General features: G+C 37.3%; 3 non-coding genes across 3 annotated transcripts; 1 reads left to right on the top strand and 2 right to left on the bottom strand.

Moving 5' to 3' along the window:
- Window positions 1–17,871: 17,871 nt before the first annotated feature.
- On the bottom strand, window positions 17,872–17,978 carry LOC112746314 (small nucleolar RNA R71). The gene has a single exon (XR_003174205.1). It is a non-coding gene; the product is annotated as a small nucleolar RNA R71 (small nucleolar RNA).
- Window positions 17,979–39,028: 21,050 nt separating this feature from the next.
- On the bottom strand, window positions 39,029–39,136 carry LOC112746015 (small nucleolar RNA R71). Its single transcript, XR_003173915.1, has one exon. It is a non-coding gene; the product is annotated as a small nucleolar RNA R71 (small nucleolar RNA).
- Window positions 39,137–52,671: 13,535 nt separating this feature from the next.
- Window positions 52,672–52,779, top strand: LOC112746562 (small nucleolar RNA R71). Its single transcript, XR_003174441.1, has one exon. It is a non-coding gene; the product is annotated as a small nucleolar RNA R71 (small nucleolar RNA).
- Window positions 52,780–72,089: the final 19,310 nt, after the last annotated feature.

The raw sequence follows: 72,089 nt of genomic DNA, 5'->3' as shown, positions 1-72,089 counted from the left end.
ACCAAATAGTGGTTGATCCGAGAGACCAAGAGAAAACCTCATTCACTTGCCCATATGGAATGTTTGCTTACAGGCCCATGTCATTTGGGCTATGTAATGCACCTGCAACTTTCCAACGCTGCATGCTCTCCATTTTCTCAGATATGATAGAAAAATTCATTGAAGTCTTTATGGATGACTTTTCGGTATTCGGAGATTCCTTCACTAATTGCCTAAATCACTTGGCCCTGGTATTAAAAAGATGTCAAGAGACCAATTTGGTCTTGAACTGGGAGAAATGTCACTTTATAGTGATAGGAGGAATAGTTCTTGGCCATAAGGTTTCTAACCAAGGCATTGAGGTAGACAGAGCCAAGGTGGAACTCATTGAAAAATTACCCCCACCAAGTGATGTCAAGGCAATTAGGAGCTTTTTAGGGCATGCCGACTTTTACAGAAAGTTTATTAAAGATTTTTCAAAGATAGCCAAGCCCTTAAGCAATCTTCTTGTATCTGATACACCATTTGTCTTTGATGAAAAATGCATGCTAGCATTCGAAAACTTAAAAAAGAGGCTGTCCTCTGCCCCTATCATTTTCCCACCAGATTGGAACTTACCATTTGAACTGATGTGTGATGCATCTGATTTTGCAGTTGGGGCAGTGCTAGGACAAAGGAAAGATAACTTGGTCCATGTGATATACTATGCCAGCAAAGTCCTCAATGACACTCAAAGAAATTATACCACTACTGAAAAGGAGTTGCTGGCAATAGTTTTTGCATTTGACAAGTTTAGATCGTACCTCATTGGTGCCAAAGTGATCGTTTTCATAGATCACACATCAGTTAAATATTTGTTTGCTAAGCAAGAATCAAAACCAAGACTAATAAGATGGATCTTGTTGTTGCAGGAATTCAATATTGAAATTAGAGACAAGAAAGGAGTGGAGAACAAAGTAGCAGATCACCTATCCAGAATCCCTTATAATAAAGAAGGATCACATGATACAAGTGTAAATGAGTTCTTCCCAGATGAGCAGTTGATGACGGTTCACAGAGCACCCTGGTTTGCAGATATTGCCAATTTCAAGGAAACTGGGGCTTTACCTCCAGAAATCAACAAACATCAAAAAAGAAAGCTCATCAATGACGCGAAGTATTTTGTTTGGGATGAACCATACCTATTCAAGAAGTGTTCAGATGGAATCCTTAGAAGATGTGTTTCAGAAGAAGAGGGAAGAGAGGTCTTATGGAACTGCCATGGCTCGTGCTATGAAGGCCACTTTGGAGGGGAAAGAACTGCAGCCAAGGTGTTGCAAAGTGGATTCTTTTGGCCCACCCTTTTCAAGGATGCCAAGGAAGTAGCAAAGAGCTGCAATGAATGCCAAAGAGCTGGAAACCTACCCAAAAGAAATGAGATGCCACAAAATTTCATCTTAGAACTGGAACTGTTTGATGTATGGGGAATCGATTTCATGGGACCATTTCCAACCTCATATTCAAACAAGTATATCCTACTAGCAGTGGATTACGTTTCCAAGTGGGTAGAGGCCATTGCAACCCCAACAAATAATAACAAGGTGGTCATGAACTTCCTCAGAAAGAATATCTTTAGCCAGTTCGGAGTCCCACGAGCGCTCATCAGTGATGGAGGGAGCCATTTTTGTAACAGGCTACTAGAAACTCTTCTCCTACGATACGGGTTAAAGCACAAGGTTGCCACACCTTATCACCCCCAAACAAGTGGGCAAACCGAGATATCTAACAGAGAGTTAAAAAAGATTATGGAAAAGACTGTAGGAGCATCAAGAAAGGACTGGTCGAAGAAGCTAGATGATGCTCTTTGGGCATACAGAACGGCATTCAAAACACCAATCGGGATGTCCCCATATCAACTGGTGTATGAAAAAGCCTGTCATTTACCATTGGAGCTTGAACACAAAGCCCTCTGGGCTCTCAAGCTACTAAATTTTGATAGCCTTACCGCTGGTGAAAAAAGAGTCCTGCAGCTGCAGGAAATGGAGGAGTTCAGATCTCAAGCCTATGAAAATGCAAGATTTATAAAGAAAAGGCAAAGAGAAGACATGACCTCAATCTGACACCCAGGAGTTCCGAAAAGGGACAGCAAGTGCTCCTCTACAACTCCAAATTGAGACTCTTCCCTAGGAAACTCAAATCAAGGTGGTCTGGACCCTTTCTTGTCACAAAGGTCTCGTCGTATGGACACATAGAAATCATGGAGGAAAGCTCAAGGAGGACTTTCACTGTGAACGGACAAAGGCTCAAGCATTACATGGGCAACATGGGAGACAGTCCCAAAGTGAAATATCATCTCAACTGATGGAGAAATCGTCGAGCTAGCGATGCTAAAAGAGCGCTTCGTTGGGAGGCAACCCAACCTAAGGTAGTTTCCTTTTCATGATCATTTCAATAAAAGTTACAAGTAGTTTACCCTGTATTGCGAGGAGCTAAGTTTGGTGTTGCACACCAAAACAATCCAAGAGTGAATGTGTAATTCTAAGTTTGGTGTTCCACTAAAGATTTCAGTTAGAATCACACTACACCTCTTCAAGAGCAAATTACTAGCCCCAACCAATCAGGGAAACCACTTGACAAGAGTTTAGTTTCTAGTTCATAGTCGTTTTAGTAATAAAAGCACATAAGATCCTCTGTATGTATTCAATCTGTTGCATTAGGCAAGGAACTAAGTTTGGTGTTCACACACCAAATCAGGTTCAGAAACTCGCAAGCATACATGCATGCTAACTAATTCTCAAGTGCTTTGGGAACAAGCAACTTCCAATAACTTTGCAGGAATTCAATCAACTCTTCGGGAACAACGACGCACCATCATCCAAGGAGGCAAAGAAGGATGCAAAAGCTGTGGACGATGACAACAAAGGGATGGCTAGAAGTCACCACCAAAAGGTTGTATTGTTACTTGATTCCATATGCTTAGAAATGCTCAAATTGGAAGTCTGAATGTATCCCTGATTATTAGTTACTCTTTAGTTTACATCACTAGGATTTAATGTTTGTTTTTCCTAGCCTTTGTTATATGTGTGCTGTGCCAAGCTATCTACTGCATTCTCACCTTGCTCACTTGTATGCTTGTCCCTTTAAGCCAAATAAAAAGAGATGTTATGAAAGACCAGAGTGATGCTCAAAATTGTGGAATAAGTTCTTAAGCTTGTGGTGTAGTAATTACTTAGCTAAGTTGGTTCACCAACAAGGTAGGAAGGCAACTATCTGTCCTGAATCATATGCTTGAAACACACCCCATGAGACTAGCTAAATAACAAGATCCTAATAAGAAAAGGGGAAAGAAAAATGAAAGTTGAGAAATAAAGAAAAAGAGTAAGAAATAAGGCTAGGCACCAAGGGTTGAATCTTAAGGCATGTGTCTGTGGTGCTCTTGTGCAAGGGATATACTTGGATGAATAAGCTCTCAGGGGTGCCTTATCACTTGGTAACTTGGGTTAACTAACCCGGGATTATCAGCTGAAAGTCCACTATCAAGAGTAACCCTTGCTACAGAGCACTTAGTAACCCAAAGAGGTGCTAGACACCAAGGTCTCAAGAATAGAAATAACAAACCATGTGCCTATGGTGTGAATGTATGGGGGAAAGAGACTTGAGGGAGTAAGTCCTTAGGGGTGTCTTAACACCTAGCACCTTGAACCAACTGGTTCGGGAGTACTGGCTGAAAGCTTATATTAAAGAGTCGCCCTCTTACAGAGCACCTAGTCTAAAGAACACAATCAAACCCTGAAAAGATAAAGGGATCAATGAATAAAAGTATCATAGGGTGCAATCAAGTGAGTATTCCACGGCATGGTAAAGGTCTGAAAGCCAATGAAGGAATGAACCTAAGTTGCTATGCATGAAACCCCAAAAAACCAAGGACATGTCTTCCACAATAATGACTCATTTTTCTTGTCATTTCATTCATCATTCTCATGTTTCAGTACTTGCTTAGGGACAAGCAAGCTTTAAGTTTAGTGTTGTGATGCCAGGGCATTTTGGCCAGTTTCACTGACCTTTTCTTTACTATTTTAGGGTAGTTTCATGCATTTTCTTAGTTAATAAGCAAGTTTTGGGTAGATAATCACTTACATCTTGATTCAAGCAAACATTGTGAATTTCATGTGATTTTATGAGAATTATGCATGAATTGAAGGACAAATTGGATAATGCATGTCTCATAACTTGGATTAGAGCTTTGATGCAATTTATTTGCTTGATTTCAGGACAAAGGAAGCAAGGAAGAGCCACATTAGCAGCCACGTTAATCCAATTAACGTGACCACTAACGTGGAATGGAAAAATACTTGCAACGTTAATGAGAAAAGTGACTGCCAATAACACCTTCGAAACCATCATGTCCCACGTTAATTGCTACATTAACTACATTAACGTGGTAGTTAACGTGGAGAGAAAGGGAGCTCCAGCGTTAGTGGTAAAAGTGAACACCACTAACGCTCCAAATTGGCAATTAGCCACGTTAAGAGTCACGTTAACTCAGTTAACGTGGAAAGGGAAGACAATGTCAACGTTAGTGACATTCACCTTTGTCACTAACGTTGGACTAAGCCCAATTGGCCACGTTAAGAGTTACGTTAACTACATTAACGTGAACTCTAACGTGGGAGGAGCAAGGAATTGCCAACGCTAGTGACACTCACCTTTGTCACTAACATTGGACCAAGCCACTATGAGGCACGTTAGTTGCCACGTTAATTGCATCAACGTGGAAGCTAATGCGGAGGAAAGAAATGATGAGCCAACGTTAGTGACACTCACCTTTATCACTAACGTTGGAGATGGAAATCACCACCACGTTAGTGGCCACGTTAAGACAATTAACATGAGGCACTAACGTGAGAAGGGGCGTTTGGAGCGTTAGTGACAAAGGTAAGTGTCACTAACGCTCTCGAGGCTAAGGCATGCCCACGTTAAGAGCCACGTTAGTTATACTAACGTGGACTCTAACGTGAGAAAAGGGGGGCTAAGAGCAGCGTTATTGGCAAAGGTGAACGCCAATAACGCTTGCGATGGACCAAGAGGCAACATTAGTGGTCATGTTAGTGGCACTAACGTTGAAGTTAACGTGAACCATCTTGGGCTAGGAACGTTAGTGAAAAAGGTGGTTGTCACTAACGTTCTCGAACCCACATTTTTACTTAACGTTAACGCCACTAACGTCCTAGCTAAAGTCCATGCCTACTTCACATTTTCTCTGCAAGTAAAGCTGAGCCCACTAAAGACTACAACTGCTTCAACTTAAGATCCAAAGGCCCATATCCAAGACTTGAAGAGCCAATCTAGAAGATCAGAGGAGTAGTATATATAGGAGTAGTTTTGAACTAGAGAGGAAGCTTTTGGCCATTGGGAGAACTACTCTCTGTATAATTTTACTTTCTCTGCACTTTTAGTTTTACTTTGAGAATGTATTTTCCATCTTTGTTTTCCATTCCCAGAGCTATGAACAACTAAACCCGTTTCATTAGGTTAGGGAGATCTGTTGTAATTTGATGGATCAATAATAGTTTTCATTATTCTTCTTCTTTCTTTTCTCTTGATCTTACTAGAAAGCTTTCAATCTTCATCCAATTAGGTAGTTGTCTTGAAAAAGAAGCTATTCATACTTGGATCTCTTCGAAACCTTGGAAGAGGAATGAAGAGATCTTGCTAGAAACGCTTTCTCATGTTGGACCAAATTGGGGTTTGGATGGATATAGTGACATATAATCCTACCAACATTTTGATTTGGGAATACATGTGGTATAATCAGTGACCACACTTCATCTCTTCTCAAGAGCAATCAGACCAAGGAATTGGCTATTGATCAAGATTTGAGAGATTGAATTACCAAGGAATTGGAATTCAATCACTTAAGATTACCAAGGAGATCAATGAATGCATTGATTGAGGAAGAGATGAAAATGAACTTGATCCAGAGAATACAACATCTCCTAAGCCCAATGAACTCCCCATTTCTGATCTTACCTATTCTCTTTACTTTCTGCCATTTACTTTTATGTTCATATTCCCCATTTCCCATTTAAGATTCTGCAATTTACTTTCCATCATTTACATTCAGTCCTTTATTTCCAGTAATTACATTTCTTGCCATTTACTTTCTGCCATTTAATTTCCTGCAATTCTCCAATCAAATTCTGCTTAGCTCAACTAGAACATTCCTCCAATTAAAGTTGCTTGGCTAATCAATCCCTGTGGGATTTGACCTCACTCTATTGTGAGTTTTTACTTGACGACAATTCGGTATACTTGCTGAGGGAAAATTATTGAGAGACAAGTTTCCGTGCATCACCGCGTCTACTTTGGTTCGTGTGAGTACCTCGAAGAAAAGCACGAGCCAACAGCTATGATTATACATCTCTTAGATGGTTAATCCACGATTTTGTTGGGGACTTCTCGAGACACCAGCTCAGCTGATCTCTGGGGAGATTAAGGTTTCCGTGGTATAGGCTAGATCCAAGAAGCAGCGTTCTCTAATCCCAAAGATCCGACCTTGTTTGTGGCGTTTTGAGTAGGATCGCCAAGAGAATGGACTGCTATGCGCTTCACCCTTTGTCAAATTGAATAGCATGACCACTGGCTATGGCCGTGTTCAACCTGTAGCAGAGGAGATCAAGGACCATTTGCGTGGCTTTGATCACTCACAGCCTGCCATAGAAGAAGATCATTCACAAGCAAAGAAGATGATAGTACCAGATTTACTTTAGAAAGACAAAGCAACTCCGACTCTCAACTCTATTCGTATCCTTATTTCAACTTAACATTCAAATGTTTGATATTCCTATCCTTACTTCCACTTAATACCTAAAAACCTTCTGATTCCGCCTGACTAAGACCTGCAGGACAACCATAGCTTGCTTCAAGCCACAATCCTTGTGGGATTGACCCTGACTCACTCAGGTATTACTTAGATGACCCAGTGCACTTACTGGTACTACTGCTGTTGTACGAAATAGTGTGGGTTTTGCGTACATGCGCACCATCCTCTATCAGATACGCTTCAGAATTCTTTGAAGTTGATAGCACAGTTAAGCAAGTTAACAGCTTTGGCGTTGAGCTCTATTTTCTTTTTATCTTCATCATTCTATTTAGCCTTAGTCTAAGGAGTGACTACACCATCTGCTCCTGTTTTGGTTGGGACTTGGGGACTATTCAGGATGATCTTCTAGATGTTGTAATCTACTGATTGAACAAAGATCTTTATTCTGTCCTTCCAATAGCTGTAATTCTTTCCATTGAAGAACGAAGGTCTGTTGTTGGATTGCCCTTCTGCTAGAATGTAGGCCACCACATTGGAACCATTGTTGTTAGCCATCAGGACCTTTCCTCTAAGCTACAAAGCTTGATTTCATTGAGACCAAGCTCTGATACCAATTGATTGTTATCAGTGGCTAAGAGAAGGGGGACGAGGTTGAATCTTAACTCCCCTTTTTGCTGAATATTACTTTTGTCTTCTGATCAAGTGAAATTTTGGAGATAATTTGCTTTTGTCGCATGTTGAGTTGAGAGAAACTTTTTTTTTATCTCCTAAGTTACAGAAACAGAAAAGGAGTAGAGAAGAGAAAGTCACACCCAGATGTATCCTGGTTTAACTACTATGTGCAATGTAGTCTACATCCAGTCTCCATCACAAATATGATGGAATTTTACTAACTTTTCATAGGATTACAAACACCATTTTTTTCCTAGGATCTACCCAATCCTATTTGGGACAAATCCAGATTCTAACCCAATCTAAATTTGACTAGAACTCAATCTAGCTTTCAACAACCAAGTGCTAACCCAACTTGCAAGGGAATCCCCATAGGATCATGATACAAAATAGAAAGATGTATAAAGAACCTCTGAGACATCTTATGGCTTTTTCTAACAGTTTAACTCACTGCCTTTTACTTCTCGTTGGTTTTTTCTTACAAACCTCACCATGTTTGCCTTTTTCAATGAGACTCGGACAGATAAAAATGAGAAAAAGAGAATACTAAATGAAAAATATGAAGGTGAAGAAATCAATCAACTTAGGTAGCTATGAGAATTGAACTTAGTGCTTTTCACTTACTCTCCTTATCTACAACCCTTAGCCATTCACCCTTATTATAGAAGAGTGAAGCTTCCAAGGTTGAATCACATTCAATCCTAACGATGTCTTTTTCTCCATCATCAAAGTCTTGCAGCGGCTTCATCAGAGAGGAGAGAGAAATCAAATCTTTTGCATGCAACTCATCCATTCTCTCTCATCCTTTTTCTTCAAACTTCTTCAATCTTGACCACAAAGCCTTGCTTTGGCTCCAAGTTTTGTTTATGAGCATTGATCTTCTATTTTCCAGTTTTGACTTTGATCCTCCATGGTTGCTTGATTTGTGCTTGAGACTTTGTTGATTTCTTCTTTGTTCCTTGGTGTAGCACAAATGAGAGAAGATGCTTTTTAATGAGCTCTGAGCGAATGCAACTCATTACTCGATTTTAGCCCTTTCTTCTTGCTTAGTTTTGGTAACAAGCTTTTTGTCCTTCAATACCCCATGGCTTCTGCACTTTCCTTTTCTTTCTTTCTTGCTAAGTGACGTGACTGAAGTGAAACAGATGGGAGAAAAGAGAAGACATTTGGCTTTTGGTGGAAGTTTCAAGAAAATTAATTAGAATGATTTTGGGGTTCAGGTATCTAGTAGTGGGAGTGGTAACTGTGTGAGGCTTGTGGTCTTTTGGACTCATTTTCTTGTTTCCTCATATTTGGTTTGTGATTGGGCTTTGCTTTATTGTTTCTTGGGCCATGGATTGTGGGCTTGATGATTTCTATTTTTGGGCCAAGTGTTTTATTTATCTGATTGCACACTAAACCAAATACATTGCATTAAAAAAACAATTGGTAATAATAATGTTTGTTCATCACTTGGGTTAGTTTTCCAACCTCAACAAAATTAATAAAATATTATTCCATAAAGAAATAATTTTCTTCTGCCTTGCTTTAACATAAGATATAAGGAAACAAATAATGAGATAATAAGCATGTAAGAATATACCAAACATCATCTCTAGTTCAGTCGAACTAAAAGAATGCAGTTTGCAATTTTTTATTTTGTTAAACATAAGAATAGGAGAATAGCAGAAAACTGCACATGTAAGTAAATAAGCAAACTCGTGCAATTTGATTAATCTCATTGATTGATCCTTTTGATTTGAGAACAGCCTTATAAAAACTGCGGGTGGCCAGGAATATTTCTTAATGAATAGCAAGAGAACTAAGCTAAAGTACAACACAAAACACATTATCTAGAAGAACTTAAGTTGTAAATAGAGAACTAGAAAACATATAAAATGTGGACAATGTCAAAATGGATTAGCCAACATGAAAAGGGAGAAATAACAAAACAGTGGTGCTGCCACTGAGTTTTAACTGTAGGGCTCTTTACACACCGCAGGAACTTCTGTCTTAATAGTCAGAAGAGCTAAGAATTGATCGTCTTGGATTTCTTTTTCACCAATATTTTGTTTGCCTGTTATTTTAATAAATGGACACAGCATGAAGTTATAATTTTCTACTTTCTATTTAAACACAAATTTAAAATAGGTAGAGCAGTATTACCTCCATAAGTTCTTTTTCATGTTCTTTGTATAGGTCAGCAACTCTCCTCTTGACTTTTGTATAATCTTCAGCATTTGTGTACATAAATGAAATATTTTCTAGTTCTAACTGCATATGAAAATGCATAATGATGAATTATGGTAAGCAAGATTAACTCTCATGTTATGAAAAATATAAACGTAATATAATAAACTTCAAGATAAGTAGTCTCTTTTGTGAGTGCTAGTCTAATATAACAATATGAGGACTTGTAATAAAAACAATAATGCTAGTTCCCTGTTACAGTGCATGCATACCTTAATTTGATACATCTCAAGAAACTTTGTCAAGGGGGCAAAAACCTGTAATGTCTCCATTGCAATGCTAGCCTATATAAAAATAGTAGAGTTAGAAAAGTAACTCAGACCCAAACTTAGTCTTAATTCTTAAAACATTTGATACACACATAGAAGCATAAATTAGTAACACTGCTATAATTTTAAGGACATAAACATTCATAGGTTGTAAGGTATGTTCAGAGCTATCAACATTGTGTAAACTCTTTACAACATCAATAAATAATAAGTGAATACAGTAAAGGCAATTCAAGGACAAAGATAGATCTTCATAAACAATCAGCTCAGGCCATTGCCACTCAGAAGAAAATAAAGATTGTCATAAACAATCATATTCTTGTTCAAAAATTTTTTATACAAAGAAATCAATTCTGATATTCCGCAGTTCATGTGAAGTTTATAGTACCATACCACTCTCAACTCTCCACAAGTATTATCTATAGGAGTAGAAAAAAATTTTATATATATCATAGCACCGCACATATTTTATACCTACAATAATATTTTCTTATAAATTCTATATCGATCGTTTTATATTTCCATAGCTATATATAACCAAATTGACATTCACTTTATTGTAACACCGGTATGTTAAGTATGGTCCGTTCGAAGTTAAAATTTTTGTCATGTTGTGTTCGGTGAATTACCATAAGCATCCCTCGAGTTTTGTTTAAAATACCTACTTGGTAATTATGTTGTAATAGCTACTGAGCAATGAGGACAGAGTTAAAAAGTTGTTGAAGCTGAGTCTAGTGCAGTAAGGTATAAACGGCTTCGCTTAAACATCATGGGCTAAGAAAATGGACCTAGTGAGGCTATGAATAATACAACCCAATCATGCAAGGAAGCTCTACTTGGCATAACTGTAATTCTTTATATATGTGTATTTTTTAAATTGATAGTAATGATTGATGAATATTATTAAATATTAAAATTACACATATTATTGTTTTTAATAAAATTCTCAAGTCATTATGTATACAATAATAGAGTCGTGCTAAATTAATTTATTTCAAATCATATTTATGAAATAGAAAAAGTTTTAAAAACTAATATTTTTAAAAAAGTTATAATATGTACAGGAAAGCAAACTCAATTTAATTTTAAAATTTTATATTTTATTAAAAAGTATAAATAATATTAAGTAAGAAAAAAACTAAAATTATCCAGATTGTATTCTTAAGTTAATTATGAAAAAGAACAAGTGAACGATATTTCAAAGCATGTGAAAAAATAAACCTATTAAGTATTAACATATAAAAAGTGCCAGTAAACATGAAACAAGAAGAGGAAATAAAATATAAAAGTACAATTTTTGTTTGAAAAATACAAGAATTTCAGTTATATAATATAAAATTTATTTTGAATTGTATAATTGTTTGTTGTAACAACAAAGAAAAACACAAAAATTTCGTTGCATAACACAAAAAGTTATTTTGAATAGTTTAAATTTTTTAATTTTTTTATCTTTTTTTTCTTTTTTTTTTTGTTTTATTATTGACATAAAATAATTTATGTGTCTTCGTATATTTCTCTTAGTTCAAACAAATTACTTTTTAAATTAAATTACACAAAGATATAATAAAAAATAATACAGTAAAAATACAAAAATTTTATTTTAAAATTACAGAAATCATCTTGAATTGTACAAATTTTTAATGAGAAGTAAAAGAAGGAGAAGAGGGATGAACAAGAAAAAGCAAGACACTTATGTATATGTAGGTATCTAACTAATATAGCTTGGTTGAAAATGCCCTTTGTCTCTAAAATGACCAAAATATCCTCCTGAACACGTATCATCCTCTCCCTCTTCAAAAAGATTCTTCCTTTAATCTATCTATACCAAAAAGGGAAAAATTAGAGATACTAAATACAATTGGACTATCATACCTACCAAGAAAATTATTCTTCCTGAAATTATCCTTGATAATCCCCAACACTTGGAATGGGCCATCTTCTCTAGCAACAAGTTTTATTTATTATTTTTTTTTTTTGACTTAAAAGATCCGCTTCTCTCCAAGAAATCCAAACCCAATCTCCGGATTCAAATACCATGGTTTGATGGCTTTTCTCTACCCACTGAATTGTGGCTACGTCCCTCATGTGTGCAAGTTCAATCTTTTCAACCCTACTTTCATCATCTAAAGTAACACCATCACTCAAAGACAAAAATAATAATTTCAAAATAATCAAAGAATGAAAAACATTAAGAGATTCACAAGGATAACAACCAACAGAGTTATAAATAGCAGAGTTATGAGGATACTCAATGTCTGCATAAAATTATCCAAAACAGGCGTAACATGCAAGATATGCTCATCCAAACAACTAGCATAAATTAGCACATAAACAAACTCTTTGGGAAATAACTCACTAATGTATGTGAAATCTTTAATATTTTAATTTGCAATTAAAAATATCACCATATTAAATCTATCCACTAAAGAATTAATGATATATGTATGTTTTCTAACCCTATGCAAACCAAGTAAAAAATTCATAGAAATATCAATCCACATATGAGTAGGAATAAACAAAAGAATGCACAACATAATCAAGAATGCTTGAGATTTAACTTTTTTACATGCAATAAAATCATAATAAATTCTATCTATACTCTTATGTCTATAAGGCCAACAAAAACATATAGATAACATATCTGAGATTCTTTTTATTCTTTTTATTTCACAAGCAACAGATATATAGAACAAAAATCAGATTTAGTTGCCAAAGATTCTTCATATAATTAAATACTAAGAATCTAGGAGTAAGAGTTGTGATTAAATCATACCTTATGGACAATTCATTAGCAATCATGTTCTCATTAACTTGTCTAAAGTGTGGAATTAATTGTCTTTCTTCTTTTCTATCCATATTAATGCCTCCATAATTGACTAGTGAATCTGCAAAACCATGGAAAGTTGACATACAAACACTAGGAATTTCATGGTTAGATATATGAAAAATTAATGATTTTGTGGAATTAAATGATACTAATGCACTCTTGTCTAAACTAGAAATTTCTACATCTCACAACTATGTTTATGGCTCTCGATTTCTTTTTCACTCATTGACTCCTTTCACTTACTATTCTCGTATTTTCTCTCAAAACTCTTGCTTTCAATTAAATATTGATTTTTTTACTCAAACACTAACTCTCTTTCTCAGTTTCTTTTCTCTCATGTTTGTCAAATTACTTACAAATTCTGCACTTTTGGATCCTTCAAGTACACATCTCCCTCTACATCATACTTAACATGTTCTTTTATCACTATCTTTGAAGAAGCATGAGAGATAGGCTTAGAAAAACTCTTCTTCTTATATATGTTGATTTATAATATTCTTCTTCATGTGCTCTAACTCAATGGCAACATTGACTAAATCCTCCATGGTAAAGTGTGACATTATCTGTAATGTCTTTATTAAGTCCAATAAGAAAGTGCCTCATAAGAACTTTAGGACACTTTTCAACATTAGTCTTGGTCCCTAAATACATTAACTCCTTGTGGTACTTTGATTTGGAACCTTGTTTCAACTTATGAACCTTTTTAAGAAACTCATTGTGGTATAATGATGGCATAAACTGATTTCTCATGATTTTTTTCATCTTCTGCCAAGACTAAATTGGTGGTTTTCTATTCTGTCTTCTCTTTTTGTCCAGCTTGGCCCAATAGACAAGGGCATAATTCGAGAATTTTATAGTCGCTAGTCTTACCTTTTTTATCTCAGAGTAGTTATGATACTGAAATAGGAGCTCAACCTTCTGTTCCCATTTTAGGTAAGCCTCAAGGTCACTTTTGCCTTTAAATTCTGGATGTGTATTTTGATAGCATTGATATTACTATCAATATTTTCTCGTGATCTATGATGTCAGGAACTAGGCAAAGTCTCCTCCTCAGACTCCTCAGAATAATTATTAACAGATTCTCGAGACCACGTTCTTCAACTAGGGGATAAAAAATTAATTCGAAAATCCATGTTATCAAGACGTTGTTCAATCCTTGCAAGGACGCTAGCGATTGCGTCGAAGCATAAAGTCAACTGTAGATCATGGTTCCCTTCGTTGTCAACCATCACTGAAGAACCTATGAAAAAAAAAGACCTCACAGCACTCTTCTCGCGTGTATCATTCGAATTAGGACACTCGTGTTTACACTCAATATGTGCTTTTACCCTCTGTTGAGCTCACCACTTTTGTCTTTTTCCACTCATGGATTGCTTTAAAAAGTTACACTTCAGAAAATGAGGAATTGAGACACTAAGCTAAAATATTCTGAATGATAGAAAAAGAAAAATAATAAGTGATACCAAGATGACAGAAACTAAAAGATTTGAATCCTAATTAGAATATATTATGGAAAGTTGAAACAAAGTTGAAAAATTTAGAACCTTTTTTTTGTAGATGCTGACTTGAAGATACTATAATCGCAGAAACAAAAATTTAAAGATGAATATTCTTTTTTTTTTGGACTTCTTTTTTTTTGGACGATGTTTTTTTTTTGCAGATACTAACTTTAAGATATAATAATTGTAGAAACAAAAACTAAATAACAATTTTCGTTTTTATTTTTTTATTTTTTTATTTTTTGGACACTGAGGTAAATTTATAGAAATTGAAAAGAAAAATAAAGAGGCTAAGCAAAAACCCTAGAATGTGTAGATAAATAAAAATTTACCTACGACTTGTAACCGATACCACATGATAAGAAAAGGAGACTGATGCCAGGGCATTTTGGCCAGTTTCACTGACCTTTTCTTTACTGTTTTAGGGCAGTCTCATGCATTTTCTTAGGAAATAAGCAAGTTTTGGGTAGAATTTCACTTACATCTTGATTTTAGCATACATTGTGCACTTTACATGATTTCATGAGAATTTTACATGAATTAGATGACAAATTGGATGATGCATGTCTCATGATGTGGATTAGAACTTTGATGCACTTTATTGCTTGATTTCAGGACAAAGGAAGCAAGAAAGAACCACGTTAGCAGCCACGTTAGTCTAACTAACGTGACCACTAACGTGGAATGGGAGCTAGCTTGCAACGTTAATGAGAAACGTAATCGCCAATAACTCCCTCGAAGCCATTATAGCCCAAGTTAAGACTCACGTTAACTAAGTTAATGTGAACTCTAACGTGGAAGAAAGAAAGTGGAGCCAACGTTAGTGACACTCACCTTTGCCACTAACGTTGGACCAAGCTCATATTGGCCACGTTAGCCTCCACGTTAACTTAGTTAACGTGGACTCTAACGTTGGGAAGCAAAAGAGTGGCCAACGTTAGTGACACTCATCATTGTCACTAACGTTGGGCTAAGCCACCTTGAGCTACGTTAACTCTCACGTTAACTTAGTTAACGTGGAAGCTAACGTAGAGAAAGCAAACAATCGCCAACGTTAGTGACACTCACCTTTGTCACTAACGTTGGAATGAGCCACAATGAGCCACCATGAGCCACATTAACTCCCACGTTAACTTAGTTAACGTGGAAGCTAACGTTGAGGATAGGATGATGAGCCAACGTTAGTGACACTCACCTTTGTCACTAACGTTGGAGATGGCTACCATTACCACGTTAGAAGCCACGTTAACTTAGTTAACGTACGTGGGAAGTAGGGGCACCTTGGAACGTTTGTGACAAAGGTAAGTGTCACTAACGTTCTAGAAGAATTGGCAAGCCTACATTAAGAGCCATGTTAACTAAGTTAACGTGAACTCTAACGTAGGGAGGGAAGACTCTCAACGTTATTGAAAAATGTGAGTCCCAATAACGTGTGTGAAGGACCAAGAGGCAACGTTGGTGGTCACGTTGGTGCCACTAACGTTGAAGTTAACGTGGATCATCCCTTGGTGAGGAACGTTAGTGAAAAAGGTGATTGTCACTAACGTTCTCGAACCCACACTCTCACTTAATGTTAACGCCACTAACGTCCTGAGCTAAAGACCCTTCCTACTTCACACTTTCTCTCTGAAAGTAAAGCTAAGCCCACTGAAGAGTATAACTACTTCAAACTCAAGATCCAAAGGCCCATATCCAAGACTTGAAGAACCAACTAGAAGATCAGAAGAGTAGTATATATAGGGGTAGTTTTGAATTAGAAAGTAGATTTTGGGGGATGGAAAATTGAGAACTACTCTCTGTATAATTTACTTTCTCTGCACTTCTAGTTTTAGTTTTCATGATGTATTCTCCATCTTTGTTTTCCATTTCCAGAGCTATAAACAACTAAACCCCTTTCATTGGGTTAGGGAGCTCTGTTGTAATTTGATGGATCAATACTAATTTTCATTACTCTTCTTCTATCTTTTCTCTTGATTTTACTAGAAAGCTTTCAATCTTCATCAAATTGGGTAGTTATCTTGAAAAAGAAGCTATTCATACTTGGATCTTTTCTGAACCTTGGAAGAGGAATAAAGAGATCATGCTAGAAATGCTTTCTCATGTTGGACCAAATTGGGTTTGGTTGGGTATGGTGACTATAATCCTACCAACACTTGATTTGGGAATGCATGTGGTATAATCAGTGACCATACTTCATCTCTTCTCATGAGCAATTGACCAAGAAATTGGCTATTGATCAAGATTTGAGAGATTGAATTACCAAGGAATTGGAATTCGATCACTTAAGATTGCCAAGGAGATCGATGAATGCATTGATTGAGGATGAGATGAAAATGAACTTGATCCGGAGAATGCAACATCTTCTAAGCCCAATGAATCCCCATTTCTGATCTTACATATTCTCTTTAATTTCTGCAATTTACTTTTATGAGCATCTTCCCCATTCCCATTTACAATTCTGCAATTTACTTTCCGTTATTTACTTTCAGTTCTTTACTTCCAGCATTTACATTTTCTGCTATTTACTTTCCCGCCATTTAATTTCCTACAACTCTCAAACCAAATTCTGCTTCGCTCAACTAGAACATTCCTCTAATTAAAGTTGCTTGACCAATCAATCCCTGTGGGATTCGACCTCACTGTATTGTGAGTTTTTACTTGACGACAATTCGGTATACTTGCCGAAGGAAAATTGTTGAGAGACAAGTTTCTGTGATATCAAGTTTATGGCGCCGTTGCCGGGGATTGATTTTGTATCAACAATGACTAAATTAGAGGATAACTAGATTGAGCATTTTTCTTTTCTTTGATTTAAATTTCTATTTGTGTTAATTACTTTCAGTTTTAGTTATTTTCCTCCCTTCCCACCTACTCCGTTTTCTTAGTTATTTACCATTCAGTTCACTAACCCACTAACTGTTTGATATATTACATCGCTCACACTAACAGCAATTTTAACAAGAGTACTTTCTGCATCTATTTCCTTGCTTGTGCCTTGTTGGTTGTATGACTGGGAGAAGAAGTGGGACTTCAACTTCCTTTTATTCTGAACCTGAGAGGACCTTCCTTAGATTAAGGAGGGAAGCAAGAGGAAAGAGAGTAGTTGGTGTTGAGGAAGAGGAGGAGTACTTTGAACCAGACATGGATGAAAACATGGAGAACCATCATGAAGAAGAGGCTCACAACCATGGCAGAGAAGGTCCAGCGCATCAGGCTGGACAAGAGAGAAGAGTTCTGGGTTCTTACATCAACCCAAACCCAGGAAACTGTGGAAGCAGCATCCAAAGGCCAACCATACATGCCAAAAACTTTGAACTAAAGCCACAACTCATCACCCTTGTTCAGAACAATTGTTCATTCGGAGGAGGTGTCCAAGAAGACCCCAATCAACATCTAACCACCTTCCTGAGGATATGTGATACTGTGAAGTCTAATGGTGTTCATCCTGACACCTATAGACTACTTCTGTTCCCTTTCTCACTTAGGGACAAGGCATCTAAATGGCTGAAATCCTTCCCAAAGGAGAGTCTAGCAACCTGGGAAGATGTGGTAAATAAATTCTTGGCAAGATTCTATCCTCCTCAACGGATCAACAGGCTGAGAGCTGAGGTGCAAACATTCAGGCAGCAGGATGGTGAGACTCTATATGAAGCATGGGAGAGGTTTAAGGACCTGACAAGAAGGTGTCCACCAGATATGTTCAATGAATGGGTGCAACTACACATTTTCTATGAAGGCCTCTCTTATGTATCAAAGAAGGCAGTAGACCATTCATCCGGGGGATCTCTAAAAAAGAAGAAGACCATTGAAGAAGCCATAGATGTCATTGAGACTGTAGCGGAGAATGACTACTTCTATGCTTCTGAAAGAGGCAACACTAGAGGAGTGATGGAGCTAAAATATGTGGATGCACTGCTGGCCCAAAACAAGCTTATTACCAAGCAGCTGGCTGACCTCACCAAGAATATGGAGAGGAACCAAATGGCAGCAATCACCACCTCATCAGCAACCCAAGAGGGAGTGAATGCTGAGGCAGAGGAGGAGCAAGAACAAGCCAACTACATTGGAAAATCACCCAGGCAGACCCATGATCCATACTCCAAAACCTACAACCCTGGATGGAAGAATCACCCAAACTTTGGGTGGGGAAATCAACAAGATCAAGGCCAGGATCAGAGACGACACAACCCCAACAACCATGCAGCTCACCAACATTCCACACAGAGATCATATCAGCACCACCCTAACAACACCTCTCTACATCCATACCAAAACCAAAATGACCCAACTCACCCATACACTCTCAACTCACCATCATCTGAAGAAAGACTCTCCAAAATTGAGACTCTGCTTGAAGGCATATGCAAAGAAATTCAAGATAATAAGGTATTCAAAGAGGAGGTGCGAGCTAGTATCAAGAACTAGAGGGACACCATCAAGAGGCTGGAATTTCAAGTGGGATACTTATCTGAAAAGATTCCCAAACCTACTGATAGCTTCCCAAGTGACACAGAGAAAAATCCGAGAGTTGAAGAAAAGAAAGTCAGATGGGAAGATTGCAAGATGGTTACTGTTCCGAGGGTTACCTGAAACTGGAGGTCGATCTCGGACGAGATCTTCCGTACTGGTCAGAGATGTCGTGTCCGGCTGGCCGGTGGCAGCCGAAGCTGTTGTGTTTGACTTGCTGGACTTGCTGCACTGCTGATCCTTCGTCACCGGAGGGTGGGGGTATCTGCAAGAGACTCCGATGCTTAAGTTAGCATGGGTATTAAACAGGTTTTTAGTAGAATCAGAGTATGAGTTATACCTGGGTGCTCCAGTGTATTTATAGTAGTTGTAGAGTGACCTTTCTAGATAAGATAAGTTAGTTATCTTATCTTATCTTTATCTTTGAGTTGAGGTCAGCTTATCTTCAAGGGAACCACCCTTATCTCTATAGGCTTGGACGACCTTTGAATTTGGGTCGTGTTCCTCTACCTGGGCCCGTTATTGGCTTTCCTGTCGATTTGGCCGAGTTCTTTAAGAAGAAGTCGGTCCGCTTGACCTGAAGAGGTCGGTCGCTTTGTCGTCGATTATCCCAGGTCGGATAGCTCGACCCAGGGTATGAACAGTTACTATAAGCAATAAGGAGACTGAGGAAAATCAAAACAAGCCATTAGAACAACTTGGAGAGACATCAGCAGAGAAACAGGAAAAGGATCACCAAGAACCCAAAATTTCACAAAACGAGCTGACACAGAAGGAGCTGCTGAAACTCTATGCACCGTTTCCCCAATTACTCAATGGTGCTGTAGAGAAGAGAATATACTCAAGGTTTCTTGACCTGTTTGCATCCCTCCATGTAAACATACCATTCATCAAGGCCCTCCAACAAATGCCCTCATATATTAAGTATATGAAGGAGCTGCTAACCAGGAAAAGCTCACTCAAGGGAGGACAAACAATAGTGATGAATAAGGAGTGCAGTGCTCTAATTCAACCAGAGTTGCCTATAAAAAGGAAGGACCCAGGGAGTTTTCACATCCCCTGTGCCATAGGAGAAACAATGTTTGATAAAGCACTCTGCGATTTGGGAGCAAGCATCAACATAATGCCTTTATCCCTTATGAAAAGGCTGCAGATCAATGAGATGATACCCACAGATGTAGTTATCAGGCTAGCTGACAAAACTCAAAAACAAGCAGTAGGAGTGGTTGAAAATGTGCTGGTGAAGGTGGAAAAATACTTTCTTCCCACAGACTTTGTCATCTTGGACATGGAAGAAAGTCACACTCACCCAATCATATTGGGAAGACCTTTTTTAGCTACAGCCAGAGCACTCATAGATGTGGAGCGAGGGGAGCTAATTTTGAGGATCCATGACGAACAACTCAGCTTCAATGTCTTCAAACTCTCACAAGAAACAGATCATAATGAGATACTGAGGGAGGAGGCAAGCACTGAAGCACAACCAACACCTCTGGGAAACCACTTGGTTGAAGAACAAGGCAATCAGCAGCTGTCACAGCTCAAGGAAAATAAGGAGGAACCTAAACCACCAGAGTCATATGAGACCAGCAACAAAATTCCCTTAGAAAAGGAGGTCACAAAGAGCAAGGCAACATCAAAAGGGACAAAGAAGAAGGCACCAAGAAGGTGGATGAACAAGAAGATCCCTATAGAGGACTTTTCTCCGGGGGATAAAGTGATCTCAGCCTACTTTCAAGATATTCCACCTCATCTCCCCACTATCCCATCTCAGTTACCTAAGGTCTTCACCATCAACAGAGTTCTTTCCTTAGAACATGTGCAGATCCTTGATGAAGCCAATGGATATAGGTCTACTGCAAGAGGGGAAGATCTGAAGCATTACCAACCACCATGACAAAGGCAAAACGTCAAGCTAGTGACGCTAAAGAAGCGCTTCATGGGAGGCAGCCCATGTTTTACATGCTTTTAAAAGTAGTTAATAATGCAAGGTTCAGGGATTTCAAATCAACTTGACATAGACTTGAATGAATCCTTGTGTGCAACATATAGTGAAGAACAAGTTTGGTGTTCAAGGCACACTAAGAGAACATCAATGTAACCCATATCATGCCACTCTTGGGGGCCTTGAACAAATCTTTTACACCACACGGCACCAAAATAAGTTTGGTGTTGCCAATGTTGCACACATGGATGTTGAGTTAGTCAGTTCGTTTGCACCAATGAATGGCACTTAGTTAGTTAAAACAAAAACTTTAAAAAGTAGTTATTCTTTTAATTTTGCCGCCACTTTCCACACAGAATTTTTTTTATCACAATTCTTTTATTTTGTAGGAGAGAAGAAAGGGGTATTGAAGTGGATTGAGTGGACAATTGAAAGGAGAAGTTTCGGCCACTTCATGAAGGGGGAGTACACACTTGTCCTAAAAGGGAATACATTGGAAAATGTGGCCATGCAACATTGGAAGAAGGATGCTCTTGGAGACCGAACCAATTCCCTTCATAAAGTTGATGATCCTTGTCATCTTCCCATGATAAACCCCATCCGTCCGTCACACAACAACTCCATCAATCCACACCTTCCATTCACTCACCACCTTTCTATATAAGTAATCCGTATTCCATGCCCCACCTTCACATTCCACTCCCACTCTTCACACCTCTCCCTTTTCGGAACCAAGCACTTCCTACCCCATTAAAAACACTCTCACCAACTCCCTTCATTGCACCAAATCCTAATCAACCGAAGCCCATTCTCCACACCCTTTCTTTTCAAAAGTCACTCATGGCATCATCAAGCTCTAAAAGAATAAAGGGAAAGGAGCCTATGGAGCAACGCCCTTTTGATGAAAAGAAGTTCAGAACTTCTTATCATGCATTAAAGTACGGATGGATGGTTGATAAGGAGATCGTCTATGAGCTGGGCTTTCAAGTCAGAAAAACTGAGTGTCCCGAAATCACAAAGAAGGTGGAAAAGAGAAGATGGGAGCTCCTCACTGATCCAGTCACTAGGGTAAATGCAAATCTTGTAAGAGAATTTTATGCAAATGCTGTTCGTTATGATAAGACAGATGAGTCTTATACAAGTTTCGTAAGAGGAAAGACCGTGGATTTCAGTCCCATGAGTGTCATGAGAGCATTAAAGTTACGGTCTATACCGTTTGAGGAAGAGAGCTATCATTCAAGAATTGATAACAGCCCAAATTATGACCAGATTGTGCGAGATATATGTGTACCAGGTGCTGACTGGGTGCGAGATTCCGAAAGGAAACCCAAGTTCATTAAGAGAGGGGACCTCATTCCTGAAGCAAAGGGGTGGTTCGAAATTGTAAGGAGATCCATCCTCCCCGCAGGGAACAACTCAGAGATGAATCTCAAAAGAGCCATAATGGTACACTGTATACTCAAAGGAGGAGAGATCAAGGTTCATGAACCCATAGCCCAAGGCATTAGGAAGAGGGCCGAAAATAGCGATTCTAGAGGAAAGTTAGGCTACCCCAGCACTATTTTCCGACTCTGCGACAAGGCTGGGGTGGTGTTTGAAGATGAAGACCCCGAGTGGATCAAAGAGGGCATTCCCATTATAGTCCGAAGGATGAATGCTGTTGCATCCCCCCTACCTCAACGGAAGCCAAGAAAGAGGCCAACCCATCAAGTAGTAGAAGGACAAGACCTAGAAGAGCAAGCCCTAGCCACCTTGAACCTGCACCAATTACAAGAAGCCATTGATGGCTTATCTAGGCAATATTGGGAAAATCAAGAGGCACAGAAGGAGCTCCAGCTACAAATGATGAACCGCCAAGAAGAATCATTTTCTAGATAGACGAATCAACAAGGGGAGTGGGAGAAGCAAATGATGGAGCAGCAATTGGAACAAGGAAAACAATGGGGTGAATCTTTCAACAGGATAGAACAAAGGCAAATTGAACAACAAGAATCTATCCAGAAGCTAATCAACATCCAAGCAGATCTAGGTGCACACATACATGAGATGCATCGAAAACAAATAGAACAAGCAGAACTCTTTGACGAGCACAGGGCATTCTCTGAAGGGGTTTACATGAGTGAAAGTGGAAATCATGTAAACATGCTAGCAAGGCTTGGATACTTAGTTAGACAGCTACCTAATGTACATCCGGGAATCACAAAATATGACGAAGTGAAGGATGAGTTAGCACGAGAAGAAAGAGTAAGGGTGGAGAAGAGTCATGAATCGGTAAAGAAGGCACTTGAAGACTGGAAAAGAGCCAGACTAGCACGGATGCAAGGAAGCACAAGTAGACACAAAGAGGACAAGCAAGAAGAAGAGCAAGGGCAACCCCATGAGTAAAAGGTGGTGGAGTTCCCTCTTTGTTCCATCTTTTTCAAGCTTTAAATAAGGAAAATCATGTATGAAATAGAACATGTTCCATGGTAGTTTAGAAATTTTCAATTCTGTCTTTAAGTTTTTCATTGCCTAGGTCTATGATTACTAGTCAAGTTGCCTGTTTTCAATTCCATCCTGCTTATTGTGTTGCTTGTCTCCTTTTGAATTAAATAAAAAGAGAATGTTTGTTATCAAAGACCAGAGTGGAGTTTATATTGTGGAGTAAGTTCCTTAGTGTGTGATGTGGTCATAAGTTAGCTAAGTTGATTCACCAACAAGGGTGGGAAGACACCTATCTGTGCTGAATCTTATGCTTGAAACACACCCCATGAGACTAGCTAAATAACAAGATCCTAATAAGAAAAAGGAGAAAAGAACAATAAGAGTTGAAAAAGAAGAAAAGTTAATAAAGAATAAGGCTAGGCACCAAGGGTTTGAAACTTGAGAGATGTGTCTGTGGTGCTCCTGTACCAAGGATCTGCTTGGATGAATAAGTTCGTAGGAGTGCTTCATCACTTGGTAACTTGGGTTAACTAACCCGGGATTATCAACTGAAAATCCACTATCAAGAGCAACCTTGCTACAGAACATTTAGTAACCCAAAGAGGTGCTGTACACCAAGGTCTCAAGAAAGGAAATAACAAACCATGTGCCTGTGGTGTGTATGTATGGGGGAAAGAGACTTGAGGGAGTAAGTCCTTAGGGGTGTCTTAACACCTAGCACCTTGAACCAACTGGTTCGGGAGTGCTGGCTGAAAGCTTATCTTAAAGAGTCGCCCCCTCACAGAGCACTTAGCCTAAGAACACAAATAAGCCCTGAAAATAATAAAAGGATCAATGAATAAGAGTCTCATAGGGTGCAATCAAGTGAGTATTCCAGGACATGATAAAGGTCTGAAAGCCAGTGAAGGAATGAACCTAAGTTGCTATGCATGAAACCACCATAAAACCAAGGATATGACCTCCACAATAATGACTCATTCATCTTGGCATTCCATTCATCATTCTCTTGTTCCAGTACTTGCTTAGGGACAAGCAAGCTTTAAGTTTGGTGTTGTGATGCCAGGGCACTTTGGCCAGTTTTACTGACCTTTTCTTTACTGTTTTAGGGTAGTTTCATGCTTTTTCTTAGGAAATAAGCAAGTTTTAGGTAGAATTTCACTTACATCTTGATTTAAGCATACATTGTGCACTTTACTTGATTTCATGAGAATTTTACATGAATTAGATGACAAATTGGATGATGCATGTCTCATGATGTGGATTAGAACTTTGATGCACTTTATTGCTTGATTTCAGGACAAAGGAAGCAAGAAAGAACCACGTTAGCTGCCACGTTAGTCTAACTAACGTGACCACTAATGTGGAATGGGAGCTAGCTTGCAACGTTAATGAGAAAAGTAATCGCCAACAACGCCCTCGAAGCCATCATAGCCCACGTTAAGAGTCACGTTAACTAAGTTAACGTGAACTCTAACGTGAAAGAAAGAAAGTGGAGCCAACGTTAGTGACACTCACCTTTGCCACTAACGTTGGACCAAGCTCATATTGGCCACGTTAGCCTCCACGTTAACTTAGTTAACGTGGACTCTAACGTTGGGAAGCAAAAGAGTGGCCAACGTTAGTGACACTCATCATTGTCACTAACATTGGGCTAAGCCACCTTGAGCTACGTTAACTCCCATGTTAACTTAGTTAACGTGGAAGCTAACGTAGAGAAAGCAAACAATCACCAACGTTAGTGACACTCACCTTTGTCACTAACGTTGGAATGAGCCACAATGAGCCACCATGAGCCACGTTAACTCCCACGTTAACTTAGTTAACGTGGAAGCTAACGTTGAAGATAGGATGATGAGCCAACGTTAGTGACACTCACCTTTGTCACTAACATTGGAGATGGCTATCATTACCACGTTAGAAGCCACGTTAACTTAGTTAACATACGTGGAAAGTAGGGGCACCTTGGAACGTTTGTGACAAAGGTAAGTGTCACTAACGTTCTAGAAGAATTGGCAAGCCTACATTAAGAGCCATGTTAACTAAGTTAACGTGAACTCTAACGTAGGGAGGGAGGACTCTCAACGTTATTGAAAAAGGTGAGTCCCAATAACGTGTGCGAAGGACCAAGAGGCAACGTTGGTGGTCACGTTGGTGCCACTAACGTTGAAGTTAACGTGGATCATCCCTTGGTGAGGAACGTTAGTGAAAAAGGTGATTGTCACTAACGTTCTCGAACCCACACTCTCACTTAATGTTAACGCCACTAACGTCCTGAGCTAAAGACCCTTCCTACTTCACACTTTCTCTCTGAAAGTAAAGCTAAGCCCACTGAAGAGTATAACTGCTTCAAACTCAAGATCCAAAGGCCCATATCCAAGACTTGAAGAACCAACTAAAAGATCAGAAGAGTAGTATATATAGGGGTAGTTTTGAATTAGAAAGTAGATTTTGGGGGATGGAAAATTGAGAACTACTCTCTGTATAATTTACTTTCTCTGCACTTCTAGTTCTAGTTTTCATGATGTATTCTCCATCTTTGTTTTCCATTTCCAAAGCTATGAATAACTAAACCGCTTTCATTGGGTTAGGGAGCTCTGTTGTAATTTGATGGATCAATACTAATTTTCATTACTCTTCTTCTATCTTTTCTCTTGATTTTACTAGAAAGCTTTCAATCTTCATCAAATTGGGTAGTTATCTTGAAAAAGAAGCTATTCATACTTGGATCTCTTCTGAACCTTGGAAGAGGAATGAAGAGATCATGCTAGAAATGCTTTCTCATGTTGGACCAAATTGGGTTTGGTTGGGTATGGTGACTATAATCCTACCAACACTTGATTTGGGAATGCATGTGGTATAATCAGTGACCATACTTCATCTCTTCTCATGAGCAATTGACCAAGGAATTGGCTATTGATCAAGATTTGAGAGATTGAATTACTAAGGAATTGGAATTCGATCACTTAAGATTGCCAAGGAGATCAATGAATGCATTGATTGAGGAAGATATGAAAATGAACTTGATCCGGAGAATGCAACATCTCCTAAGCCCAATGAATCCCCATTTCTGATCTTACCCATTCTCTTTAATTTCTGCAATTTACTTTTATGAGCATCTTCCCCATTCCCATTTACAATTCTGCAATTTACTTTCCGTCATTTACTTTCAGCTCTTTACTTCCAGCATTTACATTTTCTGCTATTTACTTTCCCGCCATTTAATTTTCTGCAACTCTCAAACCAAATTCTGCTTCGCTCAACTAGAACATTCCTCTAATCAAAGTTGCTTGACCAATTAATCCCTGTGGGATTCGACCTCACTCTATTGTGAGTTTTTACTTGACGATAATTTGGTATACTTGCCGAAGGAAAATTGTTGAGAGACAAGTTTCTGTGATATCAGAGACACAAAAAGACACAGCGGAAACATAAGAAGATAGATAAGGGGTTTTTCTACTAGACCTCTAAGAAATCTGTTCTTAGCAACCTAGGTCACTGGAAGAATTTTCCCTACTAGAACTTTAAAGAACCTGTCCTTTGGCAACCTAGATCAGAGGGCCAAAAATTGAAAGAGACTAACACAGAATTACCTTAGTGTTGGATCCTTCAATCTTCTTCATGCAACAAGCGAAGAAAATCACTCACCTCACTTAATTACACAATAAATTGTGCATAAAGCAAATGGAAATTTTATTCATCAAAAGTTGTGTAAACTATCTCACCAAAGGTGTTTAAATAGGCCCCTAACAAACTAGCTAAAAGATAACTAATTTAAATCAAATTTGATCTTATAAGATTAGATCATATTTGATTTAAATTTAAAATCTTAAAGATAAAATAACTAATTTAAATCAAATTTGATCTTTATTAGATTAGATCAAATTTAAAATTCCTAAAAATACTATTAAGCGAATTGTAACACCCTCACTATCAGAGTGTCACGCTTTCGGCTGCGCCACTCTGATAGCAAGAATATTACGATGACTTCCATATATTTAATAATAAGATATGATCCTTTAACTCGAAATGGTATCGCTATTTTCTTTGAAAAATTGAAAGTACTTTTTATTTCAATCAAACATGCATATATAATCCATTTCAAATCACAATCCTTATATATATACAAAACTTCTTATACAAGTAACTTACAAATATACATACATACATATCATTACAATTCTTATCCCTCTTACAAATATAATAATAAAGGTGAGGAGAAACTATAACTGTATATACAATAATATAAAATACAATCAGATGCTCGAAAGAAACTCCTTAAACTCTTCGACCATCCTGAAAAGGAAAATCTGTAGGAGGGTGAGAACATCGTTCTTGCTGATTCTTAGTAGAGGGTTTTTTAAGAATTATCATAAGAGGATACGTATTAAGAAAATTATTTTTTGATTGTAGTGATCATCGCTCGTCCTATGAATCTTTTGAAAACTGACTGTTAGTCATCCAAAAACCCAAACCTTTTCAAAAATCATTAGTTAATTACCCAAAATCCTAATTCATATTTTGAATTTATAAAAACTTCAATTAAACACAATATCTCATAACCTTTCACTACATGTACCAAATGAGTAATTTCATCAAACTTACCACCGATTCATCCAATCACAGCCTTCGGCCTAAATATGACCAAATCACGGCCTCTGACCCAAAATAATATCAAATCACAGCCTTCGTTCCAACATAAAATCAAAACACACTCCAACCACCATAATCTGAACCAACAGTCATAATCACAAGTAATGCAGTTCAAACACAATCAAGAGAATTTACATCAAGTATGCCAGATCTTCCCTTATAAGAGGTGTAAAAGTTCTTTAAATACTAAGCTAATGACTAAGGATTACATAAGAAAGGGTAAAACAGTCTTTTAGTGCTAAAATCTACTTCTGGAGCCCACTTGGTGAGTGTTTGGATTGAACTTTGATGATCCACGTGCTATGAGGCCTCTAGGGAATTGAACGCTGGCTAGGGGGTCATCTTTGGGCGTTTGGACGCTGGTCTCCTCCTTTGGGCGCTGGACACCTGGACTGGGGCAGGAGGCTGGCGTTGGACGCCAGTTTTGGGCCTTCTATTCTGAAGTAAAGTATAGACTATTATACATTGTTGGAAAGCTCTGAAAATCAGCGTTCCATAACCATTGAGAACGCTCCATTTGGAATTTTATAGCTCCATAAAAGCTCTTCCGAGTGTAAGGAGGTTAGATCTAGACAACATCTACAATGCTTTCTTTGTCTGTGAATCAGACTTTTGCTCCAGCTCCTCAATTTTAGCCAGAAAATAACTGAAATTGTACAAAAACACACAAACTCATAGTAGAATCCAAAAATGTGAATTTAACATTAAAACCAATGAAAAAGTAACAAAAATTAAACAAATCATGCTAAAAAGTATATAAAAATGATGCCAAAAAGCTTGTAAAATATCCGCTCATCACTCACTTACCCGAATATCCTACCCTTTTATCTTCCATTGTTAACCAATTTTGAGCCTATTTTAATCCCCTTTTGTTCTTTATTTTTGCATATCACTATTCCTAATTGAAAAATAATAAATGTACTTCATTTGGATCTTTGATTAGCTTAAACTAGTGAGAGTGTGTATCATTTAAGTGTGGAGAAGTTTGGGAACAAAGGTAGAGATAAAAGTGTATTTTTTTATTTTTGTTGAAGATCTTTAGAATTGGGTACATACTTATGCATTAAATATTTAAACCATATGCATTGATACTTTTGTATATATTTTATTTTGAAAAGAAAAAAAGGAAAGAAAAAGAAAATTAAAAAGAAGAAAAAGAAAAAGAAAAAGAAGAAAAAAGAAAAAAAAAGAAATAAAAAGGGGACAATGTTAACCCCAAAGTAAAGTAATAAGAATAATGCATATGGGATGTGAATTGAAAAGAATGCATGAGTGTGTGAAAAAGTGAAGAATGGGTAGTTAGGTTTGTATTTGAATTGTATAGGTTGTTGTATGTGTTAGGTCAGAGTTTAAGTTAATCAAAGATTCAAATTTCAAGCTCACTTGGCAAAATACAATCTTACCTTGACCCTAGCCCCATTACAACCTTAAAGAAGTCCTCATGATACTTGTATGCATGCATTGAATAATTGTTTATTGTTAGAAGAATAACAAATCTTGGAAAGCAAGATTAGAGGAGAATTAAGTGAATCAACCCTATACACTTGAGTGATTACGGCGCATACACATCTGGTGAGGGGTTCGATTGCTCAATTCTAAGTTTCCATCGATTATTATTTCTTATCTTGCAAGTTTATAAATTCTTTTCTAGAATTCTAATCAATTGTTGGATTTGACTTGTTTATGTTTGCTTTAGTCCTTATGTTTATATATACGTTCTTGGAAATTGATTTATTTGACCAAGTAGATGCATGTATTTTGGTAGATTACATATAGATAGTTTATTTTGAATAAGTGTTGCATCCCTTAGTCTTATATTTCTTGAGTTTAGCATGAAGACATGCTATTGTTTAAGTGTGTGGATGTGATGAATCTACATTTCATGGTATTTATTTGCTTTAATTGGGTGGATTTTATTGACTTCTCTTGCATTTATTCATTGAAAATACCATAGTCTTGTGAATTTCTCCTAATCGTGCTTACTGATGAAAACCATGCTTTTTATGCTTAAAATTGCTAATTTTAATTTCACTTCTATTCCATTCGATGCCTTGATATATTTGTTTAGGTGATTGAAGTTTTAGAAGGCAAGGATGGCTTGGAAAGATGAAGGAAAAGCATGAAAAAGTGGAGGATTCATGAAGATGTGAAGGATTTATAGATGCTGTCAATCCTGACCTCTTCGTACTCAAGTGATCAGAACTTGAGCTACAGAAATGAGGCGATTCCAGTGGCATTAGAAAGCTAAATCCGGGGATTCAAAATGATATATAATTGTCTATGGTGGACGTGTGTTAAGATGTTCTGCGTACGCGGCCCAATGCTCGCATATTTGAAGTTGAAATTTTATAAATGTTGGCTCCTGAAAGAATAAGGAAAAAGGAGAAATATTATTGATAATTTGAAAAATCTAAAAATTGATTCTTGAAGCAAGAAAAAGCAGCTAAAAGCAAAAGAAAAAGCATGTTGCAAAAGAAAAAAATCATTATGCATGCGAAAAAGAAAGAAAAAAATGGCGAAAAAGAAAAAAAATAATAAGTAGAAAAATCCATTACTACCCAAAAATATAGGAAAAGGAGGGCAGATTGAAAAAGCCAGTAACCTTTTAAACCAAAAGGCAAGGGTAAAAGGGCCCAAGGATTTGAGCATCAGTGGTTAGGAGGGCCCAAAGGAATAAAATCCTGGCCTAAGCAGCTCAATGTAAGCTGTCCCTAACCATGTGCTTGTAGCGTGAAGCTGTCAAGTGAAAAGCTTGAGACTGAGCGGTTAAAGTCGTGGTCCAAAGCAAAAGAGTGTGCTTAAGAACTCTGGACACCTCTATCTGGGGACTCTAGCAAAGCTGAGTCACAATTTGAAAAGGTTCACCCAGGTAAAGTGTCTGTGGCATGAATGTATCCGGTGGTAATACTGGAAAACAGAGTGCTAAGGGTCATGGCCAAGACTCAAAGATCTATGTTCAAAAATCAAAATAAACTTAACTAAGAGAGTCAATAATATCATCTGGATTCTAAGTTCCTAAGGATGCCAACATTTCTGAGTTTCAATGGATAGTGAGATGCCAAAACTATTCAGAAGCAAAAAGCTACTAAATCCCGCTCATCTGATTTTAACTAAGCTTCATTTGAAACATAGAAATTTAATGTATCTTAATTTTATTTTTATCCTACTATGTTTTTAGTTGCTTGGGGACAAGTAACAGTTTAAGTTTGGTATTATGATGAGCGGATATTTTATACGCTTTTTGACATTATTTTCATATAGTTTTTAGTGTGTTTTATTTAGTTTTTATTAAGTTTTTATAGGTTTTGGTGTTAAATTCACATTTTTAGATTCTACTATAAGTTTCTGTGTTTTTGGACAATTTCAGGTATTTTCTGGCTAAAATTGAGGAGCTGGAGCAGAGGTCTGATTCAGAGACAGAGAAAGCATTGCAGATGTTGTCCAAATCTGACCTTCCTGCATTCGTAAGAGCTTTTCTGGAGCTCCAAAAGTCCGTATGGCACGCTCTCAACGACTATGGAAAGCTGACTTCTAGAGCTTTCCAGCAATATATAATAGTTTATACTTTGCTTCGAATTAGAAGTCCCAAAACTGGCGTCCAACGCCAGCTTCCTGCCCCCTTCCAGGCGTCCAGCGCCCAAAGAGCAGAGCCCAACGTCCAAAGGCCCAGAGAAGACCCTCTAGCTGGCGTTCCACGCCCCAAGAGCCTCATAACACGTGGATCTCATCAAATCTCAGCCCAAATACTCACCAAGGGGCCTCAGAATTGGATTTTAGCACTAAATAGACTGTTTTATCCTTACTAGTCATCTATTTAGTATTTAAAGTGATTATGTTCACGTAATTCGCATCTGATCATCACTCTTCGATTTATGAGATCATATTCACGTTTTTATCTTTGTATTTTATTTTCAGTATGAGTTTCAAAACCACCTAGGTTGAGGGGAGGAGCCCTGCTGAGTCCTATGAATAAATTAAAGTACTATTTCTTCTTCTTCGATCCGTATATGATCTATCTCTAAGATGTATATTCTGATCTTCATCATGATGAATAGGACGATTTGACAAATTGGCTCTGTTCATCACATTAAGACGAACGTGCCTGACAAACACCCTCATCTACTTGGGTTCATGTAAGTACCTGGAAGAAAAGCACGAGCCAACAGCTATGATTATACATCTCTCAGACGGTTAATCCACGATTTCGTTGGGGACTTCTCGAGACACTAGTTCAGCTGATCTTTGGGGAGATTAAGGTCTCTGTGGTATAGGCTAGATCCAAGAAGCAGCGTTCTCTAATCCGAAAGATCTGACCTTGTCTGTGGCATTTTGAGTAGGATCGCCAAGAGAATGGACTGCTATGCGCTTCACCACCCTTCGTCAGATTGAATAGCACGACCACTGGCCATGGCCATGTTCAACCTGTAGCAGAGGAGATCAAGGACCATTAGCGTGGCTTTGATCACTTACAGCCTACCATAGAAGAAGATCATTCACAAGCAAAGAAGATGATAGTACCAGAGTTACTTCAAAAAGACAAAGCAACTCCGACTCTCAACTCTATTCCTATCCTTATTTCAACATAACATTCAAATGTTTGATATTCATATCCTTACTTCCACTTAATACCCAAAAACCTTCTGATTCCACCTGACTATGACCTGCAAGACAACCATAGCTTGCTTCAAGCCACAATCCTTGTGGGATCGACCCTGACTCACTCAGGTATTACTTGGATGACCCAGTGCACTTGCTGGTACTGGTGCTGTTGTACGAAATAGTGTGGGTTTTGCGTACACGTGCACCACCTTCTGTCAAATACCCTTTAGAATTTCTCGAAGCTGATAGCACAGTTAAGCAAGTTAACAGCTTTGGCATTGAGCTCTATTTTCTTTTTATCTTCATCATTCCATTCAGCCTTAGTCTAAGGAGTGACTACACCATCTGCTCCTGTCTTGGTTGGGACTTGAGGACCATTCAGGATGATCTTCCAGATGTTGTAATCTACTGATTGAACAAATATCTTCATTCTCTCCTTCCAATAACTGTAATTCTTTCCATTAAAGAACGAAGGTCTGTTGTTGGATTGCCCTTCTGCTAGAATGTAGGCCACCACATTAGAACCATTGTTGTTAGCCATCAGGACCTTTCCTCCAAGCTACAAAGCTTGATTTCATTGAGACCAAGCTCTGATACCAATTGATGATTATTAGTGGCTAAGAGAAGGGGGTTGAATCTTACCTCCCCTTTTTGCTGAATATTACTTTTGTCTTCTGATCAAGTGAAATTTTGGAGATAATTTGCTTTTGTCTCATGTTGAGTTGAGAGACACTTTATTTTTATCTCCTAAGTTATAGAAACAGAAAAGGAGTAGAGAAGAGAAAGTCACACCCAGATGTATCCTGGTTTAACTACTATGTGCAATGCAGCCTACATCCAGTCTCCATCACAAATATGGTGGAATTTCACTAACTTTTCATAGGATTACAAACACTAATTTTTTCCTAGGATCTACCCAATCCTATTTGGGACAAATCCAGATTCTAACCCAATCAAAATTTGACTAGAACTCAATCTAGCTTTCAACAGCCAAGTGCTAACCCAACTTGCAAGGGAATCCCCATAGGATCATGATATAAAATAGAAAGATGTATAAAGAACCTTTGAGACATCTTATGGCTTTTTCTCACAGTTTAACTCGCTGCCTTTTTCTTCTCATTAGATTTTTCTTACAAACCTCACCATATTTGCCTTTTTTAATGAGACTCAGACTGATAAAAATGAGAAAAAGAGAATACTAAATGAAAAACATGAAGGTGAAGAACTCAATCAACTTAGGTAGCTATGAGAATTGAACTCAGTGCTTTTCACTTACTCTCCTTATCTACAACCCTTAGCCATTCACCCTTATTATAGAAGAGTGAGGCTTCCAAGGTTGAATCACATTCAACCCTAACACTGTCTTTTTCTCTATCATCAAAGTCTTGCAGCGGCTTCATCAGAAAGGAGAGAGAAATCCAAATGTTTTGCATGCAACTCATCCATTCTCTCTCATCCTTTTTCTTCAAACTTCTTCAATCTTAACCGTAAAGCCTTGCTTTGGCTGCAAGTTTTGTTTATGAGCATTGATCTTCTATTTTCCAGTTTTGACTTTGATCCTCCATGGTTTCTTGATTGGTGCTTGAGATTTGTTGATTTTTTCTTTGTTCCTTGGTGTAGCACAAATGAGGGAAGATGCTTTTTAATGAGCGAATACAACTCATTACTCGATTTTAGCCCTTTCTTCTTGCTTAGTTTTGGTAACAAGCTTTTTGTCCTTCAATACTCCATAGCTTCTGCACTTTCCTTTTCTTTCTTTCTTGCTAAGTGACGTGACCGAAGTGAAACAGATGGGAGAAAAGAGAAGACATTTGGCTTTCGGTGAAAGTTTCAAGAAAATTAATTAGAATGATTTTGGGGTTCAGGTATCTAATAGTGGGAGTGGTAACTGTGTGAGGCTTGTGGTCTTTTGGACTCATTTTCTTGTTTCCTCATATTTGGTTTGTGATTGGGCTTGGCTTTATTGTTTCTTGGGCCATGGATTGTGGGCTTGATGATTTCCATTTTTGGGCCAAGTGTTTTATTTATCTGCTTGCATAGTAAACCAAATACATTGCATTAAAAAAACAATTGGTAATAATAATGTTTGTTCATCACTTGGGTTAGTTTTCCAACCTCAACAAAATTAATAAAATGGTATTCCATAAAGAAATAATTTTCTTCTGCCTTGCTTTAACATAAGATATAAGGAAACAAATAAAGAGATAATAAGCATGTAATAATATACCAAACATCATCTCTAGTTCAGTCGAACTTAAAGAATGCAATTTGCAATTTTTTATTTTGTTAAACATAAGAATAGGAGAACAGCAGAAAACTGCACATGTAAGTAAATAAGCAAACTTGTGCAATTTGATTAATCTCATTGATTGATCCTTTTGATTTGAGAACAGCCTTATAGAAACTACGGGTGGCCATGGCCAGGAATATTTCTTAATGAATAGCAAGAGAAATAAGCTAAAGTACAACACAAAACATATTATCTAGAAGCACTTAAGTTGTAAAAAGAGAACTAGGAAACATATCAAATGTCGACTAATGAGCGGATAATTTATACACTTTTTGGCATTGTTTTTAGTATGTTTTTAGTAGGATCTAATCACTTTTAGGGATGTTTTCATTAGTTTTTATGTTAAATTCACATTTCTGGACTTTACTATGAGTTTGTGTGTTTTTCTGTGATTTCAGGTATTTTCTGGCTGAAATTGAGGGACTTGAGCAGAAATCAGATTCAGAGGTTGAAAAAGGACTGCTGATGCTGTTGGATTCTGACCTTCCTGCACTCAAAGTGGATTTTCTGGAGCTACAGAACTCGGAATGGCGCGCTTCCAATTGCGTTGGAAAGTAGACATCCAGGGCTTTCCAGCAATGTATAATAGTTTATACTTTGGCCAAGAATTGATGACGTAAACTGGCGTTCAACGCCAGCCTTCTGCCCAAACCTGGCGTCCAGCGCCAGAAAAGGATCCAAAACCAGAGTTGAACGCCCAAACTGGCACAGAAACTGGCGTTCAACTCCACAAATGGCCTCTGCACGTGCAACACTCAGGCTCAGCCCAAACACACACCAAGTGGGCCCCGGAAGTAGATTTATGCATCAATTACTTACTCATGTAAACCCTAGTGACTAGTTTATTATAAATAGGACCTCTTACTATTGTATTAGGGTCTTTTTGACCATCTTTTGATCATCTTAGGATCTTAGGATCATCTTTGAACGCATTGTTCTTAGATCAAGGGGGCTGGCCATCTCGGCCATGCCTGGACCTTCACTTATGTATTTTCATACGGTAGAGTTTCTACACTCCATAGATTAAGGTGTGGAGCTCTGCTGTTCCTCAAAGATTAATGAAAGTACTACTGTTTTCTATTCAATTCATCTTATTTCGCTTCTAAGATATCCATTCGCACCCAAGAACATGATGAAGGTGATGATTATGTGTGACGCTCATCACCATCTCCCCTACGAACACGTGCCTGACAAACACTTCTGTTCTACATGAAATAAGCTAGAATGAGTATCTCTTAGATCTCCTAACCAGAATCTTCGTGGCGTAAGCTAGAATGATGGCGACATTCAAGAGAATCCGGAAGGTCTAAACCTTGTCTGTGGTATTCTGAGTAGGATTCAATGATTGAATGACTCTGACGAGCTTCAAACTCACGATTGTTGGGCGTTAGTGACAGACGCAAAAGGAAGGTGAATCCTATTCCAGCATGATCGGGAACCGACAGATGAATAGCCGTGCCGTGACAGGGTGCGTGAGCATATTATTCACTGAGAGGAGGGGATGTAGCCACTGACAACGGTGATGCCCTTGCATAAAGCCAGCCATGGAAAGGAGTAAGACTGATTGGATGAAGATAGCAGGAAAGCAGAGGTTCAGAGGAACGAAAAGCATCTCCATTCGCTTATCTGAAATTCCTACCAATGATTTACATAAGTATCTCTTTCCCTATTCTATTATTTATTATTCGAAAACTCCATGATTATTTTATATCCGCCTGATTGAGATTTGCAAGGTGACCATAGCTTGCTTCATACCAACAATCTCCGTGGGATTCGACCCTTACTCACGTAAGGTATTACTTGGACGACCCAGTGCACTTGCTGGTTAGTTGTATCGAAGTTGTGACAATTATGTATTGAGATCAGAGCACCAAGTTGCTCACGTTGTCGGGGATTGTTTGAGCCTGGACATCACAATTTCGTGCACCAATTTTTTGGCGCCGTTGCCGGGGATTGTTTGAGTTTGGACAACTGACGGTTCATCTTGTTGCTCAGATTAGGTAATTTTCTTTTTGTTTTGTTTTCAAAAAAAAGAAAAATTCTTTCAAAAATATTTTCAAAAATCTCTCATCTGTTTTCGAAAAATAATATAAAAATGCTTTCAGAAATTTATTCAAAATTTTTAAGAATGAATTCTAGTGTTTCATGAAGCATGTTGAAGCCTGGCTGGCTGTAAAGTCATGTCTAAATTTATTTGGACTGGGGCTTGCAATTTGTTATCAAAGAGCAATATACTCTCGTGTTAAAGATTGAAGCTTGGCTGGCCATTGGCCATGTCTAGTGTTTTGGACTGAAGCTTTCATTGAAAGCTTGGCTGGCTAGTGAGCCATGTCTAATTCCTGGACTGAAGCTTTAGACTAAGAAAGCAAGATTCCTAGAATTCATGTTAAAAATTTTGGAATCCTTATTTTTTCTTTTTCATATAATTTTCAAAAAAAAAAAATCCAAAAAAATTAGAAAATCATAAAAATAAAAAATATTTTGTGTTTCTTGTTTGAGTCTTGAGCCATATCATAAGTTTGGTGTCACTTGCATATGCATCCTGCATTTTTCGAAAATATCATGCATTCATAGTGTTCTTCATGATCTTCAAGTTGTTCTTGGTAAGTCTTCTTGTTTGATCTTGATGATTTTTTGTTTTGTGTCTTTTCATGTTTATCATATGCATTCTTGAATTCTTAGTGTCTAAGCATTAAAGAATTCTAAGTTTGGTGTCTTGCATGTTTTCTTTGCATTAAAAATTTTTCAAAAATATGTTCTTGATGTTCATCATGATCTTCAAGGTGTTCTTGGTGTTCATCTTGACATTCATAGCATTCTTGCATGCATTCATTGTTTTGATCTAAAAATTTCATGCATTGCATCCTTTTAGTGTTTTTCTCTCTCATCATAAAAATTCAAAAATCAAAAAAATATCTTTCCCTTTTTCTCTCATCAAATTCGAAAATTTGGATTGACTTTTTCAAAAATTTTTAAAATCAAATTGTTTCTCATGAGTCAAATCAAATTTTCAATTTGAAAATCTTATCTTTTTCAAAATCTTTTTCAAAAATCAAATCTTTTTCAAAATTCTTAATTATTTTCGAAAATTTCAAAACTATTTTTCAAAAATCTTTTTCTTATTTTTATACCAAATTTTCGAAAATAACATAATCAATTAATGTTTTGATTCAAAAATTTGAAGTTTGTTACTTGCTTGTTAAGAAAGATTCAAACTTTAAGTTCTAGAATCATATCTTGTGATTTCTTATGAATCAAGTCATTAATTGAGATTTTAAAAATCAAATCTTTTTCAAAATTAGTTTCTAAAATATCTTCTTATCTTATCTTTTTTCAAAAATATCTTTTCAAAATATCTTTTCTAACTTCCTAACTTCTTATCTTTTCAAATTTGTTTCAACTAACTAACTAACTTTTTGTTTGTTTCTTAACTCTTTCAAAACCACCTAACTAATTCTCCCTTTCTAATTTTCGAAAATACCTCCCCTTTTTTTCAAAAATTTCTTTTTAATTAACTAATTATTTTTATTTTTATTTTTGATTTCAAAAAAATTTTCGAAAAAAAAAATACTAAATATTTTTCAAAAACTATTTTCAAAAATCACTAACTCCTTTTCAAAAATAATTTTCGAAAATTCCCTCCTTCTCTCTCATCCTATTCTATTTATTCATTCATTACCTAACATCTCATCTCACCTCTCTTCCATCCTCACAGTTGTGTTTCTTCCATTATATTACATTCTTTGTCTCCCCATCTTCTTCCACTCACACAGGAATCCCTATACTGTGGTATAAAGGATCTCCATTATTATTATTATTTTCTGCACCTTCTTCTTTGTCATATGAGCAGGAGCAAGGATAAGAACATTCTTGTGGAAGCAGATCCAGAACCTGAAAGGACTCTGAAGAGAAAATTAAGAGAAGCTAAATTACAACAATCCAGAGATAACCTTTCAGAAATTTTCGAACAGGAAAAGGAGATGGCAGCCAAAAATAATAATAATATAAGGAAGATGCTTGGTGACTTCACTGCACCTAATTCCAATTTACAAGGAAGAAGCATCTCCATTCCTGCCATTGGAGCAAACAATTTTGAGCTGAAACCTCAATTAGTTTCTCTGATGCAGCAGAACTGCAAGTTTCATGGACTTCCATCTGAAGATCCTTTTCAGTTCTTAACTGAATTCTTGCAGATATGTGATACTGTTAAGACTAATGGAGTAGATCCTGAAGTCTACAGGCTCATGCTTTTCCCTTTTGCTGTAAGATACAGAGCTAGATTATGGTTGGATTCTCAACCCAAAGACAGCCTGAACTCTTGGGATAAGCTGGTCACGGCTTTCTTAGCCAAGTACTTTCCTCCTCAAAAGCTGAGCAAACTTAGAGCTGATGTTCAAACCTTCAGACAGAAAGAAGGTGAATCCCTCTATGAAGCTTGGGAAAGATACAAACAGTTGACCAAAAAGTGTCCCTCTGACATGCTTTCAGAATGGACCATCCTGGATATATTCTATGATGGTTTATCTGAGCTATCAAAGATGTCACTGGACACTTCTGCAAGTGGATCCATTCACCTAAAGAAAACGCCTGCAGAAGCTCAAGAACTCATTGACATGGTTGCTAATAACCAGTTCATGTACACTTCTGAGCGGAATCCTGTGAGTAATGGGACGCTTATGAAGAAGGGAGTTCTTGAAGTTGATACTCTGAATGCCATATTGGCTCAGAATAAAATATTGACTCAGCAAGTCAATATGATCTCTCAGAGTCTGCATGGAATGCAAGCTGCATCCAACAGTACTCAAGAGGCATCTTCTGAAGAAGAAGCCTATGATCCTAAGAACCCTGCAATAGCAGAGGTAAATTACTTAGGTGAACCTTATGGAAACACCTATAACTCAACATGGAGAAATCATCCAAATTTCTCATGGAAGGATCAAAAGCCCCAACAAGGCTTTAATAATGGTGGAAGAAACAAGTTTAGCAATAGCAAGCCTTTTCCATCATCAACTCAGCAACAGACAGAGAACTCTGAACAAAATGCTTCTAATTTAGCAAATCTAGTCTCTGATCTATCTAAGGCCACTGTAAGTTTCATGAATGAAACAAGATCTTCCATTAGAAATCTGGAAGCACAAATGGGCCAGCTGAGTAAAAGGATCACTGAAATCCCTCCTAGTACTCTCCCAAGCAATACAGAAGAGAATCCAAAAGGAGAGTGCAAGGCCATTGACATAAGCGCCATGGCCGAACCTGTGAGGAGAGGAGAGGATGTGAACCCCAAGGAGGAAGACCTCCTGGGACGTCCAGTGATCAATAAGGAGCTTCCCTCTGAGGAACCAAAGGAATCTGAGACTCATCTAGAGACCATAGAGATTCCATTAACCCTCCTTATGCCCTTCATGAGCTCTGATGAGTATTCCTCTTCTGAAGAGAATGAGGATGTTACTAAAGAGCAAACTGCCAAGTTTCTTGGTGCAATCATGAAACTGAATGCCAAATTATTTGGCATTGATACTTGGGAAGTTGAACCTCCCTTGTTCATCAATGAACTAAGTGATCTGGATCAACTGACATTGCCTCAGAAGAGACAGGATCCTGGAAAGTTCATATTACCTTGTACCATAGGCACCATGATCTTTAAAGCTCTGTGTGACCTTGGTTCAGGTATAAACCTCATGCCCCTCTCTGTAATAGAGAAACTGGGAATCTATGGGGTGCAAGCTGCTAAAATCTCACTAGAGATGGCAGACAGCTCAAGAAGACAGGCTTATGGACAAGTAGAAGATGTATTAGTAAAGGTTGAGGGCCTTTACATACCTACTGATTTCATAGTCCTGGATACTGGAAAGGAAGAGGATGAATCCATCATCCTAGGAAGACCTTTCCTGGCCACAGCAAGAGCTGTGATTGATGTTGACAGAGGTGAAATAGTCCTTCAATGGAATGAGAACTCCCTTGTATTCAAAACTCAAGGATCTCCCTCTGCAACCATGGAGAGGAAGCTTGAAAAGCTTCTCTCAAAGCAGAGTCAACCAGAGCCCCCACAGTCAAACTCTAAGTTTGGTGTTGGGAGGCCACAACCAAACTCTAAGTTTGGTGTCGAACTCCCATATCCAAACTCTAAGTTTGGTATTGGAGAGTCTCAACAAAGCTCTGCACATCTGTAAGGCTCCATGAGAGCCCACTGTCAAGCTATTGACATTAAAGAAGCGCTTGTTGGGAGGCAACCCAATGTTTATCTAACTTTTATTTTCATTGTTTTTCATGTTTTCTTAGGTTCATGATCATGTGGAGTCACAAAATAAATAGAAAAATTGAAAACGGAATCAAAAACAGCAGAAGAAAAATCACACCCTGGAGGAGCATCTGTCTGGCGTTCAGCGCCAGAACAGAGCATGGTTCTAGCGCTGAACGCCCAAAATAGGCAGCTTCTGGGCGCTGAACGCCAGAACAGGCATGGTTCTGGCCTTCAACGCCAGAAATGGCACACAAATGGGCGTTGAACGCCCAAAATGGCCACCAACCTGGCGCTGAACGCCCAGAGTTGGGTACAAAGGCATTTTTACATGCCTAATGGTGCAGGGATGTAAATGCCTTGAACACCTCAGGATCTGTGGACCCCACAGGATCCCCACCTACCTCCACTCACTTCTTCTCACCACTCTCTTTCACACAACCCCATAAACACTCTTCCCTAGAAACCCCTCACCAATCACCTCAAGCTCTCTTCCCCACTAAACCTTCACCACTCACATCCACCCACTCTTCCCAATAAACCTACCTCATAAACTCCACCTACCTTCAAAATTCAAAACCAATTTCCCACCCAAACCCACCCATATGGCCGAACCTTAACCCCCCCTCCCTTCCCTATATAAAGACCTCCATTCTTCACCAAATTCACACAACACACCCCTCTACACTCCTCTTAGCCGAAACCACATCTCCCTCTCCCTCTCCATATTTCTTCTTCTTCTATTCTTTTGTTTATTGCTCGAGGGCGAGCAATATTCTAAGTTTGGTGTGGTAAAAGCATAGCTTTTTGGTTTTTCCATTACCATTGATGGCACCTAAGACCGGAGAATCCTCTAGAAGAGGGAAAGGGAAGACAAAAGCTTCCACATCCGAGTCATGGGAGATGGAAAGGTTCATCTCCAAAGCCCATCAAGACCACTTCTATGATGTTGTGGCCAAGAAGAAGGTGATCCCTGAGGTCCCTTTTAAACTCAAAAGAAATGAGTATCCGGAGATCCGACATGAAATTCAAAGAAGAGGTTGGGAAGTTCTAACAAATCCCATCCAACAAGTCGGCATCCTAATGGTTCAAGAGTTCTATGCCAATGCATGGATCACCAAGAACCATGATCAAAGTAAGAACCCGGATCCAAAGAACTATGTTACAATGGTTCGGGGGAAATACTTAGATTTTAGTCCGGAGAATGTGAGGTTGGCGTTCAACTTGCCATACATGGAAGAGAACGCAGGCCCCTACACAAGGAGAGTCAACTTTGATCAAAGGTTGGACCAAGTCCTTATGGACATATGTGTAGAAGGAGCTCAATGGAAGATTGACTCCAAAGGCAAGCCGGTTCAACTAAGAAGATTGGACCTCAAGCCTATAGCTAGAGGATGGTTGGAGTCTATTCAATGCTCAATCATTCCCACTAGCAACCGGTCTGAAGTTACTATAGACCGGGCCATCATGATCCATAGCATCATGATTGGAGAAGAGGTGGAAGTTCATGAGATTATACCTCAAGAACTCTACAAGGTGGCTGACAAGTCCTCCATCATGGCAAGGTTAGCCTTTCCTCACCTCATTTGCCACCTATGCAATTCAGCGGGGATTGACATAGAGGGAGATATCCTCATCAAAGAGGACAAGCCCATCACTAAGAAAAAGATGGAGCAAGCAAGAGAGCCCATTCATGGAGCTCAAGAGGCGTATGAAGCTCATTACCATGAGATTCCGGAAATGCCTCAAATGCACTTTCCTCCACAAAACTATTGGGAGCAAATCAACACCTCCCTAGGAGAATTGAGTTCCAATATGGGACAACTAAGGGTGGAACATCAAGAGCACTCCATCATGCTTCATGAAATAAGAGAAGATCAAAAAGCAATGAGGGAGGAGCAACAAAGACAAGGAAGAGACATAGAAGAGCTCAAGGACATCATTGGTTCCTCAAGAAGGAAACGCCACCATCACTAAGGTGGATTCATTCCTTGTTCTTGCTTTCTCTATTTTTCGTTTTCTATGTTATGTGCTTATCTAAGTTTGTGTCTTCATTACATGATCATTAGTAGTAGTAACTATGTCTTAAAGTTATAAATGTCCTATGACTCCATCACCTCTCTTAAATGAAAAATGTTTTATATCAAAAGAACAAGAAGTACATGAGTTTCGAATTTATCCTTGAACTTAGGTTAATTATATTGATGTGGTGACAATGCTTCTTGTTTTCTGAATGTATGCTTGAACAGTGCATATGTCTTTTGAAGTTGTTGTTTAAGAATGTTAAATATGTTGGCTCTTGAAAGAATGATGACTAGGAGACATGTTATTTGATAATCTGAAAAATCATAAAAATGATTCTTGAAGCAAGAAAAAGCAGCAAAGAACAAAGCTTGCAGAAAAAAAAAAATAGGCGAAAAAAAAATAGAAAAAAATAGAAAGAAAAAGAAAAAGCAAGCAGAAAAAGCCAATAACCCTTAAAAACCAAAAGGCAAGGGCAAATAAAAAGGATCCCAAGGCTTTGAGCATCAGTGGATAGGAGGGCCTGAAGGAATAAAATCCTGGTCTAAGCGGCTAAACCAAGCTGTCCCTAACCATGTGCTTGTGGCGTGAAGGTGTCAAGTGAAAACTTGAGACTGAGCGGTTAACGTCAAGGTCCAAAGCAAAAACAAAGAGTGTGCTTAAGAACCCTGGACACCTCTAATTGGGGACTTTAGCAAAGCTGAGTCACAATCTGAAAAGGTTCACCCAATTATGTGTCTGTGGCATTTATGTATCCGGTGGTAATACTGGAAAACAAAGTGCTTAGGGCCACGGCCAAGACTCATAAAGAAGCTGTGATCAAGAATCATCATACTGAACTAGGAGAGTCAATAACACTATTCGAAATCTGAAGTTCCTATAGATGCCAATCATTCTGAACCTCAATAGATAAAGTGAGATGCCAAAACTATTCAAAGAGGCAAAAAGCTATAAGTCCCGCTCATATGATTGAAGCTCTGTTTCATTGATAGTTTGGAATTTATAGTATATTCTCTTCTTTTTATCCTATTTGATTTTCAGTTGCTTGGGGACAAGCAACAATTTAAGTTTGGTGTTGTGATGAGCGGATAATTTATACGCTTTTTGGCATTGTTTTTAGTATGTTTTTAGTAGGATCTAATCACTTTTAGGGATGTTTTCATTAGTTTTTATGTTAAATTCACATTTCTGGACTTTACTATGAGTTTGTGTGTTTTTCTGTGATTTCAGGTATTTTCTGGCTGAAATTGAGGGACTTGAGCAGAAATCAGATTCAGAGGTTGAAAAAGGACTGCTGATGCTGTTGGATTCTGACCTCCCTGCACTCAAAGTGGATATTCTGGAGCTACAGAACTCGGAATGGCGCGCTTCCAATTGCGTTGGAAAGTAGACATCCAGGGCTTTCCAGCAATGTATAATAGTCTATACTTTGGCCAAGAATTAACGACGTAAACTGGCGTTCAACGCCAGCCTTCTGCCCAAACCTGGCGTCCAGCGCCAGAAAAGGATCCAAAACCAGAGTTGAACGCCCAAACTGGCACAGAAACTGGCGTTCAACTCCACAAATGGCCTCTGCACGTGCAACACTCAGGCTCAGCCCAAACACACACCAAGTGGGCCCCGGAAGTAGATTTATGCATCAATTACTTACTCATGTAAACCCTAGTGACTAGTTTATTATAAATAGGACCTCTTACTATTGTATTAGGGTCTTTTTGACCATATTTTGATCATCTTAGGATCTTAGGATCATCTTTGAACGCATCGTTCTTAGATCAAGGGGGCTGGCCATCTCGGCCATGCCTGGACCTTCACTTATGTATTTTCATACGGTAGAGTTTCTACACTCCATAGATTAAGGTGTGGAGCTCTGCTGTTCCTCAAAGATTAATGAAAGTACTACTGTTTTCTATTCAATTCATCTTATTTCACTTCTAAGATATCCATTCGCACCCAAGAACATGATGAAGGTGATGATTATGTGTGACGCTCATCACCATCTCCCCTACGAACACGTGCCTGACAAACACTTCTGTTCTACATGAAATAAGCTAGAATGAGTATCTCTTAGATCTCCTAACCAGAATCTTCGTGGCGTAAGCTAGAATGATGGCGGCATTCAAGAGAATCCGGAAGGTCTAAACCTTGTCTGTGGTATTCTGAGTAGGATTCAATGATTGAATGACTGTGACGAGCTTCAAACTCGCAATTGTTGGGCGTTAGTGACAGACGCAAAAGGAGGGTGAATCCTATTCCAGCATGATCGGGAACCGACAGATGAATAGCCGTGCCGTGACAGGGTGCGTGAGCATATTATTCACTGAGAGGAGGGGATGTAGCCACTGACAACGGTGATGCCCTTGCATAAAGCCATCCATGGAAAGGAGTAAGACTGATTGGATGAAGATAGCAGGAAAGCAGAGGTTCAGAGGAACGAAAAGCATCTCCATTCGCTTATCTGAAATTCCTACCAATGATTTACATAAGTATCTCTATCCCTATTCTATTATTTATTATTCGAAAACTCCATGATTATTTTATATCCGCCTGACTGAGATTTGCAAGGTGACCATAGCTTGCTTCATACCAACAATCTCCGTGGGATTCGACCCTTACTCACGTAAGGTATTACTTGGACGACCCAGTGCACTTGCTGGTTAGTTGTATCGAAGTTGTGACAATTATGTATTGAGATCAGAGCACCAAGTTGCTCACGTTGCCGGGGATTGTTTGAGCCTGGACATCACAATTTCGTGCATCATCGACAATGTCAAAATGGATTAGCCAACATGAAAAGGGGAAATAACAAAACCGTAGTGCTGCCACTGAGTTTTAACTGTAGGGCTCTTTACACACCGCACGAACTTCTTTCTTAATAGTCAGAAGAGCTAAGAATTGATCGTCTTTGATTTCTTTTTCACCAATATTTTGTTTGCCTATTTTTTTAATAAATGGACACATCATGAAGTTATAATTTTCTACTTTCTATTTAAACACAAATTTAAAATAAGTAGAGCAGTATTACCTCCATAAGTTCTTTCTCATGTTCTTTGTATAGGTCAGCAACTCTCCTCTTGACTTTAGTATAATCTTCAGCATTTGTGTACTAAATGAAATATTTTCTAGTTCTAACTGTATATGAAAATGCATAATGATGAATTATGGTAAGCAAGATTAACTCTCATGTTATGAAAAATATAAACGTATTATAATAAACTTCAGGATTAGTAGTCTCTTTTGTGAGTGCTAGTCTAATATAACAATATGAGGACTTGTAATAAAAACAATAATGCTAGTTCCCTGTTATAGTGCATGCATACCTTAATTTGATACATCTCAAGAAACTTTGTCAAGGGGGCAAAAACCTGTAATGTCTCCATTGCAATGCTAGCCTATATAAAAATAGTAGAGTTAGAAAAGTAACTCAGAGCCAAGCTTAGTTTTAATTCTTAAAACATTTGATACACACATAGAAGAATAAATTAGTAACACTGCTGTAATTTTAATGACATAAACATTCATAGGTTGTAAGGCATGTTCAGAGCTATCAACATTGTAAAATCTTTACAACATCAATAAATAATAAGTGAATGTAGTAAAGGCAATTCAAGGACAAAGATAGATCTTCATAAACAATCAGCCTCAGGACATAGCCACTCAGAAGAAAATAAAGATTGTCATAAACAATCATATTCTTGTTCAAAAAATTTTTATACAAAGAAATCAATTCTGATATTCCGCAGTTCATGTGAAGTTTATAGTACCATACCACTCTCAACTCTCCACAAGTATTATCTATAGGAGTAGAACAAATTTTTTATATATATCATAGCACCGCCTATATTTTCTACCTACAATAATATTTTCTTATAAATTCTATATCGATTGTTTTATATTTCTATAGCTATATATAACCAAATTGTCATTCACTTTATTGTAACACAGGTATGTTAAGTATGGTCCAGTCGAAGTTAAAATTTTTGTCATGTTGTGTTCGGTGAATTACCATAAGCATCCCTCGAGTTTTGTTTAAAATACCAATTTGGTAATTATATTGTAGTAGCTGCTGAGCAATAAGGACAGAGTTAAAAAGTTGTTGAAGCTGAGTCTAGTGCAGTAGGGTATAAACGGCTCCACTTAAACATCATGGGCTAAGGAAATGGACCTAGTGAGGTGGTGCACGAAATTGTGATCCTTAACAACGGCGCCAAAAACTTGGTGCTCGGAACGTAATTCACACACTTTGTCACAACTTCGCACAACTAACCAGCAAGTGCACTGGGTCGTCCAAGTAATAAACCTTACGTGAGTAAGGGTCGATCCCACGGAGATTGTCGGCTTGAAGCAAGCTATGGTCACCTTGTAAATCTCAGTTCGACGGATTCAATTGGTTATAAAGTTTTAATAATTAAAAGATAAATAAAACGTAAAATGGGATAGAGATACTTATGTAATTCATTGGTGAAAATTTCAGATAAGCGTATAGAGATGCTTTCGTTCCTCCTGGACCTCTGCTTTCCTGCTGTCTTCATCCAATCATTCCCACTCCTTTCTATGGCAAACTTTGTGTAGGGCATCACCGTTGTCAATGGCTACTTCCCATCCTTTCAGTGAAAATGGTCCAAGATGCGCTGTCACCGCACGGCTATTCATCTGTCAGTTCTCGATCATACTGGAATAGGATACAGTAATCCTTTTGCGTCTGTCACTACGCCCAGCACTCGCGAGTTTGAAGCTCGTCACAGCCATCCCTTCCCGGATCCTACTCAGAATACCACAGAAGGCTAAGAGATACACATTCAAGCTTGTTTGCATGTAGAACAGAAGTGTTTGTCAGGCACGCGTTCATAAGTGAGAATGATGATGAGCGTCACATAATCATCACATTCATCATGTTCTTGTGTGCGAATGAATATCTTAGAGAAGAAATAGGCTTGAATTGAATAGAAAAACAGTAGTACTTTGCATTAATTCATGAGGAATAGTAGAGCTCCACACCTTAATCTATGGTGTATAGAAACTCTACCGTTGAAAATACATAAGTGATAATGGTCCAGGTATGGCTGAATGGCCAGCCTCCCAAAGAGGGTTCAATCATCAAAACATGATCAAAAGATATAAATACAATAGTAAAAAGTCCTATTTATACTAAACTAGTTACTAGGGTTTACAGAGATAAGTAAATGATGCAGAAATCCACTTCTAGGCCCACTTGGTGTGTGCTTGGGATGAGCATTGAAGCTTTCACGTGTAGAGGTCTTCCTTGGAGTTAAACGCCAGTTTGTAACCTGTTTCTGGCATTTAACTCTGCTTTGCAACCTGTTTCTGACATTTAACTCCAGAATAAGGCAGAGAGCTGGTGTTGAACGCCTGTTTCTGTCATATAAACTCGTGTAAAGTATAGACTATTATATATTGCTGAAAATCCCTGGATGTCTACTTTCCAACGCAATTGAGAGTGCGCCATTTGGACTTCTGTAGCTCCAGAAAATCCACTTTGAGTGCAGGGAGGTCAGAATCCAACAGCATCTGCAGTCCTTCTTCAACCTCTGAATTTGATTTTTGCTCAAGTCCCTCAATTTCAGCCAGAAATTACCTGAAATCACAGAAAAACAAACAAACTCATAGTGAAGTCCAGAAATGTGATTTTTATTTAAAAACTAATAAGAATATATTAAAAACTAACTAAATCATACTAAAAACTATGTAAAAACAATGCCAAAATGCGTATAAATTATCCGCTCATCACAACACCAAACTTAAATTGTTGCTTGTCCCCAAGTAACTGAAAATCAAATAGGATAAAAAGAAGAGAATATACTATAAATTCCAAATATCAATGAAACTTAGCTCCAATTAGATGAGCGGGACTGGTAGCTTTTTGCCTCTTGAATAGTTTTGGCATCTCACTTTATCTATTGAAGTTCAGAATGATTAGCATCTATAGGAACTTAGATTTTAGATAGTGTTATTGATTCTTCTAGTTCAGTATGTTGATTCTTGAACACAGCTACTTTATGAGTCTTGGCCGTGGCCCTAAGCACTTTGTTTTCCAGTATTACCACCGAATACATAAATGCCACAGACACATAACTGGGTGAACCTTTTCAGATTGTGACTCAGCTTTGCTAAAGTCCCCAATTAGAGGTGTCTAGGGTTCTTAAGCACACTCTTTTTTTGCTTTGGACCTTGACTTTAACCGCTCAGTCTCAAGTTTTCGCTTGACACCTTCACGCCACAAGCACATGGTTAGGGACAGCTTGGTTTAGCCGCTTAGGCCAAGATTTTATTCCTTTAGGCCCTCCTATCCACTGATGCTCAAAGCCTTGGATCCTTTCTATTACTCTTGCCTTTTGGTTTTAAGGGCTATTGGCTTTTTGCTCTTGCCTTTTGGTTTAAAGAGCTTTTGGCTTTTTCTGCTTGGTTTTTCTTTTTCTTTCTTTTTTTTCGCAATTTTTCTTTTCTCTTCTCTTTTTTTTCACAAGCTTTTGTATTCACTGCTTTTTCTTGCTTCAAGAATCAATTTTATGATTTTTTAAATTATCAATAACATTTCTCCTTTTTCATCATTCTTTCAAGAGCCAACATATTTAACATTCATAAACAACAAATTCAAAAGATATATACACTGTTCAAGCATTCATTCAGAAAACAAAAAGTATTGTCACCAAATCAAAATAATTAAACTAATTTCAAGGATGAATTCAAAACCATGTACTTCTTGTTCTTTTGTTTTTAGAATAGTTTTCATTTAAGAGAGGTGATGGATTCATAGGACATTCATAGCTTTAAGACATAGACACTTAAACACTAATGATCATATAGTAAAGACACAAACATAAATAAAACATAAGGCTCAAAAACTGAAAAACAGAAAAATAAGAACAAGGAGATTAAGGAACGAGTCCACCTTAGTGAGGGTGGCATCTTCCTCTTCTTGAAGAACCAATGGTGCTCTTGAGCTCCTCTATGTCTCTTCCTTGCCTTTGTTGCTTCATCCCTAGTGATTTTGGTGCTCCTATCCTAGGTTCCTCCCAATAGTTGTGTGGAGGAAAATGTATCCCTTGAGGTATCTCAGGGATTTCTTGGTGAGGGAATTCCTCATGCTCTTGTTGAGGTCCATGAGTGGGCTCTCTTGTTGTGCAGTCAAATGCTCTATTACTGAGCTATGGACCCTTGAGATGAATCTCTCCATCTCCCATGACTCGGAGGTGGAAGCTTTTGTCTTCCCTTTTCTCTTTCTAGAGGTTTCTCCGGCCTTAGGTGCCATAAATGGTTATGGAAAAATAAAAAGCAATGCTTTTACCACACCAAACTTAAAAGGTTTGCTCGTCCTCAAGCAAAAGAAGAAAGAAAGAAGGGAAAGAGGAAGAAAATGGAGGAGATGGAAAGGGTGAGTGGTTCGGCTAAGGGGGAATTAGGTGGTTATGATGTGTGAAAAGGAAAGAGTGATGGTTTGAATTTGAGTGGGTGGGTGTAGGTGGGTTGTATGATGGTTTTAGAGGAGTAATGGAAGTGATTGGTGGAGGTTATTTTAGGGAAGAGTGTTATGGAAAGGTGTGAAGAAGAGAGAAGAAGAGGTGGGGTCGGTGGGGATCCTGTGGGGTCCACAGATCCAGAGGGGTCAAGGACTTAGCATCCCTACTCCATTTAGGCGTGCAAAAACGCCCTTAGAGTGTAATCCTGGCGTTTAACGCCAGACTGCTGCTTGTTTCTGGCATTAAATGCCAACTCCATGCTCTATTCTGGCGTTAAACGCCAGTCTGGTGCTTGTTTCTGGCGTTTAATGCCAGCTTGATGCTTCTTTCTGGCATTAAATGCGAGTTTGATACTTCTTACTGGCGTTTAAATGCCAGTAAGTTCTTCCTCCAGGGTGAGCTATTTTTAAAGCTGTTTTTCATTTTGTTTTTGATTTTTCAGTAGTTTTTGTGACTCCACATGATCATCAACCTACAAGAAACATAAAATAACAATAGAAAATAAATAGATATAATTAAATAACATTGGATTGCCTCCCAACAAACGCTTCTTTAATGTCAATAGCTTGACAGTGAGCTCTCATGGAGCCTCACAGATATTCAGAGCATTGTTGAGACCTCCCAACACCAAACTTAGAGTTTGAATGTGGGGGTTCAACACCAAACTTAGAGTTTAGTTGTGGCCTCCCAATACCAAACTTAGAGTTTGACTGTGGGGGCTTTGGTTGACTCTACAGTGAGAGAAGCTTTTCATGCTTCCTCTCCATGGTTACAAAAGGAGAACTTTGAGTTTTAAATACAAGGTAATCCTTATTTAGTTGCAGGACCAACTCTCCTCTGTCCACATCAATCACAGCTCTTGTTGTGGCTAGGAAGGGTCTTCCAAGGATGATGGATTCATCCTCATCCTTCCCAGTGTCTAGGATTATGAAATCAGCAGGGATGTAAAGGCCTTCAACCTTTACTAACACGTCCTCTACTTTTCATAAGCCTGTTTTCTTGAATTGTCTACCATCTCTAGTGAGATTCTGGCAGCTTGCACCTCAAAGATCCCAAGTTTCTCCATTACAGAGAGTGGCATTAAGTTTATTCCTGACCCCAGGTCACACAGAGCCTTCTCAAAGGTCATGGTGCCTATGTTACAGGGAATTAGGAATTTACCAGGATCCTGTTTCTTTTGAGGTAGAGTTTGCTGAACCAAGGCATTTAGTTCCTTTATGAGCAATGGAGGTTCATCCTCCCAAGTCTCATTACCAAATAATTTGGCATTCAGCTTCATGATTGCTCCTAAATACTGAGCAACTTGCTCTTCAGCAATGTCTTCATCTTCTTCAGAAGATGAATAGTCATCAGAGCTCATGAATGGTAAAAGGAGGTTCAATGGAATCTCTATGGTCTCTAGATGAGCCTCAGATTCCTTTGGCTCCTCAAAGGGAAACTCCTTATTGGTCACTGAACGTCCCAGGAGGTCTTCCTCACTAGGATCCACGTCCCCTTCCTCCCTTGTAGGTTCGACCATGATGGTCAAATCAATGGTCTTGCACTCTCTTTTTGGATTTTCTTCTGTATTGCTTGGGAGAGTACTAGGATGAGTTTCAGTGACCTTTTTACTCAGCTGGCCCACTTGTGCCTCCAAATTTCTAATGCAGGACCTTGTTTCATTCATGTAACTTCGAGTGGCCTTATATAGATCAGAGACTATATTTGCTAAGCTAGATGGATTCTGCTCAGAATTCTCTGTCTGTTGCTGAGTGGATGATGGAAAAGGCTTGCTATTGCTAAACATGTTTCTTCCACCATTATTAAAGCCTGGTTGAGGCTTTTGTTGATCCTTCCATGAGAAATTTGGATGATTTCTCCATGAGGGATTATAGGTATTTCCATAGGGTTCCCCCATGTAATTCACCTCTGCTATTGCAGGGTTCTCAGGATCATAAGCTTCTTCTTCAGAAGATGCCTCTTGAGTACTATTGGATGCAGCTTGCAATCCATTCAGACTTTGAGAAATCATATTGACTTGCTGAGTTAATATTTTATTCTGAGCCAATATGGCATTCAGAGTATCAATTTCAAGAACTCCCTTCCTCTGAGGCGTCCCATTACTCACAAGATTCCTTTCAGAAGTGTACATGAACTGGTTATTTGCAACCATGTCAATGAGTTTCTGAGCTTCTGCAGGCGTTTTCTTTAGGTGAATGGATCCACCTGAAGAATGGTCCAATGACATCTTAGATAATTCAGACAGACCATCATAGAATATATCCAGGATGGTCCATTCTGAAAGCATGTCAGAAGGACACTTTTTGGTCAGTTCCTTGTATCTCTCCCAAGCTTCATAGAGGGATTCACCTTCTTTCTATTTGAAGGTTTGAACATCCACTCTAAGCTTGCTAAGCTTTTGAGGAGGAAAGAACTTGGCTAAGAAAGCCGTGACCAGCTTATCCCAGGAGTTCAGGCTATCTTTAGGTTGAGAGTCCAACCATATTCTAGCTCTGTCTCTTACAGCAAATGGGAAAAGCATGAGCCTGTAGACCTCGGGATCAACCCCATTGGTCTTAACAGTATCACAGATTTGCAAGAATTCAGTTAAGAACTGAAAAGGATCTTCTGATGGAAGTCCATGAAACTTGCAATTCTGTTGCATCAGAGAAACTAATTGAGGCTTTACCTCAAAATTGTTTTCTCCAATCGCAGGAAGTGAGATGCTTCTTCCATAGAAGTTGGAAGATGGTGCAATAAAGTCACCAAGCATCTTCCTTGCATCTCCACCATTGTTATTATTTTCAGTCATGTCTCCTTCTTTTTCGACAATTTCTGTCAGGTTTTCTCCAGAGAGTTGTGCTTTAGCTTCCCTTAGCTTCCTCTTCAGAGTCCTTTCAGGTTCAGGGTCAGCTTCAACAAGAATATTTTTATCCTTGTTCCTGCACATATGAAAAAGAAGAGAACAGAAAAGAAAATATGGAATCCTCTATGTCACAGTATAGAGATTCCTTTATGTGAGTAGAAAAAAAGGAGAATAGAAGAAGGAGAAGAGAAAGATTCGAAAATTAATTAAAATAAAAATATTTTTGTTTTTATTTTAAATATTAATTAGAATTCAAAAATAAAAAAATAAAAATAAAATTAGATTAAAATTTAAAACAATTAGTTAATTAAAAAATTTTGAAAAAGGGGGAAGGAGTTTTCGAAAATTAGAGAGAGAAAATTAGTTAGGTGGTTTTGAAAAAGATATGATTGAAATAGAAAATTTTTAAAATCAAACAGAAAGTCAGGTAGTTAATTGAGAAAAAGATTTGAAAATCAAATTTGAAAAGATAGGAAGTTAGAAAAAATTTTGAAAATTGATTTTTGAAAAAGATATGATTGAAATGATTGAAATTATTTTGAAAAAGATTTGATTGAGAAGATATGATTGCAATTTATTTAAAAAAAAATATGATTGAAAAGATATGATTGAAGAAGAAATTAAAAAGATTTGATTTTGAAAAAGATTTTGAAATTAGCAATAAAAAAGATATGATTGAAAATTAAAAAGATATGATTTTGAAAATTAAAGTTGATTACTTGACTAACAAGGAACAAAAAGATATGATTTTAAAATTTAAAGATTGAACCTTTCTTAATAGGCAAGTAACAACTTGAAATTTTTGAATCTAAAAATTAAATGTTAGTGAGATTTTCGAAAATATGAAGTAAGAATAGGAAAAAGATTTTGAAAATCAAATTTTAAAAAAAAATTCGAAAATATATAAAAATAAATGAAAAAGATTTGATTTTTGAAAAAGATTTGAAAAGATAGAATTTTGAAATTGAAATTTATGAGTAAAACAAGGAAAGATATATTTTTTATTTTTGAATTTTTAATGATGAAAGAGAAAAACATCAAAAAGACTCAAAACATAGAAATTATGAATCAAAACAACTAATGCATGCAAGAACACTTTGAATGTCAAGATGAACACCAAGAACACTTTAAAGATCAAGATGAACATCAAGACTTATTTTTGAAAATTTTTAAGAAAAGAAAAATATGCAAGACACCAAACTTAGAAATTTTCAAACTTTAGACACTAACAAATTGAAAATACATATGAAAAACAAAAAAAGACACAAAACAAGAAAAATTAAAGATCAAACAAAGAAAATTATCAAGAACAACTTGAAGATCATGAAGAACACATACATAAATTTTCGAAAATTTTAAGAAGAATTAAAAAGATGCAATTGACATCAGACTTACAAATTGACACTAGACTCAAACAAGAAACATAAAATTTTTTTGGTTTTTATGATTTTATAAGAATTTTTTTGGTCTTTTCAAAAATTATTTTGAGAAGAATGAGAAAGAAGAAAAAAAATTTTTTTTGTATTTTTCAAAAATAAGAAATAAAAAAACTTAAAATTAAAATAAAATTACCTAATCTGAGCAACAAGATGAACCGTCAGTTGTCCAAACTCGAACAATCCCCGGCAACGGCGCCAAAAACTTGGTGCACGAAATTGTGATCCTTAACAGCGGTGCCAAAAACTTGGTGCTCAGAACGTAATTCACACACTTTGTCACAACTTTGTACAACTAACCAGCAAGTGCACTGGGTCGTCCAAGTAATAAACCTTATGTGAGTAAGGGTCGATCCCACGGAGATTGTCGGCTTGAAGCAAGCTATGGTCACCTTGTAAATCTCAATCAGGTGGATTCAATTGGTCATAGAGTTTTAATAATTAAAAGATAAATAAAACGTAAAATGGGATAGAGATACTTATGTAATTCATTGGTGAAAATTTCAGATAAGCGTATAGAAATGCTTTTGTTCCTCCTGAACCTCTGCTTTCCTGCTGTCTTCATCCAATCATTCCCACTCCTTTCTATGGCAAGCTTTGTGTAGGGCATCACCGTTGTCAATGGCTACTTCTCATCCTCTCAGTGAAAATGGTCCAAGATGCGCTGTCACCGCACGGCTATTCACTACGCCCAGCACTCGCGAGTTTGAAGCTCGTCACAGCCATCCCTTCCCGGATCCTACTCGGAATACCACAGACAAGGTTTAGACTTTCCGGACCTCAAGAATGGCCGCCAATAGTTCTAGCCTATACCATGAAGACTCTGATCTCACGATCAGAAGGCTAAGAGATACACATTCAAGCTTGTTTGCATGTAGAACGGAAGTGTTTGTCAGGCTCGCGTTCATAAGTAAGAATGATGATGAGCGTCACATAATTATCACATTCATCATGTTCTTGTGTGCAAATGAATATCTTAGAGAAGAAATAGGCTTGAATTGAATAAAAAAACAGTAGTACTTTGCATTAATTCATGAGGAACAGTAGAGCTCCACACCTTAATCTATGGTGTGTAGAAACTCTACCGTTGAAAATACATAAGTGATAATGGTCTAGGCATGGCCGAATAGCCAGCCTCCTAAAGAGGGTTCAATCATCAAAACATGATCAAAAGATGTAAATACAATGGTAAAAAGTCCTATTTATACTAAACTAGTTACTAGGGTTTACAAAGATAAGTAAATGATGCAGAAATCCACTTTCGGGCCCACTTGGTGTGTGCTTGGGCTGAGCATTGAAGCTTTCACGTGTAGAGGTCTTCCTTGGAGTTTAACGCCAGTTTGTTACCTGTTTCTGGCGTTTAACTCTGCTTTGCAACTTGTTTCTGGCGTTTAACTCCAGAATAGGGCAGAGAGCTGGCGTTGAACGCCTGTTTGCGTCATCTAAACTCGTGCAAAGTATGGACTATTATATATTGCTGGAAAGCCCTGGATGTCTACTTTCCAACGCAATTGAGAGCGTGCCATTTGAACTCCTGTAGCTCCAGAAAATCTACTTTGAGTGCAGGGAGGTCAGAATCCAACAGCATCTGCAGTCCTTCTTCAGCCTCTGAATCTGATTTTTGCTCAAGTCCCTCAATTTCAGTCAGAAATTATCTGAAATCACAGAAAAATACACAAACTCAGAGTGAAATCCAGAAATGTGATTTTTATTTAAAAACTAATAAGAATATATTAAAAACTAATTAAATCATACTAAAAACTATGTAAAAACAATGCCAAAAAACATATAAATTATCCGCTCTTCATGAGGCTATGAATAATACAACCCAATCATGCAAGGAAGCTCCACTTGGCATAACTGTAATTCTTTATATATGTGTATTTTTTAACATTGATAGTAATGATTGATGAATATTATTAAATATTAAAATTACACATATTATTATTTTTAATAAAATTCTCAAGTCATTATGTATACAATAATAGAGTCGTGCTAAATTAATTTATTTCAAATCATATTTATGAAATAGAAAAGGTTTTAAATACTAATATTTTTTAAAAAATTATAATATGTACAGGAAAGCAAACTCAATTTAATTTTAAAATTTTATATTTTTATTAAAAAGTATAAATAATATTAAGTAAGAAAAAAACTAAAATTATCCAAAATGTATTCTTAAAGTTAATTATGAAAAATAACAAGTGAATGATATCTCAAAGCATGTGAAAAAATAAACCTATTAAATATTAACATATAGAAAGTGCCAGTAAACATGAAACAAGAAAAGGAAATAAAATATAAAAGTACAATTTTTGTTTGAAAAATACAAGAATTTCAGTTATAAAATATAGAATTTATTTTGAATTGTATAATTGTTTGTTGTAACAAGAAAGAAAATCACAAAAATTTCGTTGCATAACACAAAAAGTTATTTTGAATAGTTTAAATTTTTTAATTTTTTTTATCTTTTTTTTTCTTCTTTTTTTGTTTTATTATTGACATAAAATAATTTATGTGTCTTCATATATTTCTCTTAAAAAATAATAAATTTCATTCAAACAAATTACTTTTTAAGTTAAATTATACAAAGATATAATAAAAAATAATACAGTAAATATACAAAAATTTTATTTCAAAATTATAGAAATCATCTTGAATTGTACAAATTTTTAATGAGAAGTAAAAGAAGGAGAAGAGGGATGAAAAAGAAAAAGCAAGACACTTATGTGTATTTAGGTATCTAACTAATACAGCTTGGTTGAAAATGCCCTTTGTCTCTAAAATGACCAAAATATTCTCCTGAACACGTATTATCCTCTCCCTCTTCAAAAAGATTCGTCCTTGAATCTATATATATCAAAAAGGGAAAAATTAGAGATACTAAATACAATTGGACTATCATACCTACCAAGAAAATTATTCTTCCTGAAATTGTCCTTGATAATCCCCAACACTTGGAATGGGCCATCTTCTCTAGCAACAAGTTTTATTTTTTTCTGAATTAAAAGATCCGCTTCTCTCCAAGAAATCCAAACCCAATCTCTGGGTTCAAATACCATGGTTTATGGCTTTTCTCTACCCACTAAATTGTGACTATGTCCCTCATGTGTGAAAGTTCAATCTTTTCAACCCTACTTTCATCATCTAAAGTAGCACCATCACTCAAAGGCAAAAATAATAATTTCAAAATAATCAAAGAATGAAAAACATTCAGAGATTCACAAGGATAACAACCAACAGAGTTATAAATAGCAGAGTTATGAGGACACTCAATGTCTGCATAAAATTATCCAAAACAGGCATAACATGCAAGATATGCTCATCCAAACAACTAGCATAAATTAGCACATAAACAAACTCTTTGGGAAACAACTCACTAATGTATGTGGAATCTTTAATATTTTAATTTGCAATTAAAAATATCAACATATTAAATCTATCCACTAAAGAATTAATGATATATGTATGTTTTCTAACCCTATGCAAACCAAGTTAAAAGATTCATAGAAATATCAATCCACATATGAGTAGGAATAAACAAAAGAATGCACAACATAATCAAGAATGCTTGAGATTTAACTTTATTACATGCAATAAACTTATAATAAATTCTATCTATACTCCTATGTCCATAAGGCTAACAAAAGCATATAGATAACATATCTGAGATTCTTTTTATTTCACAAGCAACAGATATAGAACAAAAATCAGATTTAGTTGCCAAAGATTCTTCATATATATAATTAAATACTAAGAATCTAGGAGTAAGAGTTGTGATTAAATCATACCTTATGGACAATTCATTAGCAATCATGTTCTCATTAACTTGTCTAAAGTGTGGAATTAATTGTCTTTCTTTTTTTCTATCCATATTAATGCCTCCATAATTGACTAGTGAATCTGCGAAATCTTGAAAAGTTGACATATAAACATTAGGAATTTCATGATTAGATATATGAGAAATTAATGATTTTGTAGAATTCAATGATACTAATGCACTCTTGTCTAAACTAAAAATTTCTACATCTCACAACTATGTTTATGGCTCTCGATTTCTTTTTCACTCATTGACTCCTTTCACTCAATATTCTCGTCTTTTCTCTCAAAACCCTTGCTTTCAATTAAATATTAATTTTTTTTACTCAAACACTCACTCTCTTTCTCATTTTCTTTTCTCTCATGTTTGTCAAATTACTCACAAATTTTGCACTTTTGGATCCTCCAAGTACACATCTTCCTCTACATCATACTTAACATGTTCTTTTATCACTAGCTTTGAAGAAGCATGAGAGATAGGCTTAGAAAAACTCTTCTTCTTATATATGTTGATTTATAATATTCTTCTTCATGTGCTCCAACTCAATGGCAACATTGACTAAATCCTCCATGGTAAAGTGTGACATTATCTGTAATGTCTTTATTAAGTCCAATAAGAAAGTGCCTCAAAGAACTTTAGGACACTTTTCAACATTAGTCTTGGTCCCTAAATACATTAACTCCTTCTGGTACTTTGATTTGGAACCTTGTTTCAACTTACGAACCTTTTTAAGAAACTCATTGTGGTATGATGATGGCACAAACTGATTTCTCATGATTTTTGTCATCTTCTGCCAAGACTGAATTGGTAGTTTTCTATTCTGTCTTCTCTTTTTGTCCAGCTTGGCCCACTAGACAAGGGCATAATTCGAGAATTTTACAATCGCTAGTCTTACCTTTTTTTATCTCAGAGTAGTTATGATACTAAAATAGGAGCTCCACCTTCCGTTCCCAATTTAGGTAAGCCTCAAGGTCACTTTTGCCTTTAAATTCTGGATGCGCATTTTGATAGCATTGATATTACTATCAATATCTTCTCGTGATCTATGACGCCAGGAACTAGGCAAAGTCTCCTTCTCAGACTCCTCAGAATAGTTATGAACAGATTCCCGAGACCGCGTTCTTCGACTAGGGGATAAAGAATTGATTTGAAAATCCATGTTATCAAGACGTTGTTTAATCCTTGCAAGGACGCTAGCGATTGCGTCGATGCATAAAGTCAATTGTAGATCATGGTTCCCTTCGTTGTCAACCATCACTGAAGAACCTATGAAAAAAAAGACCTCACAGCACTCTTCTCGCGTGTATCACTCGAATTAGGACACTCGTGTTTACACTCAATATGTGCTTTTACCCACTGTTGAGCTCACCACTTTTGTCTTTTTCCACTCATGGATTGCTATAAAAAGTTGCACTTCAAAAAATGAGGAATTGAGACACTAAACTAAAATAATCTGAATGATAGAAAAAGAAAAATAATAAGTGATACCAAGATGATAGAAACTAAAAGATTTGAATCCTAATTAGAATCCAAAGTATATTATGGAAAGCTAAAACAAAGTTGAAAAATTTAGAACCTTTTTTTGTAGATGCTGACTTGAAGATACTATAATCGCAGAAACAAAAATTTAAAGATGAATATTCATTTTTTTTTGGACTTCTTTTTTTTTTTGGACGATCCTTTTTTTTTTGCAGACGCTAACTTTAAGATATAATAATTGTAGAAACAAAAACTAAATTAGAATTTTCGTTATTATTTTTTTATTTTTTTTTGGACACTGAGGTAAATTTATAGAAATTGAAGAGAAAAATAAAGAGGCTAAGCGAAAATCCTAGAACGTGTAGATAAATAAAAATTTACCTACGACCTGTAACTGATACCACATGATAAGAAAAGGAGACACAAAAAGGCACAGCGGAAACATAAAAAGATAGATAAGGGATTTTTCTACTAGACCTCTAAGAAATCTATTCTTAGCAACCTAGGTCACTGGAAGCATTTTCCCTACTAAATCTTAAAAGAACCTGTCCTTTGGCAACCTAGATTAGAGGGGCAAAAATTGAAAGAGACTAACACACAAAATTACCTTAGTGTTGGATCCTTCAATCTTCTTCATGCAACAAGCGAAGCAAATCACTCACCTCACTTAATTACACAATAAATTGTGCATAAAGCAAATGGAAATTTTATTCATCAAAAGTTGTGTAAACTATCTCACCGAAGGTGTTTAAATAGGCCCCTAACAAACTAGCTAAAAGATAACTAATTTAAATCAAATTTGATCTTATTAGATTAGATCATATTTGATTTAAATTTAAAATCTTAAAGATAAGATAACTAATTTAAATCAAATTTGATCTTTATTAGATTAGATCAAAATTAAAATTCCTAAAAATACTATTAAGCAAATTGTAACACCCTCACTATCAGAGTGTCACGCTTTCGGCTGCGCCACTCTAATAGCGAGAATATTACGATGAATTCCATATATTTAATAATAAGATATGAGCCTTAACTCGAAATGGTATCGCTATTTTCTTTGAAAAATCGAAAATACTTTTTATTTCAATCAAACATGCATATATAATCCATTTCAAATCACAATCCTTATATATATACAAAACTTCTTATACATGTAACTTACAAATATACATACATACATATCATTACAATTCTTATCCCTCTTACAAATATAATAATAAAGGTGAGGAAAAACTATAACTGTATATACAATAATATAAAATACAATCAGATGCTCGAAAGAAACTCCTTAAACTCTTCGACCATCCTGAAAAGGAAAATGTATAGGAGGGTGAGAACATCGTTCTCACTGATTCTTAGTAGAGGGTTTTTTAAGAATTGTCATAAGAGGATACGTATGAAGAAAATTGTTTTTTGATTGTAGTGATCATCGCTCGTCCTATGAATCTTTTGAAAACTGACTGTTAGTCATCCAAAAACCCAAACCTTTTCAAAAATCATTAGTTAATTACCCAAAATCCTAATTCATATTTTGAATTTATAAAAACTTCAATTAAACACAATATCTCATAACCTTTCACTACATGTACCAAATGAGTAGTTTTATCAAACTTACCAACGATTCATCCAATCACAGCCTTCGGCCTAAATATAACCAAATCACGTCCTCCAACCCAAAATAATATCATATCACAGCCTTCGTTCCAACATAAAATCAAATCACACTCCAACCACCATAATCCAAACCAACAGTCATAATCACAAGTAATGCAGTTCAAACACAATCAAGAGAATTTACATCGAGTATAACAATTAGTTGTTAAATAGAATTATTCACATAGGCAAACCAAGTGCAATATGCACACCCAAACAATGTCACATAGGCGCAAATGATGCATGCCTATCCTACTGGCCACTGAGCTCATCTGTCAGTTATACAGCCAAACCCGACATATAGCTAAGCCAGACATGTCTCTCAACATGATCATGTGAAGCAGTTAGAACAGAGACAAAAAGGTTTAGCAATAAAAACAGACAACTCTGGATAGAGTGTCTTGCTAGCGTTGAACGCCAGCTAAAGAGCACTGGCTGGGCGTTCAATTCCCAAATCGGCAGTCTTGCTGCCGTTGAACGCCAGCCAAGAGCATAGTGCTGGGCGTTCAACGCCCATGACGAAGGACATGGAATCTGAATTCCCTAGCTTCTCAGGATCAGTGGATCCCACAACATCTTTACCTACCCCACTTCTTCCCTCTTCTTTTTCACACTTTCCCATACACTCTTCCCTATAAATCCTAGCCCAATCACATCCATATCACTTCCCCAAAACCATCATAACTCTCACCAACCCCCACCCACTTTAAAATCAAATTTCTCCCCCATTTACCCCACCCATGACCGAACCCTAACCTAGCCCACTCCTATAAATACCCCCTCTTATTAACCCTTCATACACACAATTCATACACTATAAAGTCCCCTTAGCCAAATTTTTTCTCTCCCTCCATCTCCATCTATGTTTTCTTCTTCTTCTACTCTATTCTTCTCTTTTATTGATTTTTGCTCAAGGATGAGCAAAGCTTTTAAGTTAGGTGTGGAAAAAGTGTTGCTTTTTGCTTTCCATTACCACTTATGGCATCTGAGGTTGGAGAACCCTCTAGAAAGAGGAAAGGAAAGGTCATAGCCGTCACTTCCGAATCTTGGGAGATGGAGAGATCCATCACCAAAGCCCACCAAGACCACTTGGCAGAGAAGAAGGTGATCCCTAAGGTCTCTTGATGAACGAATATTTTATACACTTTTTGGCATCATTTTCATATAGTTTTTAGCATGATTTATTTAGTTTTTATCATATTTTCATAGGTTTTAGTGTTAAATTAAAATTTTTGGATTCTACTTTGAGTTTGTCTATTTTTGTACAATTTCAGGTATGTTCTCAACGGCTATGTAAATCTGACTTCCAGCGCGTTCCAGAAATATATAATAGTCCATACTTTGCTTCAGATTAAAAGGCTCAAAACTAGCGTCCAACGCCAGCCTCCTGCCTCCTTTCAGGCGTCCAGCGCCCAAAGAGAAGAAACCAGCATCCAAACGCCCAAAGAGGACCCCCTAGCCAGCGTTCAACGCCTTAGAGGTCTCCTAGCATGTGGATCTCATCAAAGCTCAGCCCAAACACTCACCAAGTGGGCCACAGAAGTGGATTTTAGCACTAAAAACACTGTTTTACCCTTACTAGTCATTAGTTTAGTATATAAAGTAGAAGATCACTCTTTGTTGAGGATCTTCGCCAATCCTTTACCATAATTTTGTTTTTCACATTGTATTTTCTATCAGTATGAGTTTCTAAACCTCCTAGGTTGAGGGGAGGAGCCCTGCTGAGTTTTATGGATTAATAAAAGTATTACTGTTTCTTTTTAATCTGTGTTTGATTCCCTATTCTAAGATGTATCTTCTTTCTTCATCAATATGAATGCATTGAACTGGCACAAGGTTATCACATTCTATATGGGTTCAGAGTGCGTCTTTCATCGGACAATGATGAACCACCAGCTTGATTATACATCTCTTAGACTGCTAATCCATAACTTCGTTGGAAACTTTTGGAGACACCAGTTCAGCTGAGGTATGGGGAGATTAGGGTCTCTGTGGTAGAGGCTAGAACCAAAGGCACAAAATCCTCTGATTCGGAAGATTTGACCTTGTTTGTGGCATTTTGAGTAGGATCACTATGGAGAATGAACTGCAGGAGCTTCACCCTCAATCAGAATAGATCTACACAAACCCTCGGGTTCAGATCTAGAGGAGTATTGGCGGCTGCTCAAACTAGCAACAATCACATACAGCTTGCCATAGAAGAAATCTTTCATAATTGAAGAAGATAGTAATACCAGAGTTAATCCAGAAGGACAAAGCATCTCTAATCCTTAACCACCTTCTTATCATAGTTTACACTACTTTTGAGTGCTGATTACCCTTTTTTTTTATTTACTTTTAAACAATCAAGCTGCATTTAAACAAATCCAACAACTCTTCTATCCGCCTGACTAAGACCTACAAGATAACCATAGCTTGCTTCAAACCACAATCCTCGTGGGATCGACCCTGACTCACTCAGGTATTACTTGGATAACCCAGTGCACTTGCTGGTTCAGTTGTACAAAGTATGGGGATTCATGCACCATCCCTTTTAGGTTTAAGAAGAATGAGTACCCAAAAATTCGAAGAGAGATCCAGAGAAGAGGTTGGGAAGTCCTAACCAATTCCATCCAAGAGGTTGGGATCTTAATGGTGCAAGAGTTCTATGCTAATGCGTGGGTCACAAAAAACTATAACATTAGTGTGAACCTTCATCCTAAGAATTGCAGCACTATGATCCGAGGGAGAATATTAGATTTTAGCCCGGAAAGTGTGAGGTTGGCATTCAACTTGCCTTTGATGCAAGGAGACCCACATCCTTACACTAGAAGAGTCAACTTTGATCAGAGATTGGATCAAGTGCTCTCAGACATCTATGTGGAAGGAGCATAGTAGAAAAAGGATTCCCAAGGCAAGCCTACTCAACTAAGAAGGCTTGACCTCAAGCTCGTAGCTAGAGGATGGTTGGAATTCATCTAATGCTCTATCATTCCTACTAGCAATTGGTCAGAAGTGACCATCGATAGAGCCATTATGATTCATTGCATCATGATTAGGAGTGAGGTGGAAGTGCATGAGGTGATACCTCAAGAATTGTACAAGATAGCTGAAAAGCCTTCCACCAAAGCAAGGTTAGCTTTTTCTTACCTCATTTGTCACCTATACAATTCAGCTGGAATTGTCATAGAGGGAGACATCTTCATTAAGGAGGACAAGCCCATCACTAAGAAGAGGTTGGAGCAAACTAGAGAGCATGCACATGAGCTTGTGCAACCGCCTCAGCAAGAAATCCCTGGGATACCTCAAGGGATGTAATTTCCTCCTCAAGGCTATTAGGACCAATTACATAATTCTCTTGGAGAATTGAACACTAATATGGAACAATTAAGGTTGGAGCATCAATAGCATTCCACCATCCTCAATGAAATAAGAAAAGATCAAAGGGTTATGAGGGAAGAACAACAAAGACAAGGGCGTGACATTGAAGAGATCAAGCACTACATTGGATCCTCAAGGAAGAGGAGTAGCCACCATGACTAAGGTGAATTCATTCTCTTAATCCCCTTTTTCTTACGTTATTTTTCTGTTTTCTGTTATGTTTTATTGTCTATTCTCGTGTTCTTGTTGCATGATCATTTCCATCTATGTCTTAAAGCTATAAAATGTTCCATATATCTCTCACCTTACTTAAAAGAAAATTTTATTTGAAAAGAATTGAGAGATACATGAATTTCAAGTTTAATCTTAAAAATAGTTCAATTATTTTGATGTGGTGGCATTGCTTTTGTTTTCTGAATGTATGAATGAACAGTGCATATTTGAAATTGAAATTAAGAAAGTTGGCTCTTGAAAGAATGATGATAAAAGTGAAGTATTATTGGTAATCTTAAAAATCCAAAAATTGATTCTTGAAGCAAGAAAAAGCAGCAAAAAAGCAATATATATATATATATGCGCTTGCGAAAAAAAATGAGAAATAAAAAGCAGAAAAAGTCAATAGCTCTTTAAACCAAAAGGCAAGGGTAAAAGGATCCAAGACTTTGAGTATCAATGGTTAGGAGGGCCTAAAAGGAGTAAAATCTTGGCCTTAGCACTTCAATTGAAAAGTGTCCCTAACTATATGCTTGTGGTGTGAAGGTGTCAAGTAAAAAGCTTGAGACTGAGCAGTTAAAGTCGTGATCCAAAGCAAAAAGAGTGCACTTAAGAACTCTGGACACCTCTATCTGGGGATTCTAGTAAAGCTGAATCACAATCCGAAAGAGTTCACCCAGTTAAGTGTCTGTGGCATTTATGTATCCGGTGGTAATACTAGAAAACAAAGTGCTTGGGGCCACGGCCAAGACTTTTAAAATCTGTGTTCAAGAATAAAAAAGAACTAAACTAGGAGAGTCAATAATATCATCTGGATTCTAAGTTCCTAAAGAGACCAACACTTCTGAGTTTCAATGGATAGTGAGATGCCAAAACTATTTAGAAGCAAAAAGCTATTAAGTCCCGCTCATCTAATTGAAACAGAGCTTAATTGAAAACTCTTATGTTTATTATATCTTACTCTTCTTTTTATCCTACTTTGTTTTTATTTCCTTGGGGACAAGCAACAGTTTAAGATTGGTGTTCTGATGAGCGGATATTTTATACGCTTTTTGTCATCATTTTCATATAGTTTTTAGTATATTTTGTTTAAGTTTTTTTAATTTTTCATAGGTTTTAGTGTAAAATTCACATTTTTTTATTCTACTTTGAGTTTGTGTGTTTTTATGCAATTTTAGGTATTTGCTAGCTGAAAGTGAGGAGCTGGAGCAAAAGTCTGATTCAGAGATAAAGTGCTGTAGATGTTGTCAAGATCTGACCTCCTTGTACTCGAAAGAGCATTTCTAAAGCTACAGAAGTCCAAATAGAGCGTTTTGAACGGCTATGGAAAGCTAACATCCAGAGCTTTCCAGAAATGTATAATAGTCTATACTTTGCTTCAAAATTGAAGGCCCAAAACTGGCGTTCAACACCAGCCTCCAGCCTTGTTTTGGCGTCCAACGCCCACAAGGAGGAAACCAGCGTCCAACGCCCACAAAGGACCCCCAAGCAGGCGTTCAATGCCTAAAGAGCCTCCTAGCATGTGGATCTCAATCAAGCTCAGCCCAAACACTCACCAAGTGGGCCTCAGAAGTAGATTTTCGCACTAAAAGACTGTTTTAGCCTTTTTATGTAATCCTTAGTCATTAGTCTAGTATTTATTTGAGAACTTTTACACTTTTCAAAGAAACCTCTTGACACTTTACATGTTTCGTTGTATTTTCTATCAGTATGAGTTTCTAAACCTCCTAGGTTGAGGGGAGCTCTGTTGAATTTTATGAATTAATAGTATTACTGTTCTATCTTCAATCTGTGTTTGATTCTCTATTCTAAGATGTATCTTCGTTCTTCATCAATATGAATGCGTTGAACCGGCACAAGGTTATCTCATTCTACATGGGTTCAGAGTGAGTCTTTCATCAGACAATGATGAACCACTAGCTTGATTATACATCTCTTAAATGGCTAATCTACGACTTCATTGGGGACTTCTCTAGACACCAATTCAGCCGATGTGTGGGGAGATTAGAGTGTTTGTGGTAGAGGCTAGAACTAAAGGCCCAGCATTCTCTGATCCGGAAGATTTGACCTTATCTGTGGCATTTTGAGTAGGATCACTAAGGAGAATGGACTGCAGGAGCTTCACCCTCAATCAAAATAGATCCGCACTAATCATGGGGTTTAGCTCTGGAGGAGAATTGGCGACCTCTCAAGAATGGCGTTAATCACATACAGCCTGCCATAGAAGAAATCATTCACGGTGGAGTAGACAGTGAAACCGAATTGCTCTAGAAGAACAAAGTATCTCCATACCTTAACCATCTTCTTATCATTGCTTTCACCATTAATTGAGTAACGTTTTCTTTATTTTCCTCTTATGCGCTTTAAACAAACAAACAACTTCTCTATCCGCATGACTAAGATCTACAAGATAACGATAGCTTGCTTCAAATCACAATCCTCGTGGGATTGACCCTGACTCACTCAGGTATTATTTGGATGACCCAGTGCACTTGCTGTTCAGTTGTGCGAAGTTTAATTTCGCGCACCAATGTAACAATAGGAAAACTTCAACCTAACTCGTTCATACCACAGCCAGAAATTGAATTGAAGGGAATTATCAACTTTCTCCATTCAATTCCCCGATATAACAAGAGAGGAAATCCTCAATCCCGCTTGTCCACCACAACAAGAGAGGGAATCCTCAACCTGAACTTGTCTATCACAGCAAGAGAGAGAATCCCCATTCTCAATTTGCCTATACGTGAGTGGGACAAAATCACCATCCTCACCATATCAATCCAAAAGTCATTTCAATCCAACATAGTCAAACATAACCAAAATTAGAATTAACAATACAGAATTGAACCAAAGGGAATCCTCGACCTTCTATCCAACTTTTCAGGGCAATAAGTGAGAAAATTCTCAACCTTAAGCTTGTCCACAGTAACAAGAGAGGGAATCCTCAACCTCAGCTTTAACTTGAATCAATTCAATAAAACTCGTTTCATTAAAAATCTAAAAGTCTCAATTCGACTTCAATAATCAATTCTTCTTTCAAAACTCAATTCTCACTTAATTAAAATTTCTCAAACTACGTCAAACCATTTCAAGTTCAAACCTCTTTCAAAAGAAAAAAAATGATCATTTACTGGTTAAATACCTCGACAAGGCCTCTAGACTTTAGGGAAAAGACAACCAAGCTCATCCTTTTAAACCAACTTCAAAACTATTTCAAGCTTTAAAACTTTTTTAACCAGGTTCAAGCCATACCAGTTAGAAATTAGAAATCCTAATTGAAAATTCCAAAAGAATTTATCTTCAAATCCATTATTTAAATACTCTAAAATCTTTAAAAGTACTCAAGTCATATCTCTTTTGATAAAAATAATCAAACCATGCTCATTTTTCTTTAAATTCATTGAAATTCTTAAATCATAACTCTTTTCTTTAGTTAAACCAAAATCAAATAAAACAATTCTACTATCAAATTAACTAGAATAAAACTTCCAAAATTCTCAGAAAAATTTCTACAACACCTTCAATGAAACTCGGATTTTACCACCCTTCTCAGTTCCCAACTAAACCATTTCTCAAAACTCCTTTCAAATCGTTTTCAAAATTAGACAAATTCCAATATCTAAAATTATTTTCAATTCTCAAAATCATTTTTGATAAGTCAAACAAAACCAATTCTAATATTTCAATTCATTTCCAATTCTCAAAATTATTTCCAATAAACCATTATTTCAACAACTCCAACTCAACTCAAGGAAATCAACAAAAATCCAGAATTCGAACAACTAATCCAGTAAATCACAATAATTCAACCTCAATTATCAATACGCATTCAAACGCTCAATAACTATTATATCATAATTTAGAAACTAATTTAATCAATCAATAAATCAATCATTTATCCAAAACAACTCAGTTCAATCCATAAAATTCACATAATCACCAAAAATATATTATTTGCATCAATATGGACTTATAACAATTCTTGATAATAAAATGAGTTTAAGGAAAGCGCTCCTACTTTGTTCGCGACTTAGCTACGTGACAAACTACATTTCTACTCTTATCTAGCAGCAGCGCCATCAATACCGACCATCCTCACAGTAGCCATAACCTCTAAACACAACACGCAAGAACCGTAGCTCAACCCTAAGATGTAAATCCCGTTAAATTAGCAAATAATTAGTCAATAAATTAAATTTTAATAAGAGAAATTAGAAATATAAATATTATATTAAATTAGGATAGAGCTCATTAAAACACGAATTTTGATACTAATTTTTAAGAATTTGGCCTAAGATTAGGCCGAACGGGTCAAACCGGTCGAACCGGGCTCGAAATGGGCCCAAGGCCCAAACCCTTCAGCCTAAGTGGCTCAATGATATTCCTCTCTCCTTCCCCATTCAGCCAAGAATGCACGCTTAAACAAGCTAAGGGGAAGAGAAGAGAGGGTTCCAACCCTAACCTCCACTTCAAACCACCATATCTCCTCACTCCGAGCTCCAATCGCCGCACCGTTTACAGCCACGCGACCACCGCATCTATCGGAACAATTTTATAGGTAAGTCTCATTCTCACTTCAGTTTTTCTACCCCTTGCATTTCAAACTTTAGCAAGTATCTATATTGAGATTTTGTAGAATTTGGTACTCTAGGTTCGATTTAGCTTGCGAAACTTGTTGGGCTTAGTTCATTTGGTCCGTGGGTACGGTAAGAATCATTAACCCTAGTGAATTCATTGATTTAGAGTGTGAGTATTGAATTTTGTATATGAATATGTGAAAAATGTGAACTTAGGTGTATATACATATATTGGAACATGATTTTGGGCATTTGAGGCTTGGTGGAGGATTAGTGTTAAGGCCTTGGTGATTTTGGACTTGTGAGGCTGTGTTTGGCTTTGGTGATTTACCTTGGACAACACATGAAAATCGACCAAGGTATGGTTTAGGTTTCATATATTTAATATATAATGTTCTGTGAAAACTTAGGCTAGATGACCATAGGATAGGTTGGAACGAATGAGTGTGCTTAATGCATAGCGCCTTGATTATGAATATGATATGAAATTGAATGTTTGTTGCATGATTATTGTTTATGATGATGCTAGGTTGTCAGGTGACAAGTTGAAGATGATGATATGAGTAAATAGGAATAGATGGTAGTATATTGATGATTTTGTTAACATTATTGGGAAATTTATGTATATGGTTGATTAAAGTTGAGGAACGGTTGTATAAGGCAATATGTGATGGAAGTAATGTGGTAATTGGTGTTGGGGTGCTGAATATATGTGTATAGAAGGTTGGGAGTGAGTTTTGTTTTGACGAAAATTGAGGTTTGGGTTTGTTTGTGAAAAACAAATTTTTGGCCAAACTTCGACAAGCTATAACTCAGCTTTCAGACCACCAAATTGTTTCAAATCTGTTTTATATAAAATTGGGTCCGTGAAGTTTACACCGTTCGAAGAACGGATGAAAAATATTTTAAAACGAAAACGTTATACGCGTCGGAAGTTCGGAGGGCAAACCTGAAAATTCTGCAGCATTCAGCATTTTGCTGATTCTGCACAGCTTGTGTACGCAACCACTGCACACGATGCGACCAAACTCTTCGGGTTTGGCTGCTTGTGTATGCGAGAAGTGTGTTTGCGTACGCGAACACTGATTTTTAAGGGGTTCGTATGCGACCACCTGCACGCGACGCGACCAACCCTCTCACGTTGGGATTCTCGTGTACGTGAGGAAGGTTCTTGCGTACGCAAGCAAGGATTTTCACACGCCCACGCGTACGCATGACCTCTTAGAAAATGCACCCCCACGCATACGCGTGACCCCTGTTTCAGCAAAAATATGTTTTTATGATTTCAACCTCTAAACCTCTATTTTCATCCTTTTAACCTTATATCATATTAATAGGTCTAGTGAAGAGTTGAAGCTAGGAAATAGAGGTAACTTGGGGGTAAAGTAAAGTTGGAAAAGTGATAAATTATGTATGGAAATGTGTAAACTTGGAGTGTTTATGGTACAATGGCTTAAATGATATGTTGATGCAATGTGTACCATGAATATGAATTTTTATTGGCTTATACACTCAATTATCTGATATACGAGTTTCCCTGGGTAAAGTACCGTGGCTTGCCACCACATGTTCCAGGTTGAGACTCAATACTCTGTTGACCCTACAACGTAAGTGTGACCGGGCACTTATAAATTCCCGGGGATGTTGACCCCATTGAGAAATTTTATATATTTGAGAAAAAGATATGCATAAACTCTTGGGGATGCGCGTTGGGAGTCAGTCCATGGTTTATAGCCGGACTTGTCAAGTTGGCTTGATAACCGACAGATGAGTCTCATCAGCTATAGGACAGGCATACATCATGTGCATTTTGTTTTCTTTGCTTGCTATGCATTATTTGGGAATGCCTAATTGAATATATTATGTTAACTGTTATATCTGCTACTTGCACTACTTGTTTCCGACTTGTGCTTGCAATTGTCTGTTTGTTTGTCTTTGCAAACTCACAGAAGATGGAGGAACGGAGGAAAGGTGAAAAGACTAGTGTTAAGGTTAAGTTTAAGCTAGGCTTAGATATTCTTAGAAGACCACCCAATCATGGTTTTTGTTTTAGTACTTTAAACTTTATAATCTGAGTGTCGACGTCCTAAGATTGCCTCTGGCATTCCCAGAACCTTATCTCTTATATGCGTGGCACCTTTACCATGCCGAGAACCTTCGGTTCTCACCCCATACTATGTTACTATTTTTAGATGTAGGTCGAGCGGCACCTCGCTAGGCGTCTGGAGCTCTACGGCGGAGTGGTCATTTTGGGATTTTCTTTTGATCCTTTTGATATATGTATTTATATAGACTCTCCTTATAGATGCTTGT

This window comes from Arachis hypogaea, chromosome 14 (genome assembly GCF_003086295.3).
Source record: "Arachis hypogaea cultivar Tifrunner chromosome 14, arahy.Tifrunner.gnm2.J5K5, whole genome shotgun sequence".
Classification (NCBI taxonomy): domain Eukaryota; kingdom Viridiplantae; phylum Streptophyta; class Magnoliopsida; order Fabales; family Fabaceae; genus Arachis; species Arachis hypogaea.
The sequence above is the reverse complement of the archived record's forward strand: the minus strand, read 5'-3'. Positions and strand labels throughout refer to the sequence as shown.